Consider the following 72,089-nt stretch of genomic DNA (forward strand, 5'->3'; position numbering starts at 1 on the left):
AAATCAATTGTTGTACCGCACCTCTATGTTCCCGACGACTTGTATTCCTCCCCGCGTTCACCGCCATACCCAAGCAGACCAGCGCGGTGATGTATGGTCATTATACTACCCACGGGCCGAGTTGGAAAGGCGTTCATAGGGGCAGTGGATCGACATGGAAGGCGACTTTGCGTGTAACTTGCGGCGCCGGTTATGCCCCGGTTTACGTCGGGGATGCGTTCCTGAAAGGTGCGGCGACGAATATCGAAACGACGTTGAATCGAAGCGAGTGGCAGGGTAGGGAAGGGTGGTTGGTGGTGGTGGTGGTTGGTGGTGGTGGTGGTTGGTGGTTGGTGGTGGTTGGTGGTGGTGGTGGTTGGTGGTGGTGGTGGTGGTTGGTGGTGGTTGGTGGTGGTTGGTGGTGGTTGTGGTGGTTGGTGGTGGTTGGTGGTGGTGGTGGTTGGTGGTGGTTGGTGGTGGTGGTTGGTGGTGGTGGTTGGTGGTGGTTGGTGGTTGGTGGTGGTGGTGGTTGGTGGTGGTTGGTGGTTGGTGGTGGTTGGTGGTTGGTGGTGGTTGGTGGTTGGTGGTGGTGGTGGTTGGTGGTGGTGGTGGTGGTGGTGGTGGTGGTGGTGGTGGTGGTGGTTGGTGGTGGTGGTGGTGGTGGTGGTGGTTGGTGGTGGTGGTGGTTGGTGGTGGTGGTGGTGGTGGTGGGTGGTGGTTGGTGGTGGTGGTGGTGGTGGTTGGTGGTGGTGGTGGTTGGTGGTTGGTGGTGGTTGGTGGTGGTGGTGGTGGGTGGTTGGTGGTGGTTGGTGGTGGTTGTTGGTGGTGGTGGTTGGTGGTGGTTGTTGGTGGTGGTGGTGGTTGGTGGTGGTTGGTGGTGGTGGTGGTTGGTGGTGGTTGGTGGTGGTGGTAGTTGGTAGTGGTTGGTGGTTGGTGGTTGTTGGTGGTTGTTGGTGGTGGTGGTGGTGGTTGTTGGTGGTTGGTGGTGGTGGTGGTGGCGAAGGGGCTGAGAGGCGACGGATAACAATGACAGGACGGGAGGTGATGCTGTCAGCGACGTGAGTGTGGGACGACGTAATTGCGAAACGACGTACAACGGGAAGACTTACATCGGGGTATTACCGTGTCATATTTGTCGCTGTGTTTGACTTAATTCGTACATCGTGGCCTACAGGTCAGGAGGCGTAGAGGGTTATTATATTTATTTTAACACTTCACATATGTCATTGGAACCTCCTTTGCCAGTAGCAAAATATGATAATTGGGTTTGAACCCTTTTATCTGGCAACCAAACTGACACCTTTTTTCTCTCTCTCATACTCTGATGGTACATTGTCTTTGAGTTGTGCGCCTTTTACTGTCATTTGGTCCAACACCATGTGAGACTAGGCTCTTAGAAAAGCTGTCTCGGGTGTGGACCAATCAATTTCAAGGACAGTGTATATATTATCAGAGTTGTGTTTTTTTGTTGTTTGCATTCCGACCGCAGGTATTGTGGTCAATGCAAACATGACTCCTTGTAAAATAAAAAAGGTGTCAGTTTTGTTGCCAGATAAAAGGGTAAAAAAGCAATTATCACTTCACATAAGGTTATTTAATTTATTGTAACACATTTTGAAACGGACTTCCATGAACATGTATGTATGATGCGTGAATTTTCGTTGAGGATCGTTGCAAACGTTCATCAATTATGATTTAAGTCTCAAGTCATACAGGGTTCTTGTTTGGTCGAGCGTTTGTTAAAAAGAAATATTCAAATATATTAATAATAGTAGATAAATACACGAAAATATATTTTAATGTTAAAATAAAATACGTAATAATGTTTAAATATATAATATAATAATAATAGTTCAATTTGTAACGCGCGCAAATTTGCAGACGTAGTGGCCGCAACTCAAAAACTGTAGCTTTATAAAGATAATTAAAAATATATTTCAATAATGATAGGTACAATATGAGCGTGAAGTTTCGACAATTACAGTTTTAATGCCAGTATTACATTCAGCTCAACAACTCTATGTGTCCTGACTTCTGGGCCGCTGTAAATGTGCGGGATTTTATTTTTCGACACTATATTTAAGGACCTTATTTTATATATATATATATATCTTCAATTGTTGACAACACGTGAACTCATGTTCAAGAATGTAAACTATTCCATTTGATGGACGGAATAAAGTGTAACTGAAACACGTTATTCTTCAAACTTGTATGTGCGTACGCATGTAGGTTGGACTTCTTTCGCACCGTACGTAGCCAGCCGCGATTATCGGAGGTGTGGGGGAAGAACAAGAAACTAAAACACATTTTTTTTTCAAGAAATAAGTTTTCAATGTCGTCGAAAATCGAAGATATGCGCACGAAGTACGTTTTTTTAAAAAAAAAGGGCCGTCCATAAATGACGTCACGCACCTAGGGGAGGGGTGGGGTCAGACATTTGTGACAATGTGTGACGAGGGGGGGGGGGGGTGAGAAATGTGACGTCACAACAAAATGCGCAACTTTTAATAAATATAGACAACACGTTCTACTTAATTAAATATACTTTTTAATAAATGTTTTCTCCTACAACATCAGAGTGCAGCGCCACATTAAATACGCACTACAATGACAATAGTTTAAAGCGATTTGAAGCATGTTTTATTTTTTTTGGGGGGTGGGCAGAGCTTTGTGACATCATATTTGAGGGGGGGGGTCTGACTTTTTGTGACGCCGTATGACGATAAGGGGGGGGGGGGGGGGTAAAATATCATCCAAAATCGCGTGACGTCATTTATGGACGGCCCTAAAGTACTCTGTATTGTCGAAAATCAAACATTTACAAAGTCATCGGACGAAGCAAAATGTATCGTGCCGTAGTAACCGCGCGCGTGCTTCAAGCCACAACATCGTGGGCAGTGGTTTCGGATTCTTGGAATTCATCAGCAGTGCTGTGGCCACTTTCAAGAAATGCCTAAAGGGTTGCGTGCCAGCCCCTTAGAGTCACGTGTCGGGTACAGCAAGGTGGTACGAAATATGTTGACGAATGTATGAAGGTATAAACATTTACGCAACGCAAACGCTGTGATCTTTTTATCGCGGGATCTCAAAGTACTTTGTTATTCCGCTCGCGATATGAGTTTATTACTCGTGTTTATTTTATATATGTATATTTTTTTATTCGCTCGTAAAATATCCCACGAGTTTTTTATTCGGGGGATGTCCTGGACAAAAACAAGTAAACCCGTAAAAACAAAGTTTTTCACTATAAATCCTTTATATGCGTGGCGGCTAGAGTCCTCTCGTCATCTGGCTTGAGATGGCTGCCACCTATGGGTCAGATGATTGTCCGCCACCATTAAGCAATTGGTAATTAAATATTTAATTTGTTTTCCCTAAACAGTGTAAAATTTTCACGAAAATTAATTGTCACACACAACGAGTCTGTGTGGAAAATGTCAGCTCGATTGGATCACGGGAAGTGGGTTAAAAAACGAGCAAAATATTTGCACGGTCGTAAGCAAGCAAGCACGCAAGCAAGCAAGCGAACTTAATATAAAGGATTTAAAAAACGTGATAATTAGGTAGAGGCGCAGTCCCTGCAAGTGCCGGCTCACGTCACTTCCGGCGGGAAAAAAATGGCTTCCACTAGAGGCCGCCTACAGAGAGAGAGAGACCCTCTGTAGATTGTTACTCGGCCTACTCCTCCTGTGGAAGAGGTGGCAGTATCCACACTTTAGGGGCCGTCCATAAATGACGTCACGCACCTAGGGGGGTGGGGGGGGGGGTCAGACATTTGTGACGATGTGTGACGAGGAGGGGGGGGGTTGAGAAATGTGACGTCACATCAAAATGCGCAACTTTAAATAAATGTAGACAACACGTTCAACTTAATTAAATATACTTTTTTTATAAATGTTTTTTCCTACAACATCAGAGTGCAGCGCCACATTAAATATGCACTACAATGACAATAGTTTAAAGCGATTTGAAGCATGTTTTTTTTTGGGGGGGGGGCAGAGCTTTGTGACATCATATTTGAGGGGGGGGGGTATGACTTTGTGACGCCGTATGACTATGGGGGGGGGGGGTAAAAATCATCCAAAATCGCGTGACGTCATTTATGGACGGCCCCAAAGTACTCTCTATTGTCGAAAATCAAACATTTACAAAGTCATCGGACGAAGCAAAATGTATTGTGCCGTAGTCACGCACCTGGGGGGGGGGGGGGGGGGGTCAGACATTTGTGACGATGTGTGACGAGGAGGGGGGGGGAGAAATGTGACGTCACATCAAAATGCGCAACTTTAAATGAATATAGAATTTTTTTATTGAAAGCTTTCGTGACTGCAGGGATTCATATTCTTGGTTCTTTCGGTAAAGTCACGTATAAGGGAAATAATAAAATAATAATGTTTTATATTTGTATTATTTTATTTTGCGTTGTGGCCAAAACGTCGTGAGAATTATTTATTGTTAAATTTTTATTATTTTATTATTTCTCTTCTACGTGACTTTACCGAAAGAACCAAAAAGATGAATCCCTGCAGTCACGAAAGCTTTAAATCGAAAAATCACCACCATCATCAACATCACCACCACCATCATCGATAACATGTCACACTTCCTCATCATGCTGGTACCTCCTCAACATCACCACCCCAATCATCATGTATGTTGGACTTCTTTCGCACCGTACGTAGCCAACCATGCTAATCGGAGGTGCGGGGGGTGGGGGGGAAGGACCACAAACTAAACACGACAACAAGCAGCTCTGAAGAAATGCAGTTTCAATCTCACCCACCAGTTTTTGAAGAGGTGAATTTAAAAAGACGGACTTAAGTATCTCCAACGACTCTGACTGTCTTTTTCGCAAAGTTTGATCGCTCACCCACCCACTCACCCATCCACCCACTCAGCCACAAGACAAACTCGAATATCCCCAAGGACTTTGATCGTCTTATCAGCAAAGGCAAAGCAGTCGTTGTTTCCAAAGCTTGGGATCTAGACACTGGCGAAATCTCGATCACTCACGCACTCACCCACAAGACAGACTTTAATATCGCCAACGACGCTGATTGTCTCATCAGCAAAGACAGAGCGTTGTTTCCAAAGCTTGGGATCTACACACTGGCGAAATCTCGATCACTCACGCACTCACCCACCCGCCCGTCCACTCACGCACTCACCCACGCACTCACGCACAAGACAGATTTTAATATCGCCAATCGACGCTGAGTGTCTTATGAGCAAAGGCACAACGCGTTCATCTTCTTGGTTCTTTCGGTAAAGTCACGTAGAAGGGAAGTAATAAAATAATAAAAATAAAACACAATAAAATAATTCTCACGACGTTTCGGCCACAACGCAAGCAGCCGTCCTCAGGTTAAAACCAGGTCTGTCGAGGCGACAGAGTCTGAATGAAACAGCACACGAGCTTGGAGAAGCTGGGCACCTTGACAAAGGAATTTGCATATCAAGAGGAATTTAGCATTTTTATGGGAAATGCAGGAATGTGATTAGTACTACATATGTATGTGCATTATGCAGGCCGCAGTTGCGGCAGCAGCAGCAGTCACGAAAGCTTTAAATCGAAGCACAACGCGTTGTTCCGTAGTCTGGGAGCTGTACCGTGGCAAAGGCCCGATCACGCTCTGAAGGAGCAGAGCCCTTGACCTCGGAGTCCTCAGAAGAAGGCGACCTGAACATCACAGGGACCTCGTTGGAAAGTCTACGGGCATGGGGAACTTCTTTGGCACCGTACGTAGCCAACCGTACTGATGGGAGATGCAATGTTGAGTCTATGGGCAGTGTTGAGTCTATGGGTAGTGTTGAGTCTATGGGCAGTGTTGGGTTTATGGGCAGTGTTGAGTCTATGGGCAGTGTTGAGTCTATGGGCAGTGTTGAGTCTATGGGCAGTGTTGAGTCTATGAGCAGTGTTGAGTCTATGGACAGTGTTGAGTTTATGGGCAGTGTTGAGTCTATGGGCAGTGTTGAGTCTATGGGCAGTGTTGAGTCTAAGGGCAGTGTTGAGTCTATGGGTAGTGTTAGTCTATGGGCAGTGTTGAGTCTAAGGGCAGTGTTGAGTCTATGGGCAGTGTTGTGTCTATGGGCAGTGTTGAGTCTATGGGCAGTGTTGAGTCTATGGGCAGTGTTGAATCTATGGGCAGTGTTGAGTCTAAGGGCAGTGTTGAGTCTATGGGCAGTGTTGAGTCTATGGGCAGTTTTGAGTCTATGGGCAGTGTTGAGTCTATGGGCAGTGTTGAGTCTATGGGCAGTGTTGAGTCTATGGGCAGTGTTGAATCAATGGGCAGTGTTGAGTCTATGGGCAGTGTTGAGTCTATGGGCAGTGTTGAGTCTATGGGCAGTGTTGTGTCTAAGGGCAGTGTTGAGTCTGTGGGCAGTGTTGAGTCTATGGGCAGTGTTGTGTCTATGGGCAGTGTTGAGTCTATGGGCAGTGTTGAGTCTAAGGGCAGTGTTGAGTCTATGGGCAGTGTTGAGTCTATGGGCAGTGTTGTGTCTATGGGCAGTGTTGAGTCTATGGGCAGTGTTGAGTCTAAAGGCAGTGTGGAGTCTATGGGCAGTGTTGAGTCTATGGGCAGTGTTGAGTCTATGGGCAATTTTGAGTCTATGGGCAGTGTTGAGTCTATGGGCAGTATTGAATCTATGGGCAGTGTTGAGTCTATGGGCAGTGCTGAGTCTATGGACAGTGTTGAGTTTAAGGGCAGTGTTGAGTCTAAGGGCAGTTTTGAGTCTATGGGCAGTGCTGAGTCTATGGGCAGTGTTGAGTCTATGGCAGTGTTGAATCTATGGGCAGTGTTTGGGCAGTGCTGAGTCTATGGTGCAGTGTTGAATCTATGGGCAGTGTTGAGTCTATGGGCAGTGTTGAGTCTATGGGCAGTGCTGAGTTTATGGGCAGTGTTGAATCTATGGGCAGTGTTGAGTCTATGGGCAGTGTTGAGTCTATGGGCAGTGCTGAGTCTATGGGCAGTGCTGAGTCTATGGGCAGTGTTGAATCTATGGGCAGTGTTGAATCTATGGGCAGTGTTGAGTCTATGGGCAGTGTTGAGTCTATGGGCAGTGCTGAGTCTATGGGTAGTGTTGAATCTATGGGCAGTGTTGAATCTATGGGCAGTGTTGAATCTATGGGCAATGTTGAGTTTAAGGGCAGTGTTGAGTCTAAGGGCAGTTTTGAGTCTACGGGCAGTGTTAGTCTATGGGCAGTGTTGAGTCTATGAGTACTGTTAGTCTATGGGCAGTGTTAGTCTATGGACAGTGTGTACTATATGTTGAACTTCTTTTGCACCGTACGTAGCCATCCGTTCTAATCGGAATTGCGGAAAGCGGATCAGTGGCTACGAATATTGTGGTGCTCGCGCCGTGGCCCTGGGTGCAAACATGCGGAGAAGTATTTCATCGACGACGTTTCGGGCGATGGTCCTTCTTCATTTGCTGAGCGGTTTTTTTTTTGGAGTGGGAGGGGAGGAGTGGTGGTTGTCTTCTGGATTTGAGCTTCAAATCACCGCCCCTCGTCACAGGCGGCAGATTGCGGGGAATGCGGTTCGAGTTTGTGTGTTTGTGTGTGAGTGAGTGAGCGTGTGTGTGTGTCGGGAGCGGTGGCGCAGCGGTTAGCGCTACGCTGCACTGCGAACCCAGCGACCCGAGTTCGATTCCCGCTCACGGCCACTGACACCGGTGACGATTATCTGAACCGGTCCTGGGCCTCCCCTAGGTCGACTCAGCCTTAAATCAGTACCTGGTGCAGTAGCGTGTAGTAAACATCGCCATTGGGGAGACAAAGGCGGCCGGGTGTGGTGCTGGCCACTAACCCCCTCATGTCCCCTTGCCGGCTTAACAGCACTTGTCACAAAAGTCTGTTACAGCTATACGGGGGGTCTTTGTCTTTCTCCTGTGTGTGTGTTGTGTGTGTGTTGTGTGTGTGTTGTGTGTGTGTTGAGTGTGTTGTTGTGTGTGTGTTGTGTGTGTGTTGTGTGTGCGTTGTGTGTGTGTTGTCTGTGCGTTGTGTGTGTGTTGTCTGTGTGTTGTGTGTGTGTTGTCTGTGTGTTGTGTGTTTGTTGTCTGTGTGTTGTGTGTGTGCTGTGTGTGTGCTGTGTGTGTTGTGTGTGTTGTGTGCGTGTGTTGTGTGTGTTGTGTGTGTGTTGTGTTTGATGTGTGTGTGTTGTGGTGTGTGTGTGTTGTGTGTGTGTGTTGTGTGTGTTGAGCGTGCCCCTATTGGCCTTTCGTGGAGCGGTGGCACGGTGGTTAGCGCACTGCGCTCTAAATCCCTTCACCCGAGTGGCGAATACATCTGGAGCGGTCCTGGGCCTCCGCAGGGTCAACTTAGCCCCCCAAAAAAATGTAGCACTGGAGAGACAAAGGCGGTCGGGCGTTGGTGTTAGCCACTCCGCACCCCCATCGGCGCTGCTGCTCGTCAACGCCACTTGCCCCGACGGTCTGTTCAAGGCTACACGGGGGACCTTTGTCTTTTGCGTTGGAGTCATTATGGTCTCGTTCCTAAGATACTTTCCATTGCTTCACAATCGGACCATCGATGGGATCTTAGAATGAGTGATGGGGAGGGAGGGGAGGGAGGGGAGGTGGAGGGCGGAGAGAATGAGGCACATTTTATTATTTATTTGACTACAAAGACAAAGATCCCCCGTATAGCCTGAACAGACTATCGGGGCAAGTGCTGTTCGCGAGCACCTATGAAGGCCGGCACGGCGCACGCGCGGACGTGGGTGGCCAGCACCACGCCCGGCCGCCTTTGTCTCCCACAGTGGCGATGTTTACTACACACCACTGCACCAGGTGCGTATTTGAGGCTGAGTCGACCTAGGGGAGGCCCAGGACCGGTTCAGATTAATCGTCGCTGGTGTTGGTGGCCGTGAGCGGGAATTGAACTCGGGTGGCCGGGTTCGCAGTGCAGCGCGCTAACCACTGCACCTCAAGCGCTCTCCCAGATCCCATTCGGCACCTCCGATTAGCACGGTTTGCGACGTACGGTGCGAAAGAAGTTCGACGTACACACGTACAATCCACCAATGCCGCGTGTGTGATTGCTTGCGTTGGCTGACCGACATGTGCGTTTGTGTACTTCGGGGAGACAAAGGGGGCCGGGAGCGGGTGTTAGCTGCCTACACCCACTCCCTTCCCTCATCCTCAGCACGTGCGCGTCGTGTCGGCCTTAATAGGCGCTCGCTAACAGCGTCCACCCCGCCAGCCAGACGAGTAAGTAGTGTGTTGCAGTAAGGTGAAACCGCGAGATGATGGTTGGAGCCTCTGTAATGGAGCCTTCTCGATGGCGTCACAGACTGGAGGTGGCACATGACACGCATTCCCACGGCGTCTGGAATGTGGAGGTTGCTGCTGCTCCTGTTGGAGACTTAGTCAGAAATTCCGAAAAGTCACGCACAGCCAAATAACACCGTGCGTGAGCCACCACCACCACCACCATACCACAACCACCACCACCATCATTACCGTCAGAGTGCAACCACCAACACCACCGTCACACGACAACCACGATCATCACGACCATCACCACTATCAACACCATCAATCACTTCCTGCGTTACTATCATTACTCGAACTTCCACCATCGCTATCACTACCATCGCTACCTCCATAACCATCACCGCTATCACTTCAATTGCCACTATCACCACCATCGTTATCACCTTCATCACTAACTCCATCACTATCACCACCATCACTATTACAACCACCATCATTATCATCATCTTCACTATCATCCTCACTATCATCATCACTATCACTACCGTCACTTCCAAATGTACAACTACCACCACCATTAATACAAAAACCACCATTATCACCACTTCTGCTACGATGTGAGTCAAGAGATGGCGGTGCAGAATGGGGATTCCTGAATCCAGTTGTGCGGGGCTTTCAGAGTTTCACCTCCTCCCACCCCCACCTCGTGCAGAGCGCAACGCATGGGTCACTCTCCTGATCCCTCCATCACGCGAAATCAAATCTCTCGTTCGTCGTGGAATTGGGCCAATCATCCCCACGTAGCAGCACCCTCGTGGCGACGCGCCTTGAGACTCAGCGAGGTGTTCCTGGGTAAATACATGACGTCATTGCCATGGTCGGCGTGGAGCGGTGGCGCAGCGGTTAACGCACTGCGCTACGAACCCAGCGACCCGAGTTCAACTCCCGGTCCACGGCGCTTTTACACACGCGCTCTCTCTCTCTCTCTCCCACACCTTGCACGAACGAGCATGGTGAAGTATGGTCAAATAAAGAAAGGCAAAGATCCCCCATATAGCCTTAATAGACTGTAGGGGCAAGTGCTGTTAGCGAGCTCCTATGAAGGCCAGAACGGCACACGAGGGGGGTGGGTGGCAAGTACCACGCCCGGCCGCCTTTGTCTCCCCAGTGACGATGTTTACATACCGCACCAGGTACTCATTTATAGGCTGAGTCGACCTAGGAGAGGTCCAGGACCGGTTCAGATAATCGTCACTGGTGTTGGCCGTGAGCGGGAATCGAACCCGTGTCGCCGGCTTCATAGCGCAGCGCGCTAACCGCTACACTACCGCTAGCCACTACAAACAAACCCCCCCACCACACCCCCCACACCCCCCACACACACCCTCCCCCCACACCCCCCCACACCCCCCCCCACACACCCCCCCCACACACACCCCCCCACACACACCCCCCACACACCCCTCCCACACCCCCCCGTACACACCCCCCCCCACACACCCCTCCCACACCCCCCCGTACACACCCCCCCCCCACACACCATCCCCCCACACGCCCCCCACACACACCCCCCCCACACACCCCCCCACAACCCCCCACACCCCCCCCACACACCCCTCCCACACACCCTCCCCCCACACACCCCCCCCCGCCCCCCCCCCCCACACACTCTACCGCCCGCACCTCCTCCCGTGCAGAACGAGGCCGTCATCCAGCAGTGGATTGACAGACGGCTCCCGGATAATTACGATTACCATCCATCCTCCACCTCCACGTCCATCACGAACAACCCCACGCATTCCTTCACTTGCGGCATCACGCGCGCACGGACTATTTTCTTGGCGCGTGGCCAAATCCGCCAATGACCAAATCATCCCCGCACCGCCGTCCCATCGGGTCGGATCTCACAAAAGCTAAGCAGGTTGCGGGCTGGGGGGGTAGAGCCTGGTCGTCCTTATTCGGGTGGGTGACAGGAGCGCGTGGATGGACCAATGGGCGGTTTTACCGGCAGCTTTCGTGCGGTCTCAGCGAAGGGCAGTGCAGCAGAAATCCATCCGCTCATCAAACTCAGACAACCGCTCACCCACCCATCTGCTCACATTGCCCACTGATCACCACGCAGCTACCTTCCTGCCCCCCCCCCACCCCATCTACGCATTTACCCACTCACCTACCCACTTAGTCACTCACCTACCCACTCACACAATCGCTCACTCACCTACCCACTCACCCATCCACCACGCAGCTACCTCCCACCACCCAACTCCATCTACGCATTTGCCCACTCATCTACCCACTCAGTCACTCACCTACCCACTCACACAATCGCTCACTCACCTACCCACTCACCCATCCACCACGCAGCTACCTCCTCCCCCACCCCATCTACGCATTTACCCACTCACCTACCCACTCAGTCACTCACCTACCCACTCACCCATCCACCACGCAGCTACCTCCTCCCTCACCCCATCTACGCATTTACCCACTCACCTACCCACTCAGTCACTCACCTATCCACTCACACGATCGCTCATTCACCTACCCACTCACCCATCCACAACGCAAACACAACGATCCCCCGTATAGCCTTAATAGACTGCTGGGGCAAGTGCCGTTTTCAAGCATCTTTCACTCATTTACCTACCTACTCACCACTCGTCTAACCGCCCTCCCACTCACCCATCTGCCCTCCTACCCACTCACCCAATCGCTCATTCACCTACCCACTCACCCATCCACAACGCAAACACAACGATCCCCCGTATAGCCTTAATAGACGGCTGGGGCAAGTGCCGTTTTCAAGCACCTATCACTCATTTACCTACCTACTCACCACTCGTCTAACCACCCTCCCACTCACCCACCTGCCCTCCCACCCACCCACACACACACTCACCGACCCGCTCACCGACAGATCCACTCACCCTCTCATCCAATTGCTTCTGGCTCACCCCGCCCACCCACCCACTCATCTATTCACCACCCATCTATCCACTCCTCACCACACCCCATCCCCTCCCTCCCATCTTCTCAACCACTCATCCGCCCCGGGGCCGCCGGTTCAACTGGGTCTGGCTGCGGGACAGGATTCGTGAGAGAGAAGAGTCGGGGAGGGGGAGAGGAGAAGGGAGGAAGGCCGAGAGGGAGCTAAAGCGGCTCACACGTGAACACAGGTGAGCTGATAACACTCATCTTCTTGGTTATTTCGGTAAAGTCACGTAGAAGGGAAATAATAAAATAAAAAAAACATAATAAAATAATTCTCCCGACGTTTCGGCCACAACGCAAGCAGCCGTCCTCAGGTGAAGACCAGGTCTGTCGGGGAGACAGACCTGGTCATTCAGACGCTGTCTCCCCGACAGACCTGGTCTTCACCTGAGGACGGCTGCTTGCGTTGTGGCCGAAACGTCGTGAGAATTATTTTATTATGTTTTATTTTTATTATTTTATTATTTCCCTTCTACGTGACTTTACCGAAAGAACCAAGACAGATGAATCCCTGCAGTCACGAAAGCTTTAAGTCGAAATTTAAAAGGCAAGAACTATTATGTATATAGTTTAGTCCTTGTTCAGGGTCTACTCGTCGTTTCTTGGCTTGTCTCTTGTACTCATTCAATGGGGCGTCTCTTGTCACTGTCCAGCAATATCTTCTCGTACGTCGAGTACATGGAGGCTTCGTGTTTAACACGTGGCAGGCTTTCGCGACCAGTATTATTCATAGTAAAGTTTTTCGGGTTAGATTGCGTTATTATAAATGCGTCGAAAACCCTCCACCACTCGACACGGCCAATCAGTGTTTGAAGAGTGACTCCACAATATTTACAATTTGAGTAGTACGACGTTTCGCTGGTAATCACATCCAGCATCTTCGGGCGATTCGCCAGGCTAGTGAAGCCCTCCCACCTGCTCCCGGTTTTAAAGAGTGCAGGGTGACGTCATCATTATATACGGAGTAGTAGCTCTTGGAATCTCTCATTTACTTGATACAGCAAGCGTGCTGTGACTGTTCCACCTGAAGACGGAAGCTTGTGTTGCCTCCGAAACGTCGTGATTTTTATTTTATTTTACTTTTATTAATTTAAAATTTTTTACCTAGGTGACTTTACCGAAAAAAACCTAAGAATATGACGTCATCATTGCTGAACCCCATCACATTTTGAGATCAGAGGCGGAGGTGGTGGTGGGGGTATTGTAATTATGTAATAGATCAGTAATCAGCTACTGAGCATGTGACTCCTCGAAAAGGAATTGCAAATGTGTTGTGCATTACTTAATAATACGCTTCCAGGCTGCGCCAAGTCTGTCGCTATCAGAGCGGTTAAATTAATTAGTCTTGGCCAGTAATAATTAGTTTTGCATAACACTTCAACGTTATCAAAATCAATTGAGTGTCCTTGTTGTCTAAGCATGCTCTGCCACTGCCGACAGTTGTGTTCGAGATAATTTAATGTCCCTTTGGTGTTCTTTGAGTCCGTACAACACCAAATGCCGTGGCTATAATCTGACCCGCTCCTGAGCCCTCCCCTAGGTCGACTCGGCCTCAAACGAGCACGCGGTGACGATGTGTAAACATCGCTACCGGGGAGACAAAGGCGGCCGGGCATGGTACTGACCTCACCACACCATCGTGTGCCGAGCCGACCTTTATCGGTGATATTCGCCAACAGCACTTGCCCCTTAAGACTATACGGGGTATCTTTGTCTTCGTGTGCGCGTGTGACACTTGACACACACACACGTGGACACACACAACAAAGACAAAGATCCCCCATATAGCCTTAACAGACTGTAGGGGCAAGTGCTGTTAGCGAGTACCTATGAAGGCCGGAACGGCACACGAGGGGATGGGTGGCCAGCACCACGCCCGATCGCCTTTGTCTCCCCAGTGACGATGTTTACTACACACCGCACCGGGTACTAATTTTAGTCTGAGTCGACCTAGGGGAGGCCCAGGACCGGTTCAGATAATCGTCACCACCGGTGTTAACCGTGAGTGGGAATCGAACTCGGGTCGCCAGGTTCATAGCGCAGCGCGCTAACCGCTACACTACCGCTCCCCACCGTGGACACACACACACACGTGTCCACACACAGACACTTGGCACACACACGTGTACACACACATGTACACACGTGGGCGTCTGTGTTGGTTCAGGGGCTCTGGTTAGGGTATCGGGTTTGCCAAATGTTCCCAACAAGGATGACCCTGTACAACCAGGTGGATTAAATATGCCCGGGTGGCAAGCGGCCAATGGCTCACTATTCAGCTCCGTATACACTCTCAATGTTCACAATGGCCAGCCTGTGTGTGTGTTTGTGTGTGAGAGAGAGAGAGACGCAGAGACAGCGAGAGCGAAAGAGAGAAATGGAGAGAGAGACACAGTTGGAGAGTGGTCTCAAAATATCGCTCTTCAAGAGGAGCGGAATTTCGCGCGCGATTGCGAAGTTTGGCCGACAATTTCAACATCGGCGGCAGACGATATCGATATTGTCTTTCGCGAACCTACTTGCTCTACTGCGACTGCATAGATCTGTCGTGGTGGTGTGCCCTGACGATGACGTTGATGGCGATGTATGAAAGCCAAATGGAATTCACGAGAGAGCCACAAAACGCACGCCCGTGAAAGGTTCCCCGAAATACTCGGTCGTGTTAATTCTAGACTTGAAGCTTTCGTGACTGCAAGGATTCATACTCTTAGGTTTTTTCGGTAAAGTCACGTAGGTGAAAAATGAAATTAAAAGTTAATAAATGTAATAATAGAAATAAAATAAAATAATAAATCACGACGTTTCGGAGGCAACACAAGTCTCCGTCATCAGGTGGGACCGTCACAGCTAAAATTACTGCATCGAGTGAGGAAAATTCGAAAAGACCAGCCCTTAAATACAAGTTAAGGGGGGAGGGGCTTATCTGAATGTGGTAACCAGGGAATGGAACATGGGGGTGGTGGGTGGGGCTACAAGAGAAATTGTTCAACGTCGACCTGTGCAAGACAACAATCGGTGTACCTCGACCTAAACCGATGTTGGTTGCCTCCAAAACGTCGTGATTTATTATTTTATTTTCATTATTACTTTTACTCGGACGTGTTCCCAGGTTGAGGTCTCCCGCCCTGAAGATTCTGGGGTCACGACCTCCTTGAATTCAGTGGTGCAGTAACGACGTTATCAGCTCAGGGGGGGATGCGGTAAGCGGGTCAGGTGTGGGGGCCCACAGTAATTGATTAGTCTTGCACGGTGGCACCTGGAGGCGATGGTTTTCTATCGCGGCATCTCTTGCCCTGATCGCATCGTCCGTCACTACGTTTCACGGTGTCGAACATTTAACGCTGTAGGGTGGCGCTCCGTCTTCGTAAGATGCAGCCACTGAACAGTTCCGTAGTGGTTAGCTCTTATTCGTTGGTTCTTGCGGTAAAGTCACGTAGATATAAACATAAAAATAAAGTGAATAAAAATTGGAAAATTAAAAAATACTGTAGGCTGGTTCTTAATCGGAGTGAGTGTACTGGCAGTCTATAGTGTAGACTGTAGCCTAGTTATTACATTTGGTGAGTGTACTGGCAGTCTATAATGTAGACTGTAGCCTAGTTATTAAGTTTGGTGAGTGTACTGGCAGTCTATAATGTAGACTGTAACCTGGTTATTACGTTTGATGAGTGTACTGGCAGTCTATAATGTAGACTGTAAGCTGGTTATTACGTTAGGTGAGTGTACTGGCAGTCTATAATGTAGACTGCAACCTGGTTATTACGTTTGGTGAGTGTACTGGCAGTCTATAATGTTACCTCGTTGCAATGTTACGTTATTTCTCTACTTAAATTTAATTAAAACGCGGCACGTAAACGAAAACACTGGTATGTATGGGTACCTGGGGGGACGTATGGATATCTGGGTGGTATGTGCATGCATATGCCAGCCATCTCAGTCAACCCATGGCACCTCGGTCTGTCCCGTGCCCTCCTGCCAGAGAGCCTTCGACACTGTGGCCTCAACGTGCACCTAGCCTGGCACAAGCGCCGTGGTGACGTCACCGCCACTTAGTGGCGAATAGCAGCTGTTGTTATGCTCTGTGCGTGTCTTCGTCTTTACACGTGGGGAGCGGTGGTGCAGCGGTTAGCGCTACGCTGCGTTACGAACCCGGCGACCCTAATTCGATTCCCGCTCACGGCCACCAACGCCGGTGACGATTATCTGACCCGCTCCTGGGTCTCCCCTAGGTCGACTCGGCCTTAAACGAGTACCTTGTAAGGTGTGCAAACATCGCCACTAGGGAGACAAAGGCGGCCGGGCGTGGTGCTGGCCACCCACGCCTCTCGATTGCCGTGCCGGCTTTCATCGGGGGACTCGTTGACAGCACTTGCCCCTAGAGTCTGCTGAAGGCTATACGGGGGATCTTTGTCTTTGGTGCGTAACCCGAGACCCCGATTCGTGTGGCTTTATTTGCAGGCTCGGGATTTGATGTGTCCGCTCTTGACGATCACCACGGTCTCTTCGCTCACCTAAACTCACCACTCACTCACCACGTCGCTCGCCTAATCTCACCACTCACCAACGCAGCTCACACTCACCAAACAAACTCTCACCGCCCCATTGTCCTAATATCGCCAACCACTCACTCACTCAACACGCCGCTTAACTCGTACCATCCCTTCGCAGTTCACAGCTCACGTAACCTCGCCACACACGCTGACACTACCACCAACAGCACCATCATCTTACCACATCACCAGCATCATCAGCACTACTACCAACAGCACCGGCATCTTTCCTCACTATCAGCATCATCAGCACTACCACCAACAGCACTACCACCAACACCACCATCATCATCATCAGCACTACCACCAACCTCACCATCACCACCACCACCATCATCATCATTATCAGCACTACCACCAACAGGACCATCTTACCTCACCACCATCACCACCATCACCACCATCATCACCATCATCAGCACTACCACCAACAGCAACAACATCTTACCTCACCATCATCACCATCATCACCACCATCACCATCATCAGCACTACCACCAACCTCCCCACCATCACCACCATCACCGCCATCAGCACACCACCAACCTCACCACCATCACCACCATCAACACTACCACCAACCTCACCACCATCACCACCATCACCACCATCACCACCAGGGTAACCTCACCATCACCACCATCACCACCATCACCAATCGTCACGCTACCATCACCACCATCACCATCAGCACTACCACCAACCTCACCATCACTACCATCACCACCATCACCACCATCAGCACTACCACCAACCTCACCACCACCACCATCACCACCATCACCACCACCACCACCATCATCACCATCACCACCATCACCACCATCAGCACCACCACCATCACCACCACCATCACCACCACCACCACCGTCGTCATCGCCATGACCCGCCGTCGCGGCCTCTGCGCCCTCCCGCGGCCTCGCGCGCGCCTCCTGTGGCTGCTCGCGCTCGGGGCCGGCGCGAGCCTCATCTACCTGCAGTGCACAGGTGAGGTGGGGGGAGGGGCTGCGGGGGAGAGGGGGAGGGGCTGGGGGGGGGAGGGGGAGGGGCTGGGGGGAGAGGAGGAGAGGCTGGGGGGGAGAGGGGGAGGGGCTGGGGGGAGAGAGGGAGGGGCTGAGGGGGAGGGGCTGAGAGGGGAGGGGCTGGGGGGAGAGTGGGAGGGGCTAGGGGGGAGAGAGGGAGGGGCTGAGGGGGAGAGAGGGAGGGGCTGAGGGGGGAGGGGCTAGGAGGGAGAGAGGGAGGGGCTGAGGGGGAAAGAGGGAGGGGCTGAGGGGGGAGGGGCTGGGGGGTAGAGGGGGAGGGGCTGAGGGGAGAGTGGGAGGGGTAGAGGAGGGGGAGAGTGGGAGGGGCTGATAGGTGAGTGGGAGGGGCTGGCCATTTGTGAAAAAGAGCTTTATAGCTCATCGGATTTCTCCAGTAGAAATAAATATTCTGATTCTGGCTGACGGGAAGTATGGCAGGGGCTGAAGGGGAGGGGGAAAGTCAGGTGTGTCTGATGGGAAGGTGAGGGGGTGACGGGAGGTGAGGTGACGGGGGTGAGAGGGAGGGTGTGAAGGGGGGGGGGGTGATGGTCATGGGGAAGAAATTGCGATGTGGGGGTAAGGGGCCGTCCATAAATGACGTCACGCGATTTTGGACGATTTTTGACCCTCCCCCCTTCGTCACACGACGTCACAAAAAGTTAGACCCCCCCTCAAATATGACGTCACAAAGCTCTGCCCCCCCCCAAATAAAACATGCTTCAAATCGCTTTAAACTATTGTCATTGTAGTGCGTATTTAATGTGGCGCTGCACTCTGATGTTGTAGGAGAAAACATTTATAAAAAAGTCGATTTAATTAAGTAGAACGTGTTGTCTATATGTATTTAAAATTGCGCATTTTGATGTGACGTCACATTTCTCACCCCCCCCCCCACCCCTCGTCACACAACGTCACAAATGTCTGACCCTCCCCCCCGCCCAGGTGCGTGACGTCATTTATGGACGGCCCCTAAATTGAGGGGGTGGTGAGGGTGATGGGTGGGTAAGCGACACGATCTGGAGGGTAGTGCCAAGTGTTCATAGTCGGGGGCGATGCCGCCAGTTCTGTGATGGATTACCAAACTAAACTAAACTATTTTTATGTTACCAGATATGGCTCGCTGAGCTATAGAGCTATTTGTCAGATGCGATAATAACCATAAATAACAGCTCAACGAAGTGCTTTATCGCATGTTGATTATAAACGTGGAGGGAGGAAAGCGGAGGACCCAGAGAAAAAACAATCCACGCTGCCAGAGAAAGGCAGACTCCACACACACAGGCGGCGTCAGGGTCAGGATCGAACCCACGACCTCCTGTACACCAGGCGAGGTAGTTAACATCTCCTAGCCACCGTGATGATGATGAGAGAGAGAGACACCGCAAACTCCAAATATACAGCAGCAGGCGTCAGGGTCGGGGTCGGGATAAAACCCCACGGCCTCCTGTACACCAGGCGAGGTAGTTAACATCTCCCAGCCACCAGCGTCGTCGATTCCCGCTCACGGCCACCAACACCAGTGACGATTATCTGAACCGGTCCTGGGCATCCCCCAGGTCGACTCAACCTCAAATGAGTACCTGGTGCATTGCTTGAAAATTTTCCACTAGGGAGATAAAGGCGGCCAGGCGTGGTGCTGGTCACCCACCCCCTCGTGTACCGTTCCGGCCATTCATAGGTGCTCGCTAACAGCACTTGCCCAAAACCTATTTCGAGGCTATACGGGGGATCTTTGTCTTTGTTTTCTATAAATGCTGCAGTATCGACAAGTATTTTATTGGCTATAGCACATCGAGTTCTCCACTGTTGAAGCAATATCACTATCAATGCGGGCACGTTGTAAACACAACCCTGGACATGAGCCACGCACAAAGACAAAGGTGCTCCCTCCCCGCCAGCCACGAGTATAGCCTTCACACGTTGTTGGGGCAAGTGCGGCGATGAAAGCCAGCACGGCACACACACACCCACAATGGGGTGTTGTGGCCAGAGGCGCCACTCACAACCGTCTTTGTTTCCCCAGTGCTGATCTATTCCGCACCAGGTACTCGTCAGGTGCTCATTTAACGCTGAGCAGACCTAGGGGGTAAACCCCAGGGGTGGCTTTAGTTATTCGCCACTGTTTTTGGCCGTGAGCTGGAATCGAACTCGGGTGTTGTTGTTCGTATTGCGGTGCGCCAACCACCGTACCACCGCTCCCCACGAACCCCATACACTGGTACACCAATGGTACACGTGGGCATGCGAGCGTGATTTTCCAGGGGGATTGCAAAATCCTATTAGAGGAGATTACAAACACTACAGCGGCGATCCAGCGCCCCGTTGCATCACCGTCAGCTGATGATACATCACGATGATGATGATCATCAGCTGCAACAACACTGCCGTACCAGTATCAGAATGTTCCAGATCATCAGCAGCAGCAGCAGCGGCAACACGAAGAGCAGCTTGAGCTACATCATCAGCAGCAGCAACAGCATAATCATCATCAGCTAAACCACTGCGCCACCGCTCCCCACGAACCCCACACGCGCTGATGCACGTGCGCACGTGGGCGTGATTTGAGAGGAGATTGCAAAACCCCTCCAATCCTCGACGAAGCGCCACCGTCATTACATTTATAGCTGCCTGTTATTAAATGCGACCTTGCAACTCGGCAACAAAGACATGTTAGAATGTGCGCGCGCGCGCGTGTGTGTGTTCTAAGTAGCGTATGTGTTCAATTGTCTAGTAGCGTATGTGTTCAATACACACACACACACACGTGCGCGCGCGTGTGTTTGTGTGTTCTAGTGGAGAGCGGCGGTGTAACGGTTAGCGCGCTGCGCTACGAACCTGGCGACCCGAGTTCGATTCAAGCTCAGGGCAAACACCCAGTGGCGATTATCTGAACCGGTCATGGGCCTCCCCAAGGTCGACTCAGCCTCAAATGAGTACCTGGTGCGGTGTGTATACATCGCCACGAGGGAGAAAATGCGGCCGGGCGTGGTGATGGCCACCCACCCCTCTCGTGTGCCGTGGTGGCCTTCATCGGGGCTCGCTAACAGCACTTGCCCCAGCAGTCTGTTAAGGCTATACGGGGGATCTTTGTATTTGTCTTTGTTCTGGTAGCGTATGTGTTCAATTGTCTGGGTGCATGCGCGTGTGTGTGTGTGTGTGTTCTGGTCGTGCAGTGTGTAAACATGGTCTTCATATGTGCTTGCTAACAGCACTTGCCCCAACAGTCTGATGCAGCTATACGGGGCATCATTGTCTTTGTGGTTGTGAATGTTGATAACCACGTTATTTCTGCTGATGATCTGGTAACTGCTGTCCATTCTAAGAAATTGGAGACTCTACTGTTGAGCCTGGAGAGTGCCACTAAGAGATGGGGCCTTACCATCAGCCCCACCGAAACAAAGCACCACCATCATCAAATACTCTACCTCTCAACTCCCCATGGGTGATGGGCCAGTTGTGGAGAAAGTAGAAGCGTTCCCATGCCTGGGCAGTTCCGGTTTGACAGCAGAGGTCTCACTCCAAATCAGTCGGGCAGCATTATATTTTCGTCGGCTGCGTAACGCTGCTGTGTGGAAGCTACCTGGCCTGTCGCTCCACACGAAGCTTCGGGTCTTCTCGGCCACAGTCTCTACGCTTGCGACACGTGGACCCCTGTTACAGAAACATCTGCGCCGATTTGAAACGTTCAGGCTGGCCTGGTCTACGATCCATCCTGGCTTTAACCAGACTGAATTGCAGTGGGAGAAGCTCGCAGATGATTGAGAGATCTGGACGGTCCCCATCCAGTGCCGAATGAAGCTAATGCGGGGTCTGTAGCATATGTTATAAAGGGGCCCTAAATACATAAAACCACGTCAATATTAAAACACATTTTTTACTTGCATAGTAAAGTAATTGTATGTTTTAATTTGCTATACAGCCAGAAAATACGACAAATCGCGAACCTTAAACACCCAGTCGTTTATAAAAGTTGAAGGCGGTATAGTACTATAGTAATAGAGCAAGTGCACTGAACCGGAATTGATAGCTTGATATGCAAATTCCTTTGTCAAGGCGCCCATCCTCCCCTAAGGTAGCTTAAATATACGCTGCCAAGCTTGGTGGTGTTCATTCAGACGCTGTCTTTCCGACAGATCTGTTCTTCACCTGATGACGGCTGCTTGCGTTGTGGCCGAAACGTCGTGAGAATTGTATTTTATTATGTTTTATTTTTATTACTTTATTATTTCCCTTCTACGTGACTTTACCGAAAGAACCAAGAAGAGCTTGAAAGCATTTAACGCGGGGCCCTTGAAAGTGCGGGTCCCGTAGCTACTACATATGTAGTAGCTACATATGTAGTAGCTACATATGTAGTAGCTACATATGTAGTAGCTACATATGTAGTAGCTACATATGTAGTAGCTACATATGTAGTAGCTACATATGTAGTAGCTACATATGTAGTAGCTACATATGTAGTAGCTACATATGTAGTAGCTACTATATACATGTAGATACTTTTGCTACTCGGATCATCCGGCAGGCGAGGGCTGCGTCGGCTGGGCCATGGAGCCCGCATGCTCAGCCACCGCATGGCCAAGCAGCTTCTGTTTGGCGGGATAGAGTGGGTGGGGGGGGTGTCACCATCGCTATCTCTATCATCATCATCATCATCGTCGTTACAATTATCATCGAAATATAAAGATCCTCCGTATAGCCTTACCGTACTGTCAGGGCAAGTGCTGTTGGGAAGAGCGTCTATGAAGGCCTGGACGGCACACGAGGGGGTGGGCGGCCAGCACCACGCCCGGCCGTCTTTGTCTCCCTCGTGGCGATGTTTTCACACTGCACCAGGTACTCATTTGAGGCTGAGTCGACCTAGGGGTGGCCTACAACCGGTTAAGATAATCGTCATCGGTTTTGGCCGTGAGCGGGAATCGAACTCGAGTCGCCGGGTTTGTAGCGCAGCGTGCAAACCGCTACAACGCCTGCTCCCCACTAATTATTCATCCTCATCACCAGCAACCACCATCCTCAATCATTATCATCATCATTGTCGTCACCATCATCGTCACCGTCATCATGACGACCGTTCTCATAATCGTCGCCATCATCCACATGATTGTTATCATCATCATCATCAGCATCCTAAATAATAATACAAATCATCGTCATCATCATCATCCTAATCAGCATCGTTCCCTGTGCGTGGCTCACCACAGGTTCCCATCTCTCGGCTGTGGATTCCACTGCTGAACTCGAGGCGAGGGCTGCAGAGGTGGACTCTGGGGGTGTCCAGGATCATCAGCCGGTGATACATCATGGTCATCATCATCATCATCAGCAGCTGCTGCAACAGCAGCAGCAGTATCATCATTATCAGCAGCAGCAGCAACAGCAGCTGCTACACCACCAGCAGCGGGACTTTCAGAAGCAGCGGAAACAGCAAGAACAGATTCAGCAGCAGCAGCAGCAACATCAGCATCAGCAACGACATCAACAGCAGCAGCAGGACACTCAAGATCAGAGGCCGCAGCAACAGCAACAACATCATGATCAGCAGTATCCTCATCATCAGCAGCAGCACCAGCTGCAGCAGTATAACCATCCTGAGCAGGAGACCCAGGAGGAGAGGCTGGCGCTCCTTCACGAAGCCTGCTCTAGGTTCTCGTTGAAGCCAAACGTCGCTCTTGCACGACCACCATCCTCCTCCTCCTCCTACATCTTTCACCTGCCCCCACGGTCCGTCGCGTCGCGCATCTTCGTGAGCGACCGCCTGTCGCTGCTCTACTGCGAGGTGCCCAAGGCGGGCTGCACCAACTGGAAGAGGCTCCTGATGGTGTTGGAGGGTCGTCATCCCGGCCCCCCGGAGGTCATCTCGAGGGAGGAGGCTCACTCGAGCGGAGCGCTGGTGCGCCTCGATTCTCTCGAGCCGAGCGAGCAAAGGTTTGGGATGAGCAGCGGCTCGTTGGTTCGTGGATGTGTTCTTGAGCGCTGTTTGGTGCAAAAGATGCAATTCAAAGTGCTGCACAGGTCAAATAAAACATTGTTAAATGACTAAACGGCAAGAGAAATTATAGCAATTTCCAGACTTCAGGTGGACGGAAGCTTGTGTTGCCTCCGAAACGTCGTGATTTTTATTTTTATTTTATTTGACTTTTATTAATTTTAATTGTAAATTTTTACCTACGTGACTTTACCGAAAAAACCTAAGAATAAAAAAACAAAGACGCGTTATGATAAATTGTTAGCAAAGGCATGTTCAAAAAAGAAAATCAACACTATAAAACAATCTTCAGTAAAATCAAGTTAAAAAAGGTACGTCTTTATATTCAACTTCAAATGGCTTCACGATTGCGAGGCGCTGAGGAGGGTCCCCTGGCAGGCTGGTCCCCAGACGAGGACTGCCCAAGCTGCAGGCCGCCGTCTCCGTGAGTTTTGGTCCTGGCCCTTGGAGCGACTAAAAGACCGGAACCAGCGGCTCTGAGGGATCTTGTTAGTTCATATCTTAAAAGCGGGTTGTGTGCATGTTGAACCTCTTTCGCGCCGTACGGATCCAACCGTGATAATCGGAGGTTCGGGGGTGGAGGACAACAAGCTAAACACAAAAAAGCAGCTTTAAAGGAATTCGTTTTCCAATCATGGATTTAAAAGTGCATTGTTGATGGGACGTCACGGTGGCTAGGAGATGTTAACTCCCTCGCCTGGTATGGAGGAGGTCGTGGGTTCGATCCCGACCCTGATGCCTGCTGTATATTTGGAGTTTGTGTGTCTCTCTCTCTCATCATCACCACGGTGGCTAGGAGATGTTAACTATCTCGCCTGGTCTGCAAGAGGTCGAGGGTTCAATCCCGACCCTGACGCATGCTGCTATATATTTGGAGTTTGTGTGTCTCTCTCATTATCATCACGGTGGCTATGAGATGTTAACTATCTCGCCTGGTATGCAGGAGGTCGTGGGTTCGATCCCGACCCTGACGCCTGTTGTATATTTGGAGTTTGCGTTGTCTCTCTCTTTCATCATCACGGTGGCTATGAGATGTTAACTACCTCGCCTGGTATTTAGGAGGTCATGGGTTCGATCCCGACCCTGACGCCTGCTGTGTATTTGTAGTTTGCGTGTCTCTCTCATCACCATCACGGTGGCTAAGATATGTTAACTACCTCGCCTGGTCTATAGGAGGTCGTGAGTTCGATCCCGACCCTGACGCCTGCTGCTGCATATTTGTAGTTTGCGTGTCTCTCTCTCTCTCATCATCATCACGGTGGCTAGGAGATGTTAACTACCTCGCTTGGTCTTTAGGAGGTCGTGGGTTCGATCCCGACCCTGACACCTGCTGCTGTATATTTGGAGTTTGTGGTGTCTCTTTCTTGTGTGGTCGCGTGGATTTTTCTCCAGGTCCTCTGGTTTTCCCCTCCACATTTAGAATAAAAATCACGCGTTTAGAGTATTTGACTGCTATAAATGTCCACGTGATCATGGTAAGCCACTTCGTTGAGCTATCATTTGTAGACAGGTCGCATCTGAAAAAGAGCTACATAGCTCAGCGGACGTTAAAATAAAATTAGTTTAGCTTTTTAGTTTTTCATTTCAGTCTCTCTGTGAGTGGTCCTTACTCGTCCCCTCTCTCGTCGAGCGCAATAGGAGAATACTGATCGAAAGCGGCACGTTAATAGTTTTAATTACTATGATTACATCCTACTCTTGCACATTATTAAAAAAAAGTTTTGCTGGCTGGCCGACCTCCTGCGTTGGAGGGATGGACGTACGGACGGTGGGTCACGCCCAAAGGACGTGTGGCCTCATGGTTAACATCATTTGACGAGAACTGGCGCATTCCACCATCACTTGCACCTCCCATTAGCACGGGTGGATACGTACGGTGCGAAATAAGTTCAACATACATACACCACTGCCCATAGACTCAGCACTGCCCATAGACTCAACACTGCCCATAGACTCAACACTGCCCATAGACTCAACACTGCCCATAGACTCAACACTGCCCATAGACTCAACACTGCCCATAGACTCAACACTGCCCATAGACTCAACACTGCCCATAGACTCAACACTGCCCATAGACTCAACACTGCCCATAGACTCAACACTGCCCATAGACTCAACACTGCCCATAGACTCAACACTGCCCAAAGACTCAACACTGCCCATAGACTCAACACTGCCCATAGACTCAACACTGCCCATAGACTCAACACTGCCCATAGACTCAACACTGCCCATAGACTCAACACTGCCCATAGACTCAACACTGCCCATAGACTCAACACTGCCCATAGACTCAACACTGCCCATAGACTCAACACTGCCCAAAGACTCAACACTGCCCAAAGACTCAACACTGCTTATATACTCAACACTGCCCATAGACCCAACACTGCGTTTATACTCAACACTGCTTATAGACTCAACACTGCCCATAGACTCAACACTGCCCATAGACTCAACACTGCCCAAAGACTCAACACTGCCCATAGACTCAACACTGCCCATAGACCCAACACTGCGTTTAGACTCAACACTGCCCATAGACTCAACACTGCCCATAGACTCAACACTGCCCATAGACTCAACACTGCCCATAGACTCAACACTGCCCAAAGACTCAACACTGCCCATAGACTCAACACTGCCCATAGACCCAACACTGCGTTTAGACTCAACACTGCCCATAGACTCAACACTGCCCATAGACCCAACACTGCGTTTAGACTCAACACTGCCCAAAACCTCAGCACTGCCCACAAACTCAACACTCCGCACCTCCGATTAGCACGGGTGGCTACGTACGGTGCGAAAGAAGTTCAACATTCATGCATACACCACTGTACAGAGACTCAATACTGCCCATAGACTCACCACTCCTCACTTACGATTAGCACGGTCCGCTACGTACCGTTGCGAAAGAAGGCCAACATACTTACGTACAGGTGGTGCGAGCTGGCTATTGCAGGGTTGCGGCTTTACCGCAGGTGGAGGCTGCAGAACTACACGAACGTGCTGTTCGTGCGCGAGCCGATGGAGCGACTCGTGTCCGCCTTCCGCGATAAACTTCAGCGACCCAACCCCTACTACCAGGTACGAGTGTCAGTGTGTGTCAGTGTGTGTGTGTCAGTGTGTGTGTGTGTTAGTGTGTGTATCAGTGTCATCTCGGTTATCTCGGTCAGTTGACCCGTGGCAATTGGGTCTGCCCCGTGACCTCCTGCCAGCGGGCGTTCGACACTTCACGTGGCAGCCTCAAGGTGCACTTGGCCTGGCACAAGCGTCGTGGTGACGTCACCGCCACTTAGTGGCGAATGGCGGTTGTTGTTGTTGTGTGTCAGCGTGTGTGTGTCAGCGAATCCTGGCGACCCGAGTTCGATTCCAGCTCACAGCCAAAATCAGTAATGATTATCAAAGATAAAGATCCGCCGTATAGCCTTGGCAGACTGTTGGGGCAAGTGCCGTTAGCGAGTGACGTCGCCACGGCGCTTGTGCCAGGCCATGTGCACGTTTCAGGCCACGTGGAGTGTCGAACGCCCGCTGGCAGGAGGTCACGGGACAGACCCAGCAGGTGCCACGGGTCGACCGACTGGCCGATCCACCACCTGTGCCCCCTACACAGACAATGATCCCCTGTATAGCATTGACAGAATGTAGGGGCAAGTGCTTTTAGCGAGCATCTACGAAGGCCGGAACGGTACACGAGGGGGTGGGTGGCCAGTACCACGCCCGACCGCCTTTGTCTCCCCAGTGGCGATGTTTACACGTCGCACCAGGTACTCATTTGAGGCTGAGTCGACCTAGGGGGAGGCCCAGGACCGAGTTCAGATAATCTTCCCCTACACAACAACAACAACCGCCATTCTCCACTAAGTGGCGGTGACGTCACCACGACGCTTGTGCCAGGCCATGTGCACCTTGAGGCTACCACGTGAAGTGTCGAACGCCCGCTGGCACGAGGTCACGGGGCAGACCCAGCAGGTGCCACGGGTCGACTGACCGAGATGACCAACAGACACGCAGACACACGCACGCGCGTGCCCTCACTTCACCCCCCCCTACTTCCACCTCTCTCACCCCCCCCCCCCCAGTCCACCGTCGGCCGCTCCATCATCTCGCGCTACCGCCGGAACGCAAGCGCCGAGTCCCTGCGCACGGGACGCGACGTCACCTTCGGCGAGTTTGCGCGCTTCCTCCTCGACCCGCTGCGCCCGCCCGGCTCCGACGACCCCCACTGGGAGGCTGCTCACCGCCTCTGCCTGCCCTGCGCCCTCCCCTACGGCTTCGTGGGCAAGCTGGAGAGCTCGCCGCAAGACTCGGACGTCCTCCTCCGCCGGGCTGGGGCGCCGCGCGGGCTCGCGTACCCGCAGGCCGCGAGGGGCCGTGGCGGTGGCCGTGGCCGTGAGTCGTCGGTGTCGCTCGCTGTGCAGTACCTGTCGCGGCTGAGCGCGGCCACTCGGCGCGCCCTCTACGCCGCCTACTACCGCGACTACGCCTTGTTCGGGTACCCGAGGCCGGCCGCTGTGCGGTGACGATTTGTGTCGGCGGTGCTGCTGGCGGTGGCGCTGCGGCAGAGGTCGCAATCGGGTACCCGATACCCGTACCCGACCCGATACCCTGGTGCAGCCGGGTACGGGTACGGGTAGGCCGTGAGTTACTGGTGAGTCACCGTTTGTCACTCATTTCCCAACGTCTTGTCTCTTCTCACAATTCAAGATCCTAGAATCAACCCACCCGCACCTGCAACATGGCTTCATCCCAGAGGTCGCAATCGGATACCCGTACCTGTACCCTACCCGATACCCGGCCGGGTACGGATAGCCGGGTATCGGGCCAGGAACGGGTAGCCGGGTATCGGGCAGGGTACGGGTTCCCGATTGCGACCCTGGTGTGGCCGGGTTCGGGTAAGGAATCAAAACCCGTTTGCGACCTCTGCGCTGCGGTCACGGCCGCTGACACCGGTGACGAATTATCTGCACCGGTCCTGGGCCTCTTCCCCCCCCCCTAGGAAGACTCTGGTGCGGTGTGTAAATATCGCCGCTGGGGAGACAAAGGCGGCCGGGCGTGGTGTTGGCCACCCCACCTCCTCGTGTGCCGTGCAGGCCTTCATAGGTTGCTGCTCACTAACAGCACTTGCCTCAACAGTCTGTTGAGGCTATACGGGGGATCTTTGTCTTTGGTGGTGGTGGTGGTGGTGTGACGGCCAGGGCGTTTGGTTGAATGAGTGGTTTCTCATTCGGTATGGCGAATACAAAACATATCATCCGTACCGTGAATGCCACGTGTTGGCTCGGGTCAAATACGGCAGTGGAAAATGCCGTGTTATCGATTGACTAGTCTCTAACGGAGGACTCTATAGACGAGGGGTCGGCAAATAAAATAACAACATACTCTTTGGTTCTTTCGGTAAAGTCACGTAGATAGAAAATTAATAGATCACGACGTTTCGATCGCAACACAAGCAACCGTCATCAGGTGAGACCAACACAGAGAACAGGTTGAACAACTAAATATGTCACGCGTGCCAATACGAGACAGTGGTGGTCCTTCATTAATAACGATCACGCAGCGGCCCTTAATGAGCCGCACGGACCTCCAGAGCCGCAGATTGCCGACCCCTGCCCATGGTAAACTGGACTTCCATGGTGAACTGGACTTCCATGGTGAACTGGACTTCCATGGTGAACTGGACTTCTATGGTGAACTGGACTTCTATGGTGAACTGGACTTCCATGGTGAACTGGACTGCCATGGTAAACTGGACTTCCATGGTGAACTGGACTTCCATGGTGAACTGGACTTCCATGGTGAACTGGACTTCTATGGTGAACTGGACTTCCATGGTGAACTGGACTTCCATGGTGAACTGGACTTCCATGGTGAACTGGACTTCCATGGTGAACTGGACTTCTATGGTGAACTGGACTTCCATGGTGAACTGGACTTCCATGGTGAACTGGACTTCTATGGTGAACATGGTGAACTGGACTTCCATGTTGAGCTGGACTTCCATGGTGAACTGGACGTCCATGGTGAACTGGACTTCTCATGGTGATCTGGACTTCTATGGTGAACTGGACTTCCATGGTGAACTGGACTTCCATGGGAACTGGACTTCCATGGTGAACTGGACTTCCATGGTGAACTGGACTTCCATGGTGAACTGGACTTCTATGGTGAAACTGGACTTCCATGGTGAACTGGACTTCTATGGTGAACTGGACTTCCCATGGTGAACTGGACTTCCATGGTGAACTGGACTTCCATGGTGAACTGGACTTCTATGGTGAACTGGACTTCCATGGTGAACTGGACTTCCATGGTGAACTGGACTTCTATGGTGAACTGGACTTCCATGGTGAACTGGACTTCCATGGTGAACTGGACTTCCATGGTGAACTGGACTTCCATGGTGAACTGGACTTCCATGGTGAACTGGACTTCCATGGTGAACTGGAGTTCCATGGTGAACTGGACTTCTATGGTGAACTGGACTTCCATGGTGAACTGGACTTCTATGGTGAACTGGACTCCCATGGTAAACTGGACTTCCATGGTGAACTGGACTTCCATGGTGAACTGAACTTCCATGGTGAACTGGACTCCCATGGTGAACTGGAGTGGCCTGGTAAAATGTACTTCTATGGTGAACTGGAGTCCCACGGTAAACTGGACTTACATGGTGAACTGGACTCCCATGGTGAACTGGACTCCCATGGTGAACTCGACTTCCATGGTAAACTGGACTCACACAGTAAACTGGAGTCCCATAGTGAACTGAACTCCCATGGTGAACTGAACTTCCATGGTCAGGGATCGGCAACCAACGTAACAAGAAGAGCCACTTTTTTTTCGAATTTCAAGATCCGCGTGTGGATCCGAAGCCGTGTAGGTTGCCGAACCCTGCCCATAGACAGACCCAGTCGCTGGTGGAGCCGTAGACTCCTCTCTGTAGCCGCAGAGGTGAATTCATCCTTGCCAAGGAGTCATATTTGCTAATCATTACGGGGTTCTGATTTGGGAATGCAATTGCTTCATCGATTGTCTTCGTGCGTGCCAAAGTTGCTTATCCACTATAACACAACGTTACCTTTTATTACAAATTAAAGTTATAAAGACGATGTTGCCATAGCGGTGGTGTGTTAACGGTGAGAACGCCGTCGGGGAGGGAATCTTTAATCTCCCACGCCCACAACCCCCCACCGCAGTACACGTGAGTGAGATAAAGCGTGGGTGCTCGCTCGCCTCTTTCAAGTCGTCTCGCTGGCCGTGGAAGAGTAGGCCAAAACGCCCTCCGCTACTCGAGAGGCTCTCCAATGGAGACCGCTTCATGCCAGCGGTGGAGTGAGCGAGCTATTGCAGGGCTGCGCCTTTAACTTGGTTAAAGGTCAAATGCTGTGAGCCCCGCGATCGAGGAGTTCGATTACGGACAGCGTGGTCACCTGATTCCGCCGCCTCCTCGCTGCATTTTGTTTAATACGCAGGATCTTGTTCTTCGAAGTCACGTGAAGGGAATAAAGAATAAAATAAAAATAATAATATCTCACGCTTTCGGCCACACCAGCAGCCGCTCAGTCAGTCTCAGGCGACCAACGCCTGTTTTACGGAACAGAGCCTCGACGGACCTGTTTCACCTTGACGCGCTTCGTTTGCCGAACGTCGTGAGATATTTTTTTCTGTTTATTTTTTATTTTCTACTTCCTCTACACTTTCCGAAGAACATATCTCTCGCTGCACCTGTGCATATCACGGTGACATTGGTCAAACAACTCGTTTCGACGGGGACCACGTGGGGAACGCCTTCATCCAGCAGTGGATTGATGGAAGGGGTTGTGAACCTTGGTATTTTTTTACGTAACGAAAAATAGTCCACAAATTTATCGAGACTCTGTGTATATGTGAATGGTAATATAAGAAGCGTGTGGTATGAATTTTACGAACCATTATTTATTTTAACGTTTGTTAGTGGAATGTGATCTGAATCATTGTATCCTCCATTACAAATAAATTATGAGATTATAAACGAATGTCCCAATTGCGATGCGTGTCTCTGGGTCCCGATGTTGTAAATGTGCCCGTGGGTAAGACTCAAACGAGACCATCATCACGAGCACACAGCACAGAGGGCGTGTAAAGTGGCTTTTGGCAATCCAGTACTCACGTTCTGTAGATCCTGATGAATGTCAGATTTGCCCCATCACTTCTTTCCCTCTCTCTCTCACACCACTTCCTGCTCTCCACTGAACTGCGGGCGACGTGCTAACGAGGTTGAGGCAGGAAGTGAGGAAGGTAAACCGTGAGGAGGTGGATGGAGTGAGAGATGAGGAGGTGGAGGAGGAGGAGGTGGATGGAGTGAGAGATGAGGAGGTGGAGGAGGAGGTGAATGGAGTGAGAGTTGAGTGAGGGAGGTGGAGGGTCACAGGGAGGGAGGAGGGGGTGGAGGGGGTGGAGTGAGGGAGGTGGAGGGTCACAGGGAGGGAGGAGGGGGTGGAGGAGGTGGAGTGAAGGAGGTGGAGGGAGGTAGGGAGGGAGGATGGAGGTGGAGGGGTGAGGAGGAGGAGGCAGGTAACCGGGGTAACGGTGAGGAGGAGGAGACAGGTAACTGGGTAACGGTGAGGAGGTGGGGCTCTATAACAGTAGAGCGGTCCAGAGGGAGGCGATGGTACAGTGAATGAACGGAGGCGTTCCTACAGGGAGTCAGACATCATATATATATATATAGCCCTGTAGGTACAGCAGTAGGGATACACAGACCTGTATCGACCTGTCCGGATAGAGTTGTCTTCACATAGACGTGTAGACAGAGCTGTCTAGGCAGACACACCTGTAAAGACGGACACACACCTGCAGCAATGGACGTGTAGGTGAAGACCTGCACACTTCAATGTAGAGCTGCAGAGATATCCGGAGAGAGAGATAGTTTTGATTGAAAATACAAAATCGACGAGTCTATAACATAGTGCGATGTAGGCAGCTGTAGAGACACACACCTGTGGAGATCGATCTGTAAACACAGGTAGACAGAGACACACACCTGCACGTTACGACAGAGGGAGAATACACAAACACGAAGCACTCACCTGGAGATCGCAGGTGGTGAAAACGATTTCTCAGGTACGTAACACTGTTACTACTACCGCTGCTTCTGCTGATACTACCGCTGATACTGATACTGCTTCTGCTGCTGCTGATACTACCGCTGATACTGATACTACTGCTGCTGCTGCTGCAGATACTGCTGTGCACTGCTCTTGCTGACAGTGCCGCTGCTGCTGCTACTATTGCTGATGCCACGATTGATAATGATATTGTTGCTGATACAACTGCTGCTGCTGCTGTTGCTACTATTGCTGATGCTACTATTGATAATGATATTGTTGCTGACACAACTGCTGCTGCTGTTGCTACTATTGCTGATGCTACTATTGATAATGATATTGTTGCTGACACAACTGCTGCTGCTGTTGCTACTATTGCTGATGCTACTATTGATAATGATATTGTTGCTGACACAACTGCTGCTGCTGTTGCTACTATTGCTGATGCTATTGATAATGATATTGTTGCTGACACAACTGCTGCTGCTGTTGCTACTATTGCTGATGCTACTATTGATAATGATATTGTTGCTGACACAACTGCTGCTGCTGTTGCTACTATTGCTGATGCTATTGATAATGATATTGTTGCTGACACAAATGCTGCTGCTACTGCTGGCACTGCGGATGATGCTGCTACTGCTGCTGGTGTCGATTACAACAGCCCGGCGTTTCCAAATAATGAGAGCGCCTTTCAGAAGGCGTGATTCAAAAAGTTGTAGAAAGTTGACTCCCTCCCCCCCCCCAGATGTGCGGGTAACAAGTTGATCCAACAGGTTTACAACAATTGTCGACCCCACGCCAAAAAATAATTGTAGGCATTGATGCCTACACACGCTACACACAATAGAGTCAGTAGGTACTGTCGACATCGATCTGTATACAGAGGCAGACAGAGACACACACCTGACGAGCTAGATATGCATACTGCTGTTTCTATTAATAAAGCAACAGCTGCTGCTACGACAATTGCCTATGACTGTTGCTACTGATACAGAAACAGCTGCAGTTGCTGCTGCTATGAATACCGACATAAAGGAACACATCCTTCGCTGCTGCTGCGTTGGCATTAGCGCACAACCACAATCAACAACAACATAACTAACTCTACACGTTCATCAGTGTGGCTTGAAATGCCATGAGCTCTGTGGTATAGTGTTTTGATGAGAGCATTCTTTTGAGACGGGTGGTGGTGGGAATCAGGTTTCAAGTAGGAATCTGTGTGGGTGGCTTTCCTGTAAACAGAATGTCCCAAGGATCCATCAGGTCTCCTCTCAAACAGAACATCTAAGAATGGTAGTTTACCATCTTTCTCCACTTCCATGGTGAATCTGATGGATGGGTGTCTGGAATTGATGTGGTCCAGGAAGTGAGTGTGAGTGAGCTGTGTGTATGAGCTGTGTGAGTGAGCTGTGTGTGTGAGTGAGCCGTGTGTGAGTGGATCGACCGTCAGCTTTTCCGTGGCCGTCATGCTGTTGCTTCTTGGGCCTCCGAGCTGCGGGGTGCACCACAACACGAAGTGGGCAGCTCGCGATCACGTGACGCACTTCAACCAATCCGGGGGCGTTAATCACAGTCACAGAATGACAGAGGGACAGATCTGGGCTTATATATATATTATATACTATGCTGCTACTGCTGATGATATTCTACTTTTGTAAAGTGGCGCATTTCATCTGGAGATTTCACTGTGCCACCACCGTGTTTGGAAAGTCAAGAAACAAACAAAATCTGCACGGTACACGGCCAGAACTAGCTGTGGGTAAAATCCAGTTTACTCACCCGCTCACTCACTCACTCACCCACTCCCCCACCCACGTACTCAGCCACGTAACTGCTTACTCACTCACCCACACACTCACTCACCTACACACTCACTCACTCGCTCACCCACTCCCCCACCCACTCAACTACTCACTCCCTCACCCACACACTCACCAACCCACTCACTCACCAACCCACTCACTCACTCAGAACTAGGTTGAGCGGCCAGAACTAGGGGATGGAGGCCAGTTTAAAGAGGTGAGCTTTCGAGACGGGACTTCAATATCTCTAACGACTCTGATTGTCTTATTAGCAAGGGCACTGCACTGGCAAAAAAATCCCCATCACCCCCAGGAACAGAGCCCTTGACCTCTAAGTCCTTAGAATGCGACGATGCGAAGATATCAGGGACCTCGTTTGAGAATGCACGTGGATCAGTTCCTGCAGACACTGCGGGGCTAACCACATCGAGTGCCTTGCAGGTCAGCGGCTAGCAGGATCTCACAGTCCACTCGAGACTTGAGTGGTAGCCAGTGCAGAGACGGGATAGCAGCTGTGTGATGTGCAGACCCGAAACGGTGTGCGCATTCGGACATGATGATGATGATGTTGTTGTTGTCGTTGATTCGGGGTCAGGACAGATGCGAAGGAGGAGGAGGATCTATCCTCAACTCCGATGACCTGTGATCTTTGCAGGAACCTATTTCGTCTTCTCCATCCTGGGTAAGGTCACTTCGTAAGTAGAATAATCCTCGTCTCGGTGTATCAAGTCGTTGGCAGTGAACTGCGCCAACCACATTGTGTCACTTAGCGAGTGTTTCTTTATTTAAATCGACGTAGTATAACACATTCCTGCGGAGGGAGCTGGTAGGAACGTTGGGTTGCTCGGTCAATGGCCAGGGTCAACGACGGCGTGGTGTATTCCGCAAATATGGCCGACTGTGAGGGCGGGCACAAGCCGGCGTGAGTAGGTTAAACGTTGAGTTTTATAAGGGCACCACGGGGTGACCAGCCCCTCCCCACCCCACCCCTCCCCACCCACCCCACCCAGCCCCACCTTGCCCACCCAGCCCCTCCCCTCCCCACCCAGCCCCTCCACACCCTCCCCACCCAGCCCCACCCACCCCTCCCCATCCAGCCTCACCCTCCCCACCCAGCCCCTCCCCACCCTCCCCTCCCCACCCAGCCCCTCCCCACCCAGCCCCTCCCTGCACGACGGACACAATAATCCCCTGTGGGCTGATGTAACCAGGAGGTTCCTACCGGTATAAATAGGGTTAGTCCTCGACTCGCGTGCGGTGTTCGCACAACGCGATTCTGCCCTTCGTGAACACGCGTCACCCGTTATAACGCGGTTTCTGAGCGGGCGGCTAAGAACTACTTTCTTGAGCTGCGCCAATCGAATCACTTTCGTCAAGTGGACAAATGCCGCGATTCGATAAAAAAAAATAATCCCAATTAGAACTCATAATTATCATAATCATAACGCGCACCCTAACTCAGAGCCACAACTTGCTTTTAACTTTTTTGAACTGTATAAAATAGTTGTTTAATGTTAATGTGTGTGTGTATGTAACGATGTGATGATGCGGAATTTGGTGGCAGATTTGTGCCAGAACGGACGCCACACATGTTCTAACCCAAAGTAAATTAGACTTGACCATCATCATCAATCATCATCAACTTTTCGATAATTATCGTTATCATCATCATTAACCGCACTCCCATCATCATCATCAGCAAAGACAAAGATCCCCCGTCTAGCCTCAACTGACTATAGCGGCAAGTGCTGTTAGCGAGCACCTATGAAGGCCGACAACGGCACACGAGGTGATGGGTGGCCAGCACCACGCCCGACCGCCTTTGTCTCCCCAGTGGCGATGTTTATCACACCGCACCAGGTACTCATTTGAGGCTGAGTAGACTTAGGGGAGGCTCAGAACCGGTTCAGATAATCATCATTGCTGGTGTTGGCCGTGAGTTTGAATCGAATTCGGGTCGCCGGCTTTGTAGCACAATGCGCTAACCGCTACACCACCGCTCCCCACTACACACAAAGACAAAGATCCCCCGTGTAGCCTCAGCAGACGATTCGGGCAAGTGCTGTTAGCGAGCACCTATGAATGCCGACAACGGCACACGAGGGGGTGGGTGGCCAGCACCACGCCCGACCGCCTTTGTCTCCCCAGTGGCGATGTTTACACACCGCACCAGCCACTCATTTGAGTCTGAGTCGACCTAGAGGGCGGGGGGGGGGGGTTGCCCAGGACCAGCTCACATAATAATCGCTGTCGTTCGCCCGTTGAGCGTGGAATCGAACTCGCGTCACCAGTGTTCACGGCGCAGCGTAGCGCTAACCACCGCGCCACCGCTCCCCGTCAACAGCTCCTGCTGCCGCAAACCGTCGGGCAGTGCCTCGACCATGACCGCCTTCCGCGGTGTCTTCACGCGCCCCTTCCTCCGCGCCCTCGCGTCGGAGCTCGCGGGCACCGCCCTCTTCCTGCTCCTCTCCCTCGGCTCCGTCGTTGCCTGGGCCGGCTCCGACCGAAGCCCCGGGGTGACCCACACCTCGCTCGCCTTCGGCCTCTCGCTCGCCACGGCAGTCCACTGCTTCGGGCACGTGAGCGGGGCGCACCTGAACCCCGCCGTCACGGTCGCGATGCTCGCGGCGCGCAAGACGACGCTCGCCAAAGCTGCTCTCTACGTTGTCGCCCAGTGCCTTGGGGCTACGGTGGGCGCCGGGCTACTCGTGACCGTCACTCCCGAGGAGTTCCGCGGGTCGCTGGGGGTCACACGGGTGAGGCTGCGTTGGTTGTGCGCGTGTTCTAAAAGAAATGTTAATGGGAAGAATACGTTTTTTTTTTTATTTCGATTGAAAGCTTTCGTGACTGCAGGGATTCATCTTGTTGGTTCTTTCGGTAAAGTCACGTAGAAGGGAAGTAATAAATAATAAAAATAAAAGACAATAAAATTATATTGTTGGTTCTTTCGGTAAAGTCACGTAGAAGAGAAGTAATAAAATAATAAAAATAAAACATAATTAAATAATCATCACGACGTTTCGGCCACAACGCAAGCAGCCGTCCTCAGGTGGAGAACAGGTCTGTCGAGAAGACAGAGTCAGATCTGTTCTTCACCTGAGGACGGCTGCTTGCGTTGTGGCCGAAACGTCATGAGAATTATTTTACTATGTTTTATTTTTATTTTTTTATTACTTCCCTTCTACGTGACTTTACCGAAAGAACCAAGAAGATATTTTTTTATTGTTTATACTCATTCATTCGCCCCGAACCACCCTCAATATTCTCGTCGCAGTTGCGTATGAGAATCGGAGTCATACTCGTTGGTTTTTTCGGTAAAGTCACGTAGGTAGAAGATAAAATAAATCACGACGTTTCGGGCGCAACACAAGCGTCCGAAGCTTCGTGATTTATTTTATTTTATCACCGACGTGACTTTACAGAAAGAACCAACGAGTATGGATTCCTGCAGTCACGAAAGCTTCAAATGAAAATCAGAGTCATATTTTTTTTGTCATGGCTAGAGAAATCCGAAGAGCTATGAAGCTCTTTTTTCACGGACGGCATCATTAGCTGCGGTGAGAGTAATGGTAACACAAATCTTCCGTGTAGCCTCAACAGACTGTTGGGGCAAGCGCTGTTAGCGAGCAGCACCTATGAAGGCCGACACGGCACACGAGGGGGTGGGGTGGCCAACACCACGCCCGGCCGCCTTTGTCTCCCGAATGGCGATGGTTTTACACACCGCACCAGGTACTCGTTTGAGGCCGAGTCGACCCAGGGGATGCCCAGGAGCGGCTCAGACAATCGTCACTGTCGTCGGCGTCCGCGCGCGGGAGTCGAACTCGGGTCGCCGGGTTCGCGGCGCAGCGCGCTAACCGTTGCACCACCGCTCCCCGCACCGAGCAACCCAATCTGGTGCACGCTGAACTTCTTTCGCACCGTACGTAGCCAACCGTGTCGATCGGATATGCGGGGTAAGGCCTACACATCGATGCCCCCTTGGCACACACACACGCACACACACAACACACCACCACCACCACGTCCTTCTCCCACCCTCCCCCTCTCTCTCCACCCTCCCTCCGCCCAGGTGAGGGAGGGTCTGGGCGTGGGCCGCGCCTTCCTGGTGGAGGCGGCGGTCACGCTGCTGCTCGTCCTCGCCGTCTTCTCCGCGGGAGACGCGCGGCGCCGGGACTCCTCATCGGGGCCTCTCGCGATCGGCCTCAGCGTCACCGCGGGGCACCTCTTCGCTGTACCGCACCCCACCCCCCTCCAGCCCCCAACCCCCTCCAGCCCCCAACCCCCCCCACCCCCCAACCCCCTCTAGCCCCAACAGCCCCAAGCCCAAACAGCCCCCGCAGCCACTCCACCCCCCCCCCCTCCAGCCCCCCCACACTGCAAACTCCAAATATACAGCAGCAGGCGTCAGATTCGGGACCGAACCCACGACCTCCTGTATACCAGGCGACGTAGTTAACATCTCCTAGCCACCGTGATGATGATGAGTGAGAGACACCGCAAACTCCAAATATACAGAAGGCGCCAGGGTCGGGATCGAACCCACGACCTCCTGTAAACCAGGCGAGGTAGTTAACCTCTCCAAGCCACCGTGGCGCCCGATGACGTCTCAAGGCAATGGTACCCGTGTGGTGACGTTTCGGGCAATGGACCTCCCTGTGATTGACAGGGGTTGCCAACACCTCCCTGTTTAACCCCCCCCCCTTGCGTGTGTACCCTTGCCGCCCAGATCCCGTACACTGGTGCCTCCATGAACCCCGCGCGCTCATTGGGACCGGCCCTCGTTATGGGAAGCTTCGATGACCACTGGGTTAGTCCATTCCACGAATGGGGTGATTTGACATGGGAGTGTGTAGTGTCCGCATCCTTGATAAGTTCTCGCCCACAGCACTTGCCCCTCAAGGCTATACGGGGGATCTTTGTGTTTGTTTCTGACTTAACGCTTTCGTGACTGCAGGAATTCATATGCTTGGGTCTCTCGGTAAAGTCACGTAGATAGGTTCAACCCAGCAGCTTAAATATACGCTGCCAAGCCTGGTGGTGTTTCATTCAGACGCTGTCTTTCCCACAGACCTGTTCTTCACCTGAGGACGACTGCTTGCGTTGTGGCCGAAACGTCGTGAGAATGATTTTATAATGTTTTATTTTTATTATTTTATTATTTCCCTTCTACGTGACTTTACCGAAAGAACCAAGAAGATGAATCCCTGCAGCCACGAAAGCTTTAAATCGAAATTTAAAAACTACAACGTTTCAATCGCAACACGAGCAATCGATTGCTTGTGTTGCGATCGAAACGTCGTAGTTTTTTGCTATCTTTGTTATTTTATTTGAACCTATCTACGTGACTTTACCGAAAGACCCACTAATATTTTCGTGTTTGTTGTATGTGGGGAGCGCTCGTGTAGGGATTAGTGCTACGATGCTCACGGCCAACACCAGTGACGATAATCTTAACCGGTCCTGGGCCTCCCCTAGGTGGACTCAGCCTCAAATGAGTACGTGGTGTGTAAAAATTGCCACGAGGGAGACAAAGGCGGTCGGGCGTGGTACTGGCCGCCCATCCCAACGTGTGCCGTGTCGGCCTTCACAGGTGCTACTCGCTAACAGCACTTGCCCCAACAGCCTGTTAAAAGCGATACGGCGGATCTTCGTCTCGAGCGCAATTATATTTTCGTCAGCTGCGAAACGCTGTGCAGAATATAGCTGCCTCCACCACCATACCCCCCCCCCCCCATCTCTGTCTCTCTCACCGTCTGTCTCTCTCTTTGCCCACCCCCTCTATCTCTCTCCCCCTCCCTCATCTCTGTCTACGTCTCTGTCTCTGCCCCCCCCCCTTTCTCAACGTCTCTGTCTCTCTGCCCCCCCCCGCCCTCATCTCTGTCTCTCTCTGCCCCCCCTCTCTCAACGTCTCTGTCTCTCTGCCCCCCCTCTATCTCTTTCTCCCCCTCCCTCATCTCTGTCTACGTCTCTCTCTCTCTGCCCCCCCCCTTTCCCAACGTCTCTGTCTCTCTGCCCCCCCCGCCCTCATCTCTGTCTCTCTCTCTGCCCCCCCCTTTCTCAACGTCTCTGTCTCTCTGCCCCCCCCCCGCCCTCATCTCTGTCTCTCTCTCTGCCCCCCCCTTTCTCAACGTCTCTGTCTCTCTGCCCCCCCCGCCCTCATCTCTGTCTCTCTCTCTGCCCCCCCCTTTCTCAACGTCTCTGTCTCTCTGCGCCCCCCCCGCCCTCATCTCTGTCTCTCTCTGCCCCCCCTCTCTCAACGTCTCTGTCTCTCTGCCCCCCCCCGCCCTCATCTCTGTCTCTCTCTGCCCCCCCTCTCTCAACGTCTCTGTCTCTCTGCCCCCCCCGCCCTCAGCTCTGTCTCTCTCTGCCCCCCCTCTCTCAACGTCTCTGTCTCTCTGCCCCCCACCGCCCCCATCTCTGTCTCTCTCTCTGCACCCCTCTCTCAACGTCTCTGTCTCTCTGCCCCCTCCCCCCGCCCCCATCTCTGTCTCTCTCTCTGCCCCCCCTCTCTCAACGTCTCTGTCTCTCTGCCCCCCCCGCCCTCAGCTCTGTCTCTCTCTGCCCCCCCCTCTCTCAACGTCTCTGTCTCTCTGCCCCCCCGCCCTCATCTCTGTCTCTCTCTCTCTGCCCCCCCTCTCTCAACGTCTCTGTCTCTCTGCCCCCCCCCCGCCCTCAGCTCTGTCTCTCTCTGCCCCCCCTCTCTCAACGTCTCTGTCTCTCTGCCCCCCCCCGCCCTCATCTCTGTCTCTCTCTCTCTGCACCCCTCTCTCAACGTCTCTGTCTCTCTGCCCCCCCCGCCCCCATCTCTGTCTCTCTCTCTGCCTCCCCTCTCTCAACGTCTCTGTCTCTCTGCCCCCCCCCGCTCTCAGCTCTGTCTCTCTCTGCCCCCCCCTCTCAACGTCTCTGTCTCTCTGCCCCCCCCGCCCCCATCTCTGTCTCTCTCTCTGCCTCCCCTCTCTCAACGTCTCTGTCTCTCTGCCCCCCCCCCCGCTCTCAGCTCTGTCTCTCTCTGCCCCCCCCTCTCTCAACGGATCTGTCTCTCTGCCCCCCACCTCTCCCACCTCCGTCTCTCTCTAACTGCCCCCCACCCACCCCACCGCGCCCTCTCTGACCCAAGGTCTACTGGGTTGGCCCCACGGTGGGCGCCGTGGTGGCGGGAGCCGCCTACCGCTTCCTGCTGTGCCCGGACTCGGAGCCTCCGGCTCGTGGCGCTCCAGAGTCGCCCGCCGACTCAGAGCCGCAGTGGTCGCGGTGGCCGGAGCAGCTGGCCCCCCGGGATGACGACCAGAGGCTGTCGGCCGCCCACGAACTCTCCCCGCCACCCCACGCCGCGTCGCGCTCCGAGCGAGAGCCCGAGCGCCTCGTGCTGAGCCCCACGGTGCACGTGATCCAGCTGGAGCGGTCCGGGGGAGAGCACGCGCAGCGCAAGCGCAGCTCCTCAGAGCTGTGACGAATGGGGTGCGTGGGTGAGTGAGTGGGTAGGTGAGTGGGTGAGTGAGTGGGTGAGTAGGTGGGTGGGTAGATGAGTGCGTGGGTAGGTGAGTGGGTAGGTGAGTGGATAGGTGAGTGGGTAGATGAGTGGGTAGGTGGGTGTGTAGGTGAGTGCGTGAGTAGGTGAGTGGGTAGGTGAGTGGGTCGGTGAGTGGGTAGGTGAGTGGATAGGTGAGTGGGTAGATGAGTGGGTAGGTGGGTGTGTAGGTGAGTGCGTGAGTAGGTGAGTGGGTAGGTGAGTGGTCGGTGAGTAGGGTAGGTGGGTAGGTGAGTGCGTGAGTAGGTGAGTGTATAGGTGAGTGCGTGAGTATGTGGGTGGGTAGGTGAATGTGTGAGTAGGTGGGTGGGTGGGTTTGTGGATGAGCGGGTGGGTGAGCGAATGGATGAGCTCCTCCAAGCTGTGATGCACGGGGTGGACTCGTGAGTAGGTAAGTGCGTGCGAGAGTGAGTGAGTGGACGAGTGTGGGTGGGTAAGTGGGTAGGTGAGTGGGTAGGTGAGTGGGTGGGTGTGTGGGTGGGTGAGTGGGTAGGTGAGTGGGTGGGTCAGTGGGGGTGTGGGGGTGAGTGGGTGGATGAGTGGGTGGGTGTGTGGGTGGGTGGATGTGTGGGTGGGTGGGTGAGTGGGTGGGTGGGTGAGTGGGTGGGTGGGTGAGTGGGTGGGTGTGTGGGTGGGTGAGTGGGTGGGTGGGTGAGTGGCTGGGTGAGTGAGTGGGTGGGAGGGTGAGTGAGTGGCGGAGTGAGTGGATGGATGAGTAAGTAAACGAGTGAATGAATAGGTTCATGTAAAAGACAGGTGAGTGAGTGGATACGAGCCTAAGTAAGGTGGTGAGTGAATATGTGGTTACGTGACGAGTGGGTGGATGTGTGGTAAGTGAGTTGATGAGTGTGTAAGTGAGTTGGTATGTGTGTAAGCGGTTAGGTGAGTAATTCAGTTACAGGTAAGTGAGTGGATTAGGGTCTGAGTGAGCCGGTGATTGAGTGAATAGGCGAGTAAGTGCACGATTGGATAATTGAATGATTGAATGGCGTTATGAGTGAGGGTGAGAGACAATTTTAAATGTGAACCACTATTCCATTTTAAATTCTTTCTAAATATACGTAACATATAATACGTATAAAAAACACACGTTTCAAAATATATTGTAATGAAAACGGAAAACCATGAATATACTTGTGCTGAATGTGTTGTTTATACTAACGAACCGTTGGCAATAATGATGATAAACCAGGTGCAGAGGATGATCATTATTTAACACTAGTATCTAGTGCGGTATGAAATACAACATGTAGTTAAGATGTTCAAACAACAAACAGAAACCTTTTGCAGGGAATCTAGTCACTCAAGGCCGTAATTTTAATAGAAATATTCTCAAAATGCTCCCCCCCCCCCAATATATTGCTATAAAATAGATTTCTGTTTATATGATTGTGGTTATGGTTGTACTTTATTAATCCCTAATCTCTGCCATTACATACATTGAAACAAGAAAAGGTAAAAAATAAAAAACATAGCAATGTAATACAATACACTATTAGACAGTATTGCAAAAAAATAAATAAAAAGTCCATCCCATGTGTTAGTGAATTTTTAAAATATTTTACGCAGGAAATGGCAGGAAATGAGTTTTCGAATTTAGATTTTTTTCTGGGGGGGGGGGGACCCCCAGACCCCCTGCAAGATTTGGTCCCCCCCAATGTTGACTCCATGGCTACGGCCTTGTAGTCACTGCATTCACCACACACACAGAGTAATTGTGGTGAACATACGAACAAAACACTCGCTCTGGTCATATCTTGCATTGCCTGTGGAACTGATTGGTCCACTCCATAGACAACGGCAGCCTTCTCTATGGCCTCATCTCACCGCCAGCGTTAGACCAGGGTTCAAGTTCAAGTTTCATATAGCCCTGTGAGCCATTCGGCTCTTGAATCGGGTGCAACCGCAACAAACAAAAAACAAAAACATGAACAAGAAAACATCTTAAAGTGACTATGTGCAAACAGAAAATCCAAGAAAAGACAGCAAAAATATTGCAGAAAAAGCACCGTACACCAACACTGTGTGCAAAAATCCCAGTGGGATGCAAGTCAAACAACAACAACAACCACAAGACAACTTAGATTAAGGCCATCAGTCTAACTCTGTATTACAACAAACAAACATGGCCAAACCAAAAAACTTTTCGAAAATCATCAAAATAAAGCCATAAAAGCAATTAAACAGTGGTCATAGGAACTGACCGAATTTTCACAATAAACGACGAAAACAACATGTACCACCAAACTCTGCAGCCATAGCTGGCTGCATGAGTCACTCCACAACAGCAGGAGCATCAGTCGGAGTATCAACATTTTTCAATGCACCTTTAAGATCAGCACACAGAGAACGCCAAAAGTCGAACAGCACAAAGACAACGCCACTGAGAAGGCATTCATAGCTCGTGGTGAGCAGCTACAACATGGGACCTTGGAACCTCATTTGCCAGTAAAAATATGATAATCGTTTTTTTACCCTTCTATCTGGCAACAAAACTGACACCTTTTTTTTACAAGGAGTCATGTTTACATAAACCACAATACCGGCAGTCATAATGCAAACAAAAAAACTAAACTCTGATAATGTATGCACTGTCCTTGAAGTTGATTGGTCCACACCCGAGACAGCTTTCCTTAGAGCCTAGTCTCACATGGGTTGGACCAGATGACGCCAAAAGGCGCACAACTCAAAGACAATGCACCATCAGAGTATGAGAGCTCGGGGTAAGCATTTACACCATTGGAACCTCATTTGCCACTAAAAATATATTAGTTTTTTTACCCTTCTATCTGGCAACAAAACTGACACCTTTTTTTGTTTGCATTATGACTGCAGGTATTGTGGTCTATGTAATCATGACTCCTTGTAATAAAGAGGTGTCAGTTTTGTTGCCAGATAGAAGGGTAAAAAAACAATTAACATGGGACCTTTCGTGCCGATATCAAAACATCGGAATATGTTTGACTCTTTCTAGCAATAAAACATAATAAAATAATTCTCACGACGTTTCGGCCACAACGCAAGCAGCCGTCCTCAGGTGAAGAATGAAACACCACCAAGCTTGGAGCGTATATTTAAGCTGGTGGTGTTTCATTCCTCACCTGAGGACGGCTGTTTGCGTTGTGGCCGAAACGTCGTGAGAATTATTTTATTATGTTTTATTTTTATTATTTTATTACTTCCCTTCTACGTGACTTTACCGAAAGAACCAAGAAGATGAATCCCTGCAGTCACGAAAGCTTTAAATCGAAATTTCCCTGCATCAACTACACACACAGTACTTGTGGTAAACATGCAGACAGACACGCCCAGAGTTTAACACGGAGGAGGCTTTCGCGACAAATATTGGGGTTAGGGGCCGTCCATAAATGACGTCACGCGATTTTGGACGATTTTTAACCCCCCCCCCCCTCGTCACACGGCGTCAGAAAAGTCAGACCCCCCCCAAATATGACGTCACAAAACTCTGCCACCCCCCCCCCAAAATAAAACATGCTTCAAATCGCTTTAAACTATTGTCATTGTAGTGCGTATTTAATGTGGCGCTGCACTCTGATTGTTGTAGGAGAAAACATTTATTAAAAAGTCTATTTAATTAAGTAGAACGTGTTGTCTGTATTTATTTAAAGTTGCGCATTTTTATGTGACGTCACATTTCTCAAACCCTTCGCCCCCTCGTCACACATCGTCACAAATGTCTCACCTCCCCCACCCCACCGAGTTGCCTCCGAAACGTCGTGATTTTTATTTTATTTTTATTTTACTTTTATTAATTTTAAATTTTTTACCTACGTGACTTTACCGAAAAAACCTAAGAATACAACAAAAATGTGTTCATCATAATACATTCGCTTGGCGTTGCGTATCGGTGCGTTTTGTCGTGGTCACGTGGGGCTGACCCCCCGCCGCCGTCGCCACCTCAACTCCCCTCCGTGCACATTCGAAATTTCTCCTGCACGGCTTCCACACCGCAGCCTGCGTCTCTTTCTTTCGTTCTCTCTGCCCCTCTGGAATGACTTTTGAGAACCGTTTTGCCCCTAGAGAGAGATAGGGGGGATGGACGTTCCTCCTGCTGCTGCTACAAATAGTTACCATGTGGTGGCACTGCTGTACCACCTGACAACCAAGCACGTCACGCGACCTCCCCACTCCCACATGAATAACACATACTCTTTGGTGCTTTCGGTAAAGTCACGTAGGTACAAAATGAAATCAATCACGACGTTTCGGGCGCTTGTGTTGCGCCCGAAACGTCGTGATTTATTTTATTTTGTGTTGCGCCCGAAACGTCGTGATTGATTTTATTTTCTACCTACGTGATTTTACCGAAATAACCAAAGAGCATGGATTCCTGCAGTCACGAAAGCTTCAAATCAAGATTGAATAAAACAATTGGATTGTCTCCCGTTAATATCAAAGCAATAATGGTGGAGGTTTTATTTGGTGGGTATCAATGTATGTACCGATTTGTTTTGAACTTTTTTCACACCGTACGTAGCCAACCGTGCTAATCGGAGGAGCAGGGTGGGGTTATCAACAGCGGCCTCGCTTCTGCAGGGGCGCCACGGTGGCTAGGAGATGTTAACTACCTTGCCTGGTATGCAGGAGATCGTGGCTTCGATGCCAAAGCTGACGCCTGCTGCGTGTTTGAAGTTTGCGCGTCTCTTTCTCTCCCCGTGGTGGTCGCGTGGATTTTTTCTCCGCGTCCTCCGAGTTTTTGCCTCCACATTTAGAAATTGTCCACGCGACCAGCCACTGCGACGAGCTATCACCTGTGGCCAAGTCGCTTCTGAGAAAGCGCTACGTAGCTCAAGTGAGGGGGTCTGTCTTACCTGGTAAGAAATTAACCCGTAAAAACAAAGTTTTTCACTATAAATCCTTTATATGCGTGGCATCGGGGCGGCTAGAGTCCTCTCGTCCTCTGGCTTGAGATGGCTGCCACCTATGGGCCAGATGATTGTCTGGCAGCATTAAGCAATTGGTAAATAAATATTTATTTATTTTCCTCTAAACCGTGTAAAATTTTGGAAATTTTTTTTCACGAAAATGCATTGTCACGCACAACGAGTCTGTGTGCAAAATGTCAGCTCGATTGGATCACGGGAAGTGGGTTAAAAACGACCGAAAGTTTTGCACGGTCGTAAGCAAGCAAGCAAGCACGCAAGCGAACTTAATATAAAGGATTAAAAAAAAGAAAATACATTCTAGAAAACGTTGCATCTTGAGACTTGCCGAGGCTTTAGCTGGGCACCACACGCACACACACACACAGGCGAGTGATAATAGCCTGTAGTAGTAGTATTATTAATGCAGTTATTATACCTCACGGTTCGCGAACTGTGGAAGGGGGGAAAAGGTTGGTGTCAAGCTAACCCGTAACAAGCCGTGAGATGGATATCTCGCTCCCACTCTTTTGCCCCCTGGCAAAGGAGGTGGACGGACGACTGCTTGTCCCAAGGAACGTGTTGCACTATACACACGCGTCTGTGTGTCGGCGTATGTTGAGGAAGCGGTAGTGAGTGTAGTGCTTAGCGCTATACGTTGCGCTACCAAAACCCGGTGAGCCGAGTCCGAATCCCGCTCACGGCCACCAACACCCAGTGACAATTATCTGAAGCCACCCTGGGCCTCCCCTAGGTTGACTCAGACTCAAATGAGTACCTGGTGCGGGGTGTAAACATCGCCACTGGGGAGACAAAGGCTGTCGGGCGTGGTGCTGGCCACTCACCCCCTCGTGTGCCGTGTCGGCCTTCATAGGTGCTCGCTAACGTAAATTGCCCCAACAGTCTGTTAAGGCTAAATGGGGAATTTTCGTCTTAGTCTTTGTGTCTGTGTTTGTGTCTGTTTGTCTTTTTGGGGAGCGGTGGTGCAACGGTTAGCGCGCTGCACGACGAACCTGGCCTCCAGAGTTCGATTCCTGTTCACGGCCACCAACAGCGGTGACGATTATCGCACCGAACGTAGCCAACCGTGCGATGTGTACAACTTCAGCATTTGGGGAGACAAAGGCGGCCGGGCGTGGTTCCGGCGACACCACCGCACTCCACTTGCGGTGGTTCGCTAAGAGCACTTGCCCCCAACCGTGCGTGAAGGCTATACGGCGGAGCTTTGTCTTTGTCCGTGGATGCGGAGAGAACGCTGCACTCCAAAATCTGACGTTGCAGATTAAACGCATTCATTCAGACCGCTCAGATTTAGCCGTCATTTGTTAACGATCGTCGGTAGAGTAACGGGACGGAGTAGGTTATATTACAAACATCTTCTCTGGCGGGATCTTTGATAATTATCCGCGATGGTTTTAAGATATTGATACATGACGCAGATGGTGTTCCCACGTGGAGTGTGTGGCCGGGGGAGCGGTGGCGCAGCGGTTCGCGCACTGCCCTACGAACTCGGCGGTGATCCGAGTTCGATTTCCGCTCACGGCCAACATCGGTGACGATTATCTGAACCGGTCCGGGCCCAATCCCCTAGGTCGATTCAGCCTCGATTGAGTACCTGGTGCCGTGGTGTGTAATCACATCGCAATTGGCGAGTGGCAAGCGGATTGTAAGGAAGTTAATACTGGTAGGAACCTCCTGGTTACACCAGCCCACAGGGGATTATTGTGTCCGTCGTGCAGGGAGGGGCTGAGTGGGGAGGGAGGGGCTGGGTGGGGTGGGGAGGGGAGGGTGGGGAGGGGCTGGTTGGGGAGGGTGGGGAGGGGCTGGGTGGGGAGGGTGGGGAGGGGCTGGGTGGAGAGGCTGGGGAGGGGCTGGGTGGGGAGGGTGGGGAGGGGCTGGGTGGGGAGGGTGGGAGGGGTGGGGAGGGTGGGGAGGGTGGGGAGGGGCTGGGTGGGGAGGGTGGGGCTGGGTGGGGAGGGTGGGGAGGGGCTGGGTGGGGAGGGGCTGGGTGTGGAGGGTGGGGCTGGGTGGGGGGTGGGAGGGGTGGGGCTGGGTGGGGAGGGGCTGGTCACCCCGTGGTGCCCTTATAAAACTCAACGTTTAACCTACTCACGCCGGCTTGTGCCCGCCCTCACAGTCGGGCATGTTTGCGGAATACACCACGCCGCCGTTGACCCTGGCCATTGACCGAGCAACCCAACGTTCCTACCAGCTCCCTCCGCAGGAATGTGTTCATTGATGTGTACAATTAAATAACATTCATGGGACCGTTTTTTGTCAATATCACAATTATGTATTCTTGACGGAGAGGCTAACGTCTATTCCTTTTCATCATCATCATCATCATCAATAAATAAATGGACATTATATAGGAGGCAATTCCAAATTCGTATACAGTCGACCATCGATTATCCAGCGGATTCTGGGGGTAAGGGGGCGCCGGATAATCACTACCATGATTTAAAATAGACGTATTATTTGCAAGATTCTTACGTAGCATTATGCTTTTAGATGTGTAGATGTTTTTTCGTGCGTTTTAGATTTGTGTACCGTATGAAATTGCTATAAGTAAACGTACAAATAGACGAAAATAAATATCCTACCGTCAAAAGAGTTACCGCATTTACTGTATACCGTACTTACCTCTCAAATCTCGATGATTCTGCATCACGTGGTGATGATATACGGAGCACTACTGCGCTCTTGTTTCAACACGACCACGCGTTTGACGGTCGCCGGACTGGTGTATGCAGCCTTTGGAGCGATGTTTGCCAGTTTCGCCGTATCGGCGGATAATGTCGCAAGCGGCCGTATAATGATCGATTATTATCGATTATTGTAGGAGAGCGCGGCAGACAGAGGCGGACTGGGAGCGAGAGCGGAGTTACGTAACTTTCAGTAAATTTAGATTCAAAGCTTTCGTGACTGTAGGGATTCATATTCTTGGTTCTTTCGGTAAAGTCACGTGGAAGGGAAATAATAAAATAATATAAATATAATACAATAAAAATTTTCACGACGTTTCGACTGCAACACAAGCAATCATCATCAGGTGTGAAATTTTTATTGTTTTATATAAATATTATTTTATTATTTCCCTTCTACCTGACTTTACCGAAATAACCAAGAATATAACTTTAAGTAACTTTACGTAAATTTCACGTAAGGGGCCGTCCATAAATGACGTCACGCGATTTTGGATGATTTTTGACCCCCCCCCCCCCTTCGTCACACGGCGTCACAAAAAGTCAACCCCGCACCCTTAAATATGACGTCACAAAGCTCTGCCCCCCCCCCAAAAAAAACATGCTTCAAATCGGTTTAAACTATTATCATTGTAGTGAGTATTTAATGTGGCGCTGCACTCTGATGTTGTAGGAGAAAACATTCATAAAAAAAGTCTATTTAATTAAGTAGAACGTGTTGTCTATGTTAATTTAAATTTGCGCATTTTGATGTGACGTCACATTTCTCAAACACCCCCCACCCCCTCGTCACACATCGTCACAAATGTCTGACCCCCCCCCCCACCTAGGTGCGTGACGTCATTTATGGACGGCCCCTAACTCCTTAAGCGGCCTCGCCATTCCGCGTCGCGTCCGCGTCTCACGGCCTCTCATCTCGAACGCGGCACCGTCCAGTAACGCATCTAACCACTGCAGCAAATACGACAAAGGGGCCGTCCATAAATGACGTCACGCACCTAGGGGGGGTCAGACATTTGTGACGATGTGTGACGAGGGAGAGGGGGGGGGGGTTTGAGAAATGTGACGTCACATCAAAATGCGCAACTTTAAATAAATATAGACAACACGTTCTACTTAATTAAATAGACTTTTTAATAAATGTTTTTTTCCTACAACATCAGAGTGCAGCGCCACATTAAATAGGCACTACAATAACAATAGTTTAAAGCGATTTGAAGCGTGTTTTTTATATATTTTTTTGGGGGGGGGGCAGAGCTTTGTGACGTCATATATGAGAGGAGGGGGGGGGTCTGAGTTTTAGTGACGCCGTGTGACGAGAGGGGGGGGGGTCAAAAATCGTCCAAAATCGCGTGACGTCATTTATGGACGGCCCCAAACTTCCGCGTGACACGAGGGAGTCATTCGCATAATGGCATCGTCGCGAATACGCAAAAGCCGCCGAGGGAGGTGTTTTCAAGAAGACGTAGAAAACCCGCCGTGAATACGAAGCGCTTTAGCGGCGTAACATTAAGTCGTGCCAACTCGAGTTTTCGATTCAATCTCGAAGCTGTTGCACGTGGGCCAAAAACCCAGGGCCAATTGAGGTCGATTTTAAGGTTGGAAACCTCCCTCTCTCCCTCCCTCTCTCTCTCTGTCCAAAGTTGTTTACACTGTAGCGTCTATAAATAATGTTTTTTTTCATTTCTTATTCTTCTATGCTGTTACCGCCACGTGCGTCTGGATTTACGAAATTGCTCGCAAGGAACATGAGCCGAGAAGGCCCCGAGGCTTCTTCCCTCCGATTTCAAAGCTCGCTCGGCGCTGTTCCGCTTCTGGGCTTCATGTTCTTTTCTTTTTCGTTTTCGTTCTTTGCGGGGTCGGGAGTGGTGGTGGTGGTGGTGGGGTGAGGTCATCATTTCGTTACCGTGTCGCACGCGCACACACACACACGCGCGCACTCAGGAGGGCGAGGTTGTGTGTCCTTAAATATAATTTTCCGTAAAAAAGAAAATGTTCGATGCTAAAAACGGCACAACCTCTGATCAGCCCGTTGTGACCTTTGGGTGATTTTTTCTTTGATTTGGTTGGTGTCAGTGTTGTGTTGTGTGTGTGTGAGCGCGCGTGCGTTGTGAGTGTATGTGTGTTATGGGCGAGGAGCGGTGGCGCAGTGGTTGGCACACTGCACTGCGATATGAACCCCGCTGCGACCATAATTCCATTCTCGCTCGCGAGCAATATCAGTGGCGATGATCTGAACCGGTTCCTGTCCCCCCTTCCTAGGTCGACTCGGCCTTAAATAAGTGCCTGGTGCGGTGTGTGTAAATATAAACACTGGAGAGACAAAGGCGGTCGGGCGTGGCGCTCGCCATCCACCCAACCCCTTCGTATTCCGTGCCGGCCTTCATGGGTACTGCTCGCAAACAGCACTTGCCCCCCAAACAATTTGTTAAGACTACAACAGCGGGTCTTTGTGTTTGTCATGTGACATCGCAGGATCGCGATGGTGATATGTTTGGCTTTCCTCCAGCAGTGAATTGACCACGACTGCTGGTAATTTTTTTCTTAGATTTGTAATTTTGTTAAATCGCCCCATCTTGGCTGTCATCCAACGAGCGCGCCACCCGTAATTCTTTCTCGGCCGTCTCTGTTTTTTTATATTTCAGGCTGTGAAATGAACAGAGCCGAACGCGGCCACGTGACCGGGCGAATTGGGGGGTAACTAGCAGCTGAAATGCTGGGGAAAGGGAACGGACGCCTTCAGATATAAACTACATAACTGTATATACTGATAATTTTCGACACTCTTTTTCAATTCACACTTCTTTTCTTCGTCTGTGGGTGATGGGATGTTAATTCTCTCTCTCTCTCTCTCTTCGTCTATCCGCTTTTTATTTCTCCTTATCTCTCCCCCCCCCCCGTCTCCCTCCTTCTCCCCCCCTCTCCTCCATCTCCCCCCCTCTCCTCCTTCTCCTCCCCCTCTCCTCCATCTCCCCCCCCCTCTCCTCCATCTCCCCCCTCTCCTCCATCTCCCCCCCCTCTCCTCCATCTCTACCCCCTCTCCTCCATCTCTACCCCCTCTCCTCCTTCTCCTCCCCCCTCTCCTTCTTCTCCCCCCCCCTCTCCTCCACCCCCCCCCTCTCTCTCCTCCTTCCATCTCTTATCCATTTTTCTCCTCTCTTCATTCCACTCGAGAAGACGACTTCACGCACTGTCTGGCAGCACGGATCGAACCGTGCGCGAGAGCGCCGCGTCGTCTCATATCCAACCGTCACGTGTCCGCCCCCGACCAATTCCACGAGAGTTCCGTCTTTCTACCTGAACAGCTCATCAGCCGTACGCGGCACTCCGGTGAGCGCACGACTTCAGAAACAAAAGACACACGAACACACACACACAAAAACACAACGACTCTGGACCGGTTTCCGCATTCAGGCTCTCATCGGCAACGCCCGTCGTGCTTGAACCAACAAGGAGATCACGAACTTTGGCCAGTACTTAGACCGTGTTTGAAAAGATAACCGGTGAGTCGAAAACCGCTTTAACACCCGAATTAACCGGTTACAACAATCAAGGCCCATCCACCCCCCCCCCTTAATCAATCACGCAGTAAGACAGGCCAGCCAAAGGGCGGAGTAACACATGCTATCTATTTAAATGAATTCATTATCATGACGGCGCGTTGCATTCATGTAAACACATCAGTCGGAGCGGGTGCTATCGATTCTGATCCTGCCCCTTTAATGTAATTACACAGGCTAAAACCCCGACACGCTGCTTACTGCCATTCACCGCCATTGTGTGATAACCGGGCCCCGTAATTGCCTTTGCCATATGCATTGTCAATGTTCCGGTCGCAGAGGCGTAATTAGTCTCGATTACGCACGGCCATTTCCCGTCTGTGAGATCTACATGCTGGTAATTCCGTCCGCACACGTCTCGAATCCAGCAGCGTGGAGGCGGCGAGAGACGGTGGATTGGAAGACAGAAATCCCGCGCGTAGGTCACGGGCATCACGGTGGCTAGGAGATGTTAACTACCTCGCCCGGTATACAGGAGGTCGCGGGTTAGATTCTGACCCTGACGCCTGCTGCTGTATATTTTGAGTTTGCGTGTCTTTCTCTCTCTCATCATCATCACGGCGGCTAGGAGATGTTAACTACCTCGCCCGGTATACAGGAGGTCGCGGGTTAGATTCTGACCCTGACGCCTGCTGCTGTATATTTTGAGTTTGCGTGTCTTTCTCTCTCTCATCATCATCACGGTGGCTAGGAGATGTTAACTACCTCGCCCGGTATACAGGAGGTCGCGGGTTAGATTCTGACCCTGACGCCTGCTGCTGTATATTTGGAGTTTGTGTGTCTCTCTCATCATCATCACGGTGGCTAGGAGATGTTAACTACCTCGCCCGGTATACAGGAGGTCGCGGGTTAGATTCTGACCCTGACGCCTGCTGCTGTATATTTGGAGTTTGCGGTGTCCCTCTCATCATCATCATCACGGTGGCTAGGAGATGTTAACTACCTCGCCCGGTATACAGGAGGCCGCGGGTTCGATCATGACCCTGACGCCTGCTGCTGTATATTTTGAGTTTGCGTGTCTTTCTCTCTCTCATCATCATCACGGTGGCTAGGAGATGTTAACTACCTCGCCCGGTATACAGGAGGTCGCGGGTTAGATCCTGACCTTGACGCCTGCTGTATATTTGGAGTTTGTGTGTCTCTTTCATCATCATCACGGTGGCTAGGAGATGTTAACTACATCGCCCGGTATACAGGAGGCCGCGGGTTCGATCCTGACCCTGACGCCTGCTGTATATTTGGAGTTTGCGTGTCTCCCTCTCCCGGTTATCGTGTGGATATTCTCTCCCGGTCATCTGGTTTTTTCCCTCCACAATTAGAACCGACGTCTCGCGTGCGTGGCAGTGGTTCTTAACCTGGGGTGTTTCTTACATGCCCTTTCCGAGAGAGTGCATCTGCAATAAAACTTAAGAAGAACTGATTTAGTGTATTTGGCTGCTGCTATACATTTCCGCTTGATAAGCCACTTCGTAGAGCTATGCGAATCCGTGGTATTTTAACGGTGGAGATTAAACGCGGCCCACGACCAACAGCACACCGTGTCAACCTACGCGGCTTAGCCCCTTATTCTTGTACAGGGGATTTGAGTTTTCAAGTCCAACGCGGGCAAAAAAACTACTTGTGTCTGTGTTTCTGCCTTTTGATGGAACTTTGTAGGATGAACTTTGAGATGTATAAGGGACACGGCGTCTGAATTGGTCTGTAATAAGATCGGCAGCACTGCTAAGGGGTTGACAGGTATAGCAACGTGTCATCAGTCACACACTCTCTCACACTCTCTCACTCTCACACTCTCACACTCTCTCACTCTCACACTCTCACACCCTCTCACTCTCACACTCGCACACCCTCTCACTCTCTCACTCTCTCACTCTCCAGATCGCTTCGGGAAAAGAGTGATGCAGCACAGTGGACTTTAACTGGTCAAGTAGAACGAGTGTATTCACATATACTAACACAGAGACAATGTCAACCGAGAAGATGGATTCTGGCTTAGCAATCATTGGAAGGATTTGATAAACCATTTCGGGTCTTAATTGATTGTGTTCACGCTTGCGGTGACTTTCAGACCGCATTCCATTTTCTGCTCCTCCCTCCTCTGTCCCGAACATAGATGGACTCGTCCATCTGGCCAACTGCCAAATCGCTGTCCGTGGTGCTGACGTTAAGAAAAAAACCGCCACTTTTTAAATCCTTTATATTAAGTTCGCTTGCTTGCTTGCGTGCTTGCGTGCTTGCTTACACTTGCTTACGACCGTGCAAATCTTTCGGTCGTTTTTTAACCCACTTCCCGTGATCCAATCGAGCTGACATTTTCCACACGTGAAATTTGTTTTCCTAAATTTTACACTGTTTAGGGAAAATAAATAAATATTTAATTACCAATTGCTTAATGCTGGCAGACAATTATCTGACCCATAGGTGGCAGCCATCTCAAGCCAGAGGACGAGCGGATTCTAGCCGCCACGCATATAAAGGATTTAGAGTGAGAAACTTTGTTTTTACGGGTTAATTTTTTTCAAATTTTCTTGCTGTGGATTTTACACCTGATGATGATTGCTTGTGTTGCAGTCGAAACGTCGTGATGATTTTTATTGTTTTATATTTGTATTATTTGTATTATTTCCCTTCTACGTGACTTTACCGAAAGAACCAAGAATATAATAGAAATAGTTTAGTTTAGCCATGAACAGTTTTGGGGTCAGTGGTGTGATGAAGGCCGGCACAGCACACGAGAGGGTGGGTAGCCAGCACCACGCCCGACCGCTTTTGTCTTCCCAGTGGCGATGTTTACAGTTCCTATGATCATTGTTTCATTGCTTTTATGGCTTTATTTTGGTGATTTTAAAAAAAAATTCGGTTTGGCCATGTTTGTTTGTTGTAGTACAGAGTTAGACTGATGGCCTTAATCTAAGTTGTCTTGTGGTTGTTGTTATTTGACTTACATCCCACTTGGATTTTTGCACACAGTGTTAGTGTACAGTGCTTTTTCTGCAATATTTTGCTGTCTTTTCTTGGATTTTCTGTTTGCACTTAGTCACTTTAAGATGTTTTCTTGTTCATGTTTTTGTTTTTTGTTTGTTGCGGTTGCACCCGATTCAAGAGCCGAATGGCTCACAGGGCTATACCTAATAAATGAAACTTGAAACTTGAAACCACACCAGGCTACTCATTTGAGGTTGAGTCGACCCGGGGGAGGCCAAGGACCGGTTCAGATAATCGTCACTGTTGTTGGTGGCCGTGAGCGGGAATTGGATGTTGGATCGCCGGGTTCGGAGCGCCGTGCGCTAACCACTGCACCGCCGCTCCCCACACAATCGGTCGCCATCCGCTGGCTTCAGACTCACAGGGTACGATGGCAGTACAGCAAGTGGGTTCATGTCCACCTGTATAGGGGATTGAGTGTTACCTGGGTTTTTTGTTGTTTATTTTTGTTTATCCAGGTGCTCCGGTTACCAGTCCCAACACTCATTCACGCAGTTTTCCAAACATCCATCCCAATACGTATAGGACCACAGAACGTTGGCACTAATCCCCTCTTGCATGTACGAGTTTCTCCTGGAACCGAGGCCATGATCTCAGCGGTGCCGGCTATTACTAACCTGACACGGCCAGAATTAATCCTCCGAGAGGGACAGATCCATAGACGCATGTCTGGCATCTTGAAACCAGAACTTTGAGGGTATTGACTCGGTGTTTCTTACATGGCCATTATGAAACCACTCTGAGACAGAGAGAGAGAGAGTGAGAAAGAGAGAAATGGGAACACACACACACAGGACCAGAGCTTGAACCCAGCATGACCCAGTGGTGGTGTCTCAATATCTCTGACACGGCCATTATGAACCTCCCGTGAAAAAGTGTGAATCGAGGTTGGAACATTGTAATCAGCACATCAACGGTGCCAACTTTTTGACACGGCCATTATGAACCCCCGGAATGGGCCATGGTGGGACGCTTCGAGAGAGACAAAGACAAAGATCCCCCGTGTAGCCTTAACAGACTGTCGGGGCAAGTGCTGTTCGCGAGTAGCACCTACGAAGGCCGGCACGGCACACGAGGGGGTGAGTGGCCAGCACCACGCCCGACCGCCTTTGTCTCCCCAGTGGCGATGTTTACACACCGGGTACTCATTTGCAGCTGAGTCTACCTATAGGGGAGAAGTTCCCAGGACCGGTTCAGATAATCGCCACGGGTGTTGGCCGTGGGCGGGAATCGAACCCGGTTCGCCAGGGTTTGTAAGCCAGAGGTCGCAACCGGGTACCCGATACCCGTACCCTACCCGATACCCGGCTACCCTGGTGCGGCCGGGTACGGGTACGGGTAGGCCGTGAGTCACTGGTGAGTAACCGTTTGTCACTCATTTCGGGTAGGGTACGGGTACGGGTAGGGAACGGGTACCCGTACCCGGCCGGATACGGGTACGGGTACCCATTTGTGACCCTGGTGCGGCCGGGTACGGGTACGGGTAGGCCATGAGTCACTGGTGAGTAGCCGTTTGTCACTCATTTCGGGTAGGGTACGGGTAGGGAATGGGTACCCGTACCCGGCCGGGTACGGGTACGGGTACCCATTTGCGACCCTGGTGCGGCCGGGTACGGGTACGGGTAAGGAATCAAAACCCGTTTGCGACCCCCCCACACACACAGAGCCGCTGCGTAGACACGGGGATTTCAGGCGTGCTCACTCGGGTGGTGTCCGACACGGTCATTACGATCCTTCAAATTGCCTATTACCAGCTCGACTCACCTCGCCTTCACCCCCTATCGCACCCTCCCACGGTGCCGCGTGGTGCCACCTGCCCCGACATCGACCCAACACCTCGTCGTGGAAACTTCTCTCGCTCGCGGCTTGAGCAGAAAGCTGCCTGCCCCCCCCCCCCCGCGTCTCGCTCGGATGGGCGAGTAGACTACGGTGGACTTTCATCATCGGTGGGATTGGACCACACAGAGCCGAGTTCGCATCCCTGCCCCCCCCCCCTCTTTCTCTCTCTTACCACATGAGCAATTGATAGAGTGAGAGGGTGGGTGAGTGAATGAGTGAGATGGTGGGTGAGTGGACGAGTGAGAGGGTGAGTGAGTGAATAAGTGAGAGGGTGGGTTAGTGAGTAAGAGGGTGGGTGAGTGAATGAGTGAGATGGTGGGTAAGTGAATGAGTGAGAGGGTCGGTGAGTGAATGAGTGAGATGGTGGGTGAGTAAATGAGTGAAATGGTGAGTGAGTGATTGAGTGAGAGGGTGGGTGAGTGAATGAGTGAGATGGTGGGTGAGTGATTGAGTGAGAGGGTGGGTGAGTGAATGAGTGAATGAGTGAGAGGGTGGGTGAGTGAATGAGTGAGATGGTGGGTGAGTGAATGAGTGAGTGGGTGAGTAAATGAGTGAAATGGTGAGTGAATGAGTGAGAGGGTGGGTGAGTGAATGAGTGAGATGGTGGGTGAGTGAATGAGTGAAAGGTTGGGTGAGTGAATGAGTGAGATAGAGGGTGAGTGATTGAGTGATATGGTGGGTGAGTGATTGAGTGAGAGGGTGGGTGAGTGAATGAGTGAGATGGTGCGTGAGTGAATAATTAAGTGGATTAATAATGACTGGTACCAGCGGTGTCAAAATCGGCCTCTTTGCTGGAGGCTCGTGAAGGATACTGCTGAGCAGTTGGAGGCAGTTGCCCTCCAACAACAACAACGGAAGGCAGGGGAGCGATTCACAACAACGAGCGGAGCGTTGAGCAGCTAAAACGCAGCAAGTTGGCACAGTAAGTGGCACAAGTAGTGCCAATGCCGGTCACGCAGCTATATTGAACTTCTTTCGCACCGTACGTTGCCAACTAATCGGGAGTCGGTCAACGCATGGCACCTGGGTCTGTCCCGTGACCTGCCAGCGGGCCTTCGACACTTCACGTGGCCTCCGAGTGCATCCAGCCTGGCACAAGGAACCGCGGTGACGTCACCGCCGCTTCGTGTCGAATTTGTGGTCCGAGTTGGTTGAGCGGGTAAGCGATTCGAGTGAAATTAGTGCGTTCACGCTGGGTTTTGTCTTATTACGCGAGCACTCTGTAGGCGATGGGATAGAGTTTTTTTTGCGAAGAATGACCAGTTAACAAGGAGGGGAAAATACAATTGTAGTAATAATGTAGCTCAAGATACTCACAACGTCCCAGCAGTGGAAATGTTCATATCACAAGGGCTTTCTTTAACATCGGGAAATAATGAGTTACAATTTACGCAGACAAATACAAAGATCCCCCGTATAGCCTTACCAGGCTGTTGGGGCAAGTGCTGTTAGCAAGCACCTCTGAAGGTCGGCACGGCACACGAGGTGGCGGGGGGGGGGGTGGCAGCACCACGTCCGGGCCGACGAGCGGAGCGCGCTAACCACTACACTACCCGCTCCCCAAGTGCACACAGACACACGTACGTACGGACACATACACACACACAAGATAAACAAAGCCAAAGATCCCCCGTTTTGCCTGTCACAAGACTGTAGGGGCAAGTGCTGTTAGCGAGCACCTATGAAGGCCGGTACGGCACACGAGGGGGTGGGTGGCTATCACTACGCACACACACGAAGACAAATACAAACATCCCCCGTTTACCCTTAACAGACTGTAGGGGCAAGTGCTGTTAGCGAGGTCCTATGAAGGCCGGACAGGTACACGAGGGGGTGGGTGACCAGCACCACGCCAGGTCGCACACATACACAGACAGACGCACACACGGACAGTTTCAGTTTCATTTATTTGGTATAGCCCTGTGAGCCATTCGGCTCTTGAATCGGGTGCAACCGCAACAAATAAAATACAAAAACATGAACAAGAAAACATCTTAAAGTGGCTGTGCGCAAACAAAAAAGTCCAGGAAAAACTGCAAAAAACACCATACACCACCGCGTCACAACACTTGTGATGTTGAGATCATAAGTGCTGCTTTTTGCACTGTTAAGTCACGAGCAGACAGAGCCCACGCGCGGCGCGCGCCCAGTCAAGTCGTAGACGTCGACATACACACATATACATACACACATCCACATACACACATCTACACACATCTACATACACACATCTACATACACACATCTACATACACACATCTACATACACACATCTACACACACACATCTACACACATCTACATCCACATACACACATCCACATACACACATCCACATACACACATCTACATACACACATCTACATACACACATCCACATACACACATCTACATACACACTTCTACACACATCTACATACACAAATCTACATACACACATCTACATACACACATGTACATACACACATCTACACACACACATGTACATACACACATGTACATACACATGTACATACACACATGTACATACACACATACACACATCTACATACACACATCTACATACACACATCTACATACACACATCTACATACACACATGTACATACACAAATGTACATACACACATACACACATCTATATACACATCCACATACACACATCTACATACACACATCTACATACACACATCTACATACACACATGTACATACACACATGTACATACACACATCCACATACACACATCTACATACACACATCTACATACACACATCTACATACACCCATCTACATACACACATCTACATACACACATCTACATACACACGTGTACATACACACATCTACACACACACATGTACATACACACATGTACATACACACATGTACATACACACATACACACATCTACAAACACACATGTACATACACACATGTACATACACACATGTACATACACACCTGTACATACACACAAGTACACACACACATGTACATACACACATACACACATCCACATACACACATCTACATACACACATCTACATACACACATCTACATACACACATCTACATACACACATCTACATACACACATCTACATACACACATCTACATTCACACATCTACATACACACCTGTACATACGCACACGTACATATACACATCTACATACACACATCTACATACACACATCTACATTCACACATCTACATACACACATCTACATACACACCTGTACAAACGCACACGTACATATACACATCTACATACACACATCTACATACACACATCTACATACACACATCTACATAAACACATGTACATACACACATGTACATACACACATCTACATACACACATCTACATACACCCATCTACATACACAATCTACATACACACATCTACATCCACACATTCGCATACACACATCCGCAAACACACATCTACATACACACATCTACATTCACACATCTACATTCACACATCTACATTCACACATCTACATACACACACCTACATACACACATCCACATACACACATCTACATACATACATCTACATACACACATCTACATACACACATCCACATACACACATCTACATACACACATCTACATACACACATCTACATACACACATCTACATACACACATCCACATACACACATCTACATACACACATCTACATACACACATCTACATACACACATCTACATACACACATCTACATACACACATCTACATTCACACATCTACATACACACATCTACATACACACATCTACATACACACATCCACATACACACATCTACATACACACATCTACATACACACATCTACATACACACATCCACATACACACATCTACATACACACATCTACATACACAAATCTACATACACACATCTACATACACACATGTACATACACACATCACCGAAGGCAGAGTGCAAAGACAAAGAGAGCATCCGCGAGGCGTACGTGGATGATTAGATAATTACGGTGGTGATGATGATTCTCTAAAGCTTAATAACTTTTTTTTTTGTTCAAGTAAGGTGTATTCAAACAGACATGAATATGCAAAGGGCGAAACATATTGTATTGTATATTGTAAGTGGGTCAATTCATTGGCGGCGGGGGAGGGGGGTCACAATACATCTGGACCACCACGTGGAATGGTTCCGAATGGGTGAGGTGCTGGTGATGTTAATAGGGTGAGGTGCTGGTGATGTTAATAGGGTGAGCTGCTGGTGATGTTAATAGGGTGAGCTGCTGGTGATGTTAATAGGGTGAGGTGCTGGTGATGTTAATAGGGTTAGGTGCTGGTGATGTTAATAGGGTGAGGTGCTGGTGATGTTAATAGGGTGAGGTGCTGGTGATGTTAATAGGGTGAGGTGCTGGTGATGTTAATAGGGTGAGCTGCTGGTGATGTTAATAGGGTGAGCTGCTGGTGATGTTAATAGGGTGAGCTGCTGGTGATGTTAATAGGGTGAGGTGCTGGTGATGTTAATAGGGTTAGGTGCTGGTGATGTTAATAGGGTGAGGTGCTGGTGATGTTAATAGGGTGAGGTGCTGGTGATGTTAATAGGGTGAGGTGCTGGTGATGTAATTAGGGTGAGGTGCTGGTGATGTTAATATGGGGACTTGCGGTTTTCCGGTTACTTGATAAATGAGCTGATTCGCTCTCTGACTCTCTCTCTCTCGCCTCTAAAATAGTTTCGGAAGCGGTTTGAGGCTTCACTTTAACTGTGCTGCATGCTGATTGAAGTTGGTGGGCGGGGGGGGGGGCGCTGAGGGGGATGTTGAATGAGAGATGGGGGCAGAGGATGCGGTGAAGATCTGAGAAGGATTGGGAGGTGGAATTAGGAGGAGATGGAGGAGGAGGAGGAGAGAGGAGCCGGAGGAGAATGATGGAGGGAGCAGAAATATTTGACTAGGAGGAGATAGAATGTTGGAATAGGAGGAGATGAGCTGAGAATTGGAGGAGGAGGTAGAGGGGGAGGGGTGGGGTGGAGTGGGAGTTTTGAATGAATGCGGCGTCGTGGTGGGTGGGGTACGAGAGGGAGTTGACGGCCTGGGGGAGGTGGACGACGAGGAACGAGAGGGGATGGGGGCGAGGAGAGGGGAAGAGAAGGGGGAGAGAAAGATGAGAGGGGAGATTGGTGTACGGGAGGGGAGAGGCGAGGAGGAAAAGCAGCGAGGAGTGGTGGAGAGTGAGATGGGATGGGAGAGGAGGAGTGGGGGGGGAGATGGCGAAGCGTAGGAGGAGGAGGGGAGGGGGCAGGAGAGTGGTGGAGAGGGAGATGGAGGCATGGGTGGTAGAGGACGAGGGAGGAAATGGGAGCATGGGGGACTGGGAGAGGGGGAATAAGCCAGCAGTGGATTGACCATGGCTGCTGATTTTAATGCGTAGGCTTTGTCAGCCTCTGTTATGAATCGTGGCTGATGTTGATGATGATTTTGAGATATCATCAGCTGAATGTTGAGATCGCCCTTCTGCTTGGCAAAGTGTCGCTGTCAAGATATATATTTTTTAATTGTCTTTATACGTACCCAGCCGCCTTTGTCTCTCCCCGAGTCTCATTGACTGCTAATCGACATCTCCTAGCCCACGGGTTTTCTGACCAATGGGAGAATTTATGACCAGTCTGTAAAATAAATTAGTCAATTATACATTTTATATTTTTTTTTTACATTTTGACCGCGGCAGTGAATTATGCTGAGAATGACCTTGACGTTGAACAGAATGAAACGAGACGTATCCGATACAGTTTGCAATGCAGTCGACTGCGGTGAATGAGCCACCAATTAATGTCCACGGCGATCTTCTACGCAGCTTAGAGAGGAGCTGCGAATTTGGTGGGGATGTACATAGCCTGCGGCGTTATATTTTAGAGTAAAAATATTTGTAATTATACTATAAATTATTTTAAAGTGAAACTTACAGCCTTTGGTCAGTCCATCGCTGGATGGGGTCTCCTGATCCAGTGTCGTTTGTTGCGTGGGAGTTGTTTGACCATACTTCACCACATTCTTTGCTTCTTACGGTAAAGTCACGTAGACGGGGAAAAATAAAAGTCCTCCTGATGACGCTCGTTTGTGTTGTGATCGAAACGTCGTAGTTTTTTTTATTTTGTATTATTTTTATTCACTTAATTTTTTAGAATCATTATTATTTTTCTTCTATCTACGTGACTTTACCGGAAGAACCAAAGAATGTGAATTCCTGCAGTCACGAAAGTTTTAAGTCAAAATACTTCACCACGCCGGTGAGAGCCTGTTGGTGAATGCGGTGGCGTGCTCGCTATCGGCACTAGCCCCAACAGTCTGTAGAGTTTGTAGAGTCAACCAGGCCTCGACACAGAGGCGTATGTGAGTCTACGGGTCTCTGTGTGAGTATACGGGTCTCTATGTGAGTCTATGAGTCTCTGTGTGAGTCTACGGGTCTCTGTGTGAGTCTACGGGTCTCTATGTGAGTCTACGGGTCTCTGTGTGAGTCTACGGGTCTCTGTGTGAGTCTACGGGTCTCTTTGTGAGTCTCTGTGTGAGTCTACGGGTCTCTGTGTGAGTCTACGGGTCTCTGTGTGAGTCTCTGTGTGAGTCTACGGGTCTCTGTGTGAGTCTACGGGTCTCTGTGTGAGTCTACGGGTCTCTGTGTGAGACTACGGGTCTCTGTGTGAGTCTACGGGTCTCTATGTGAGTCTACGGGTCTCTGTGTGAGTCTACGAGTCTCTGTGTGAGTCTACGGGTCTCTGTGTGAGTCTACGGGTCTCTGTGTGAGTCTACGGGTCTCTATGTGAGTCTACGGGTCTCTGTGTGAGTCTACGGGTCTCTGTGCGAGTCACTAGTCCGGCTGAGGCTGAAACGGTAGCAAGATGTTAACTACTTCGCCTGGTACACAGGAGGCCGTGGATTAAATCCCGACCCTGACGCCTGCTGCTGTATATTTGGAGTAAAATTAAACCACGCGACTGGTTATTTTTTTAATAAAAAAACTAAAAATACTATGTAATCTGTTAATATTTCATCGCGAAATAATAGTTCAAATAGCAAGCGTGTGCATGAGACAGACTGACAATCGGGGCTTAGATCTTATCCACAGTATTTTTCCTTGGATGTTCTGATAAACTCAAGTGGGTTTGTATTATTCGTGTATTCCCCATCCGCGCGTTTAGGAGCGCTTTTGTGTCGAGATATTAACTACCTCGCCTGATATACAGGAGGTTGTGTTCGAAAACAACCCTGACGCATGCTGTCAATTCGGAGTGTGCGTGCCTCTCTCCCTGTGCCGATGCGTTTTTTCTCTCTGTGTATCTTCGTGATATCGTTCTGCTTATATGTCTGTCTATAGTTTTCTGGTTATATTTTTGTTGCTATTTCTTTTATACCTGATGATGATTGCTTGTGTTGCAATCGAAACGTTGTAGTATGCAATTTTTTATTTTATTATTTTATCTTTATACGTGACTTTACCGAAAGAACCAAAGAGTAATCCATGCAGTCACGAAAGCTCCAAATTAAGATGTAATCTCTTCCTGTGGTCGGGCCGATTTTTCTCCGGGTCCTCCGGTTTCTCCCTCCACATTTAGAATCGAAATCTCGCGTTTAGAGAGTTTTCGGCTGCTACACGTGTCCACGTGATAAGCCGCTTCGCCGAGCCATCAGTTGTGGTGGGGTCGCTTCTGAAATAGATCTAAACAGCTCAGTGGGCATTACCTTGTAAAATGACAATATAAAATAGTTTAAATTTCGATTTAAAGCTTTCGTGACTGCAGGGATTCATCTTCTTGGTTCTTTCGGTAAAGTCACGTAGAAGGGAAATAATAAAATAATAAAAATAAAACAATAAAATAATTCTCACGACGTTTCGGCCACAACGCAAGCAGCCGTTCTCAGGTGAAGAACAGGTCTGTCGGGGAGACAGCGTCTGAATGAAACACCACCACGCTTGGAGCATATAGCTCGTGTGCTGTTTCATTCAGACGCTGTCTCCCCGACAGACCTGTTCTTCACCTGAGGACGGCTACTTGCGTTGTGGCCGAAACGTCGTGAGAATTATTTTATTATGTTTTATTTTTATTATTTTCCTTCTACGTGACTTTACCGAAAGAACCAAGAAGAAAAAATTAGTTTATCGTTTTTTTAACAGTTCACAGTAAACCCGGCTTGGAACCTCAGCTCTCAGCAGAGTCGGCTCAGCGTCTGTAACGTCTGGGGGCACCCGGGCTCTCTCTACGTTCACTCGGCCTGAAAACTCACTATTGCTCCTCGCAAACACGGGCGTTGGACGAGAGGTTGACATTGGTGATTTCGCTTTGTCTCCGACATCATCGGGTGACCGCGAGAGGGAGGGGAGAGCGGTGTGAGAGGAGGGAGCGAGGGATGGAGGGTGACTGTAAGGAGGACGATGAGATGGAGACCGGGGGAACAGGAGGAGGATGCGACGTGGGCGAGCGTGTGACTGGCCCAGGAGGGGATGGGTCTGGACGTGAGGCAGACGAGTTCAATCTTGCCGCAGCTGTTCGGTCTAATCAAGCTCATTCGCGTTTCACACTTACGTATGCGCGGTTTCATTACAGAGAGGAATGCATCGATGTCTCTCTCTCTCTCATTCCGCAACGTGGAGGCGGGTGGTCTGTGTATGAATGTGTGTGTCTGTCTGTGTGTCTGTCTGTGTATGAATGTGTGTGTCTGTCTGTGTGTGTACGCGTGTGCGTGGGGAGCGGTGGTGTAGCGGTTAGCACGCTGCGCTACGAACCTGGCGACTGGGGATTGATTCCCGCTCACGGCCAACACCGGTGACGATTATCTGAACCGGTCCTGGGCCTTCCCTAGGTCGACTCAGCCTCAAATGAGTACCTGGTGCGGTGTGGAAACATCGCCGCTGGGGAGACAAAGGCGGTCGGGCGTGGTGCTGGCCCACCCACCCCTTAGTGTACCATTCCGGCCTTCATAGGTGCTCGCTAACAGCACTTGCCCCTACAGTCTGTTAAAGCTATACGGGGGATCTTTGTCTTTGTACGCGTGTGTGTGGGGAGTGGTGGTGTAATGGTTAGCGCGCTGCGCTACGAACCTGGCGACCGGGGATCGATTCCAGCTCTCGACCAACACCGGTGACGATTATCTGAACCGGTCCTGGGCCTTCCCTAGGTCGACTCAGCCTCAAATGAGTACCGTGTGTGATGTGTAAACATCGCCACTTGGGAAACAAAGGCGGCCCGGCTGGTGTTGGTTACCCACCCCCTCGTGTGCGGTGCCAGGCATTCATAGGTGCTGCTAACAGCACTTGCCCCGACAGTCTGTTAAGGGATATTTGTCTTTGTACGTGTGTACGCGCGTCTTTGTATTTATATGAACTGGGGGCAAGTGCTGTTAGCGAGTACCCGGCACGGCACACCACGCCCGGCCGCCTTTGTCTCCCCAATGCTGATGTTTAACCACCGCTCATCAGGTGCTCATCTTAAAGCTGAGTCAATGGGAACATTCGCCATGCGCGGGAATCGAACTCGGGTGGCCTGGCTGAGATGAGTGACAGGAGCCAACGTGCTGCGTTTTATCCGCCCGGCGCTCTGCTCGTTGTTGTGAGCGCCGCTCCTCCTGCCTTCAAGTGCCTGTGACTCGGCCAATGCAGCCATTGCCTGCCGGAGGAACTCGCCGATGGGACCGAGTCCAGATCTTTCAAGGGTGAGCTTCTCACACAATGCAGTCGTGCAAGAAGCCAGGATGGGGATGGCCGTAGGCAGGCCAGCCGGAACGTTTGAAGTCGGCGCAGAAGATTCTTTCAAACTGCTCCACGTTTGATAATTGGGTTTTTACCCTTCTATCTGGCAACAAAACTGACACCTTTTTTTTTGTTGCCAGATAGAAGGGTAAAAAAAACAATTATCATATTTTTTACTGGCAAATGAGGTTCCAATGGTAGAAATGCTTACCCCGAGCTCTCATACTCTGATGGTGCATTGTCTTTGAGGTGTGCGCCTTTTGACGTCATCTGGTCCAACCCATGTGAGACTAGGCTCTAAGGAAAGCTGTCTCGGGTGTGGACCAATCAACTTCAAGGACAGTGCATACATTATCAGAGTTATGTTATTTCTTTGCATTATGACTGCAGGTATTGTGGTCTATGCAAACATGACTCCTTGTAAAAAAAGTGTCAGTTTTGTTGTCAGATAGAAGGGTAAAAAAACAATTATCATATTTTTTACTGGCAAATGAGGTTCCAATGGTGCTCCACGTTTGGCAAGCATTGTGAAGGGAGGGGTGTGAGTGCATGGCTGTGGATGAGAAGAGCAACAATCTTCGGGTTAAACAGCTCGTGGTAACATAAATAATATAAAGGTCGTGCCCAGGTACTGAAACCACTCGGCTCTCTCCACAATTGAACCAATCACTCGAGCTGGGAGTGGAGTAGGCGGAGCATTCGATGACCTAAAAAACCTAGGCAGGTATGCATACATGTTTCTCATGTTGACATTCTTTCGCACTTGGCCAAACATGCGAATCGGAGGCGCTTTGTATTGTTGGGGATGACGGTAATACCATCCCCAAGTTCCAATTCCTTCTCGGAGAAATTAGCAGATCATCGGCACACATCGCCACATGGTTGACCAATAGGGAGCCATCTCTGAACCGCGCCCGGGCATCGACCAGCCTCACATTTTTATCTCAAATGCACGTGGCAAGCGTCTCGAATTACGTGGCGGTCAAAGACGGTTCCAGACGACAACCCGATCTCACGATGAACAGGAAATAACTCTCATCTGGAGGCTAACACAGCTTTACCAGGGCCTACCCACCATCGTGAAGGTCCTTAATGGTTGTGAGCAGAGGGTCACGGGGGCCCCTCGACAACAGCACGGAGAGTGACCCAGAGCCCCCCTGTCTCGCGGTGCCTTAACAAGTTCGGCGAAGCAGAGGTCCTCGTAGCAATGCCCCCGCGTCTGCCACGTCGCGACTGAACACGGTGACTGAGAATTACCAGTCAGCGAGCAGCGCCTATGAAGGCCGGTACGGCACACGAAGGGGTGGGTGGCCAGCAAACACGTCCCGGCCGCCTTTGTCTCCCCAGGTCGCCCATTACACACAGCCAGACATCGTCACCCCCACTCCGACACGCACCACACCACAACTGAACACTCTTCACCCGAAACGAAACGTCGTGATTTTTATTTTTTATTTTATTTTACTTTTATTAATTTCAATTATTTTACCTACGTGACTTTACCGAAAAAAAACCTAAGAATATGAATCCTTGCAGTCACGAAAGCTTCAAATCTAGAATTAATGCCCTCTACGGGGAGGAATTCCACCTATCTGTTAGAGTTTTTAACAGACAACGAGACAAGAAGTCACAGCTTCTCGAGACGCTGGCCTTCCTCAAGAGATGCGGAGACTGTTTCTTGGAATTCCTCTCACTTGATACAGCAATCGTGCTGTGACGCTCCCACCTGAAGACGGAAGCTTGTGTTGCCTCCGAAACGTCGTGATTTTTATTTTTTATTTTATTTTATTTTTTATTTAAATGTTTTACCTACGTGACTTTACCGAAAAAAACTAAGAATACTCTTTACCCAATTAAACAACCGCACATTCATTACAGGAGTGTGGTTTCGGGGGGTGCGGTGGAGGGACGAGGGGGTGGGGGTACTCGCCCTCTCCCCACCCACCCATCGACCCCCCCAAACCCCCAAATTCCACCTCTGCGCTTGAGAATATCTGAGCGCTTTTCCGCGCTCCGTGTAGGAGCCACTAGCACATGTCAAGTGCTGCTCAAACAGAGCGAGTGAGTCTTGCGCTCTCCGTACGCTCATCCCTCTCTCGCTCTCACTCTCCCACAAATTGTGTGTGTGAGAGACAGAGAGAGAGCGAGAGAGAGTGGGAGCGTGGGGGTGTGTGTGTGTGTGTGGGGGAGATTGTCATAAATGAATTTGGGTAAACACACGTGTAATTGCTACGCCCGTCTCTCTTTCTCTCTCTCCTACTCTCTCTCTCTGCTCTCTCTCCTGCGCTTTCTTTTTAGCCGTGTCATTTGTCTTCGTAATTAATTTCCCCCGGGAATATCCCTCCCTCCCTCCCTCTCTCTCGCTCTTTCTCTCTCTCTCTCCATACACGCTCAACGGTCTCATCAGTAGGGAGAGAACGCGTTTCCTTCATCAAAGAGGAGGAAGAGGAAGAGGAGACGAGATGATTGTGATTCATAATTTGTTTTTTTTGGGGGTCAGTTCTTGCGAAATAAATTCTGTGTCGTACACCCTCCGCCAACAGACTCGGCCTGATAAATTAATGAAAGCGTCACTTGAATCAGACGTGGGCAATTGTAAAACTATAAACATGTTTTTTTATTTCACCGTGTAAGGCCCACTGAGCTGTATCGGTTTTCTTTTTGTCAGAAGCGACCTGGCCACAGATGATAGCTCAAGGAAGTTGGGCTTACCGTCGTGTGAACATTCGTAGCAGCCAAATACTCTGAACGCGTGATGTGGATTCTAAATGTGGAGAGGGGGAAAAAAAACACATCCCTTCACCAACCCACATTGTCCAGGATGATGAAGTATAGCTAAACAAATTTTCAGGTTTTTTCGGTAAAGTCACGTAGGTAGAAAATTAAAATTAACAAAAGTCAAATAAAATAAAAATAAAATAAAAATAAAATAAAAATCACGACGTTTCGGAGGCAACACAAGCTTCCGTCTTCAGGTGGAACCGTCACAGCACGATAGCTGTATCAAGTGAGAGCTTCAAATCTAGAATTAATGGCTAAACAACTTGCACGCACGTCGGACACGAGGTGGGGAATGCTTTCATCCAGCAGTGGATTAAGTTGCTTGATCATCGCCGATAATTATTTTGAGAATTTTTTTTTTTACGGACTGTGTCGCTCTGTCATCTAAATAATTCATCACTGTATTCATTTATTTTACCAGGTAAGGCCCACTGAGCTATATAGATTATTTTTGTGAAGCGACCTGGGCACAAAGATCCGCTAAAACACGTCTAATCATCACGTGCTAATTGATAGCAGCCAAATACTCTTCATGCTTGATGCCGATTCTAATTGTGGAGGACCCGGAGAAAAATCCACGCGACCACGGGGACAGAGCAAGAGACACCGCAAACTCCAAATATACAACAGGCTGACGGTCAGGGTCGAGAATCGAACCCACGTGTATACCAGGCGATGTAGTTAACATCTCATAGACACCGCGGCTCCCACTCCCAACCTGCCCCCCCCCTCCCAACCCTAGGGGGAAGGGGTGGGAGTGGGGGGGGGGCAGCAACGGAATGGCCTCTCTGTGTGAGACCCTAAACCACGCATTCCAGGCCGATACGAATCGTCCCTTTGAGTTGTAAATAAATAAAAGTGGACAAATATATATTGTATATATATATATATATTGTTTATATATAAATATAAAAGTCACACATCTTATAATCTTAACTCGGGAAAATATATTACCTGCCAGGGCTGTCGGTTTACCCTACAAATCACGCCGGGCTTGGCACGCGGATAAATCTTTGGAAGAGGGCAACAGGCCACGTGATACCAAGTTGGCGTTTTAATATCCATCCTGCTCCACTCCTGGACTTATGCGGACCCGAGACATGCATGTACAGTAGACTCTCGATTATCCGCACTAATGACGGGGAGAACAGCCCACGGATAAATCAAAATAGCGGATAATTAAATAAGTATAACCAGTAAAAACAAAGTTTTTCACTATAAATCCTTTATATGCGTGGCGGCTAGAGTCCTCTCGTCATCTGGCTTGAGATGGCTGCCACCTATGGGTCAGATGATTGCATTGCACCATTCAGCAATTGGTAATTAAATATAATATTTTTGTCCTAAAAAGTGTACAATTTTGGAAAATGTTTTTCACGAACATTAATTGTCACGCACAACGAGTCTGTGTGCAAAATGTCAGCTCGATTGG

At 50.3% G+C, this 72,089-nt stretch overlaps 2 protein-coding genes across 2 annotated transcripts; both read left to right on the plus strand.

Moving 5' to 3' along the window:
* Positions 1-12,287: 12,287 nt before the first annotated feature.
* LOC133354923 (carbohydrate sulfotransferase 8-like) lies at positions 12,288-29,649 on the plus strand. The gene is made up of 5 exons (XM_061572112.1): positions 12,288-12,374; positions 16,648-17,726; positions 22,966-23,689; positions 26,738-26,843; positions 27,839-29,649. The coding sequence occupies exons 2-5, from the start codon at positions 17,621-17,623 to the stop codon at positions 28,277-28,279; spliced, it is 1,377 nt and encodes a 458-aa protein (XP_061428096.1). The 5' UTR covers positions 12,288-12,374; positions 16,648-17,620; the 3' UTR covers positions 28,280-29,649.
* A 5,223-nt stretch (positions 29,650-34,872) lies between these two features.
* LOC133354862 (aquaporin AQPAn.G-like) lies at positions 34,873-42,104 on the plus strand. Its single transcript, XM_061572014.1, has 5 exons — positions 34,873-35,332; positions 36,995-37,406; positions 38,723-38,884; positions 39,380-39,460; positions 41,771-42,104. The coding sequence occupies exons 1-5, from the start codon at positions 35,286-35,288 to the stop codon at positions 42,101-42,103; spliced, it is 1,035 nt and encodes a 344-aa protein (XP_061427998.1). The 5' UTR covers positions 34,873-35,285; the 3' UTR covers position 42,104.
* Positions 42,105-72,089: the final 29,985 nt, after the last annotated feature.

The sequence above is a fragment of the Lethenteron reissneri genome, chromosome 49 (genome assembly GCF_015708825.2).
Source record: "Lethenteron reissneri isolate LAM-NWPU_2019-01 chromosome 49, ASM1570882v1, whole genome shotgun sequence".
Taxonomy (NCBI): domain Eukaryota; kingdom Metazoa; phylum Chordata; class Hyperoartia; order Petromyzontiformes; family Petromyzontidae; genus Lethenteron; species Lethenteron reissneri.

What these genes read in the sequence shown, in the direction of transcription:
- LOC133354923 (XM_061572112.1), top strand. Translation starts at nt 17,621, where the DNA reads ATGACCCGCCGTCGCGGCCTCTGCGCCCTCCCGCGGCCTCGCGCGCGC. An exon ending in CATCTACCTGCAGTGCACAG is followed by an intron (nt 17,727 to 22,965) that starts GTGAGGTGGGGG and finishes GGCTCACCACAG; the next exon opens with GTTCCCATCTCTCGGCTGTG. An exon ending in CTCGAGCCGAGCGAGCAAAG is followed by an intron (nt 23,690 to 26,737) that starts GTTTGGGATGAG and finishes GCTTTACCGCAG; the next exon opens with GTGGAGGCTGCAGAACTACA.
- LOC133354862 (XM_061572014.1), top strand. Translation starts at nt 35,286, where the DNA reads ATGACCTGTGATCTTTGCAGGAACCTATTTCGTCTTCTCCATCCTGG. An exon ending in TTTCGTCTTCTCCATCCTGG is followed by an intron (nt 35,333 to 36,994) that starts GTAAGGTCACTT and finishes CCCCGTCAACAG; the next exon opens with CTCCTGCTGCCGCAAACCGT. An exon ending in CCGCGGGGCACCTCTTCGCT is followed by an intron (nt 38,885 to 39,379) that starts GTACCGCACCCC and finishes CTTGCCGCCCAG; the next exon opens with ATCCCGTACACTGGTGCCTC.